General features: G+C 32.3%; 3 protein-coding genes across 3 annotated transcripts; 2 read left to right on the top strand and 1 right to left on the bottom strand.

The window, feature by feature from the left end:
- Window positions 1–4,180: 4,180 nt before the first annotated feature.
- Window positions 4,181–26,666, bottom strand: LOC139511931 (uncharacterized). Its single transcript, XM_071299121.1, has 11 exons — window positions 26,249–26,666; window positions 21,491–21,704; window positions 21,131–21,243; window positions 19,915–19,948; window positions 18,727–18,813; window positions 17,630–17,709; window positions 15,059–15,208; window positions 9,445–9,628; window positions 7,724–7,877; window positions 6,954–7,045; window positions 4,181–4,506 (listed from the first exon to the last, which is right to left on the bottom strand). The coding sequence occupies exons 1-11, from the start codon at window positions 26,506–26,508 to the stop codon at window positions 4,408–4,410; spliced, it is 1,467 nt and encodes a 488-aa protein (XP_071155222.1). The 5' UTR covers window positions 26,509–26,666; the 3' UTR covers window positions 4,181–4,407.
- A 15,248-nt stretch (window positions 26,667–41,914) lies between these two features.
- LOC139511945 (tyrosine-protein kinase Abl-like) lies at window positions 41,915–68,547 on the top strand. Its single transcript, XM_071299152.1, has 12 exons — window positions 41,915–42,267; window positions 49,117–49,287; window positions 50,598–50,896; window positions 56,453–56,648; window positions 57,610–57,686; window positions 58,910–58,994; window positions 60,081–60,258; window positions 60,828–61,012; window positions 62,049–62,201; window positions 62,824–62,913; window positions 63,663–63,791; window positions 66,251–68,547. The coding sequence occupies exons 1-12, from the start codon at window positions 42,150–42,152 to the stop codon at window positions 68,401–68,403; spliced, it is 3,834 nt and encodes a 1,277-aa protein (XP_071155253.1). The 5' UTR covers window positions 41,915–42,149; the 3' UTR covers window positions 68,404–68,547.
- Window positions 51,141–55,678, top strand: LOC139511946 (uncharacterized). The gene is made up of 2 exons (XM_071299153.1): window positions 51,141–52,702; window positions 55,548–55,678. Exon 1 carries the CDS (start codon window positions 51,259–51,261, stop codon window positions 52,696–52,698), a length of 1,440 nt encoding a protein of 479 aa, XP_071155254.1. The 5' UTR covers window positions 51,141–51,258; the 3' UTR covers window positions 52,699–52,702; window positions 55,548–55,678.
- Window positions 68,548–72,089: the final 3,542 nt, after the last annotated feature.

The following is a 72,089-nucleotide window of genomic DNA, read 5'->3' as shown; positions in this document are numbered from 1 at the left end:
CTGAATCATTATACATCATCGAAGCAGAAATTAGTTGGTTATAAAAACAGGGTATATATTATTGGATGTTGTTTTATGCAACAGAAAAAAAAAATTAAGCAAGTTATATTTTACAATTCAAACATGAGCATATTATGATTTCAAGTGTAAAGGAGTAGGTTCAGTAAGACCCCTTTTTGGCCCCAAAATATAGCAGTTTTAGAAAATTGTGAAAATGTAATCTTTAAGCTATATTTTGGAAAGCAAAATGCTTCTGCTACATAAATATGAGCTGTTTTTGACAATACAATGCACACATATCGTGGTCTAGCATCATTAAGTCATGCTAAATTACTGAAATCTTTAAAATTTTAGCATTTTGGTTAATTTTTAGACGGTTTCCGTCTAAAATGAAAGTGGCCACATCCGTGTTCATTCATAATATTGAAATGTGAGTTGTATTTGATGATAATACAAAACATATATAAAGGTTGAGGATGAACACGGATGCGGCCATTTTCATTTTTGACAAAAACCATCTGAAAAGTGACGTTTTTTGGCATATTTGATAGATTTTTCATATTTAAGCTTGAATCAGAGCGTTTTTAATGACTAAATCAGTTAAAATCTTTCACACAAACTAATCGAATCAATTGAAATAGACACTTAAGTGTTTAAAAAATGTCCAAAAACTTTCGCTAGATGAACCTGAAATTTGAGGCCAAAATCGGCCCTTACCGGACCTACTCCTTTCATTGGAATATGTTGTATTTATACCTTACAACTATATATACCTTTAAACATTTCAAATATTAGTTGTTGCTTTCAATTCAAAGAAATTGAATATATAGATATAAGAATATGTGCTATGAGTGCCAATGAGACAACTCTCCATCCAAGTCACAATTTGTAAAAGAAAACCATTATAGGTCAAAGTAGTCTTCAATCTGAAGCCTTGGCTCACATCGAACAGCAAGTTCTTGATTTATACTAAAATTGACCTACATAGGAAATGTTAAATTGAAAACCATCAACCAGAGAATTCTGAAATGTCATCAACTTTCAGTTTAATAATCCTATAGTATACATAAATTCAATTGTACTTCTTGCACCACTTCTGCTTTATTGCTTTTATAACCATCAAAACACTTATTAAAAGTGTTTATTGCACTTATTGGTAATAAATCCTTAATATGTTTTTGATCACACTACATGTATAAGAATTTATATTGGTAAAAAAAAAAAAAAAACAATCTACGATATATTCAATATCCTTTATGTGGTAAATTGCACTGTAATCTTCAACAATGAATGATCTTAAAAAATTGGATGCAAAGCAGAATAAACTTTTCACCATGTTTTATACAGAGCAGCTCATTTATCATACACAGCATAATCTATTACATATTGTGTTTAGAAATTTATGTGTTATGCTTACAGCTTATCTTGTACATACTATACTGGTATCTTTTTATAATATTTACAAATAACGGTGCGGGAAATAGACATGATTACATTTCCGGATGCGGGAAGCGGGAATATAAAAAAAATAAAAAAATTCTGTTTTGAAAAAAATAGGTGTGGGCGGGTCCGTCGAACAAGGAATCAAATTGGTGTGGCCTAATGAGTATAAAATTTAATTTGAAAGTATTTTACAAAAGCTATATTCTCATATATTCTTTAAAGGTTATATCAATCAGTTTACCTTCTTTTCATTTAATGGTGCTTTTTCTCTGTATAATCCAAACAAAATATCTCATTTTTCACAACCAGCTTGGTGATGTATCTATTTTAACACATTTTTGAACATATCACAATATATTAACTATATTTTGGCAAAGCATGAAAAAGTTCTATCACTTTTAGGTTATACTCCCATAATTAAAACTCTAACTTAGCTAGGTAACAGTCTAAGAGTACAAAAAAGTACAACCATAAACAAATAAAAGTAACAAATTGAAACAATAATATACAGCAAAATTAAATCAATTTCAATTAGTTTTTCAAATCAAAGGGGAATAATCCAAATATGTCTAAAAGAGAGTATTCATTCATTAGATTTCAATTTCACAAATTTGAATACAGTTTTACACTAATTCAATTCAATTTTCATTTGACCACAAATGAACATTTCATTATACAACTAAACAAAATAACTTATACATTGATAAATGTTAATTCCATGAGTATATGCATTTGCTTCCCTGCAAAATTAAAGTTTCTTAAAAAGTGAAGATAAGCAGCTTGTCTGATGAAAAAAAACATTTTAAGTGTTGTATAAACTATTGCAATTATAAGTTTAAATAATACCTGAATGAACAAAAATGATTGATATTAACAAGGAGGTTATATTAGAAGGAGAGTGAACACTCTGCTTGATACAAAATTAACATCCCCAGGATAGCAGTTCGATCAGAGAAAAATGATAAAAATATAAAGAAACCGACATGTTTATCACCCACTTGACATGGCCCTCTGATGTACCGGGCTGTTACCCCGAGCAGTTCGGGCTAATAGATAAATCGAATATGTCACGTGGTTGTTATCAGTGAGTGGGTCATTAGAGTTCAGGTGTATTTTTGGTAACAATGCAGTGTATAGGTGTTTATGATATGGAAAAAGATTGGACGCGCAATTTCAAAATCAATCGTCTGTCTACCGTGAAAAAAGATAAAGAAATGACAAAGTTATGAGGGTTTGAAGGAAAGTTAGTGTGCGATTTTTATTCAACACTACATTGCTTTAAACAAAGATTTTCGCTTCACCTGTCAATTCCTGTTGATGAGAATTGGCAGGTAATAATTATAGAAAATATATGAATATGCAAAGTACTTTAGTTACGGTGACCGGTAACGACCGGAAAGAATATTTGCAATTGAAACATAGAGAAATTTACCGGGAACAACGTAAAAGTGCTTTCTGTTGGTATTAACATTGACGGCAATGAGACAGATATTCGTTTCATTTCTATTGGTTAGAAGTTAACTTTTAACATAAAATTTTAATTTTAAATTACTTAATAAAAAATATCACAAAAAATCGTATTAATATGTCAATAATTATATTTCCGGTCAGTTTATGACACCTCGGGTGTTTCCGTTCTTACTCGGGTATGTAATTAGGACAAAATCTCCCTCTGTGACAGAGTCGATCTCAAGTAATTAACACCCACTTACAGAAAAGTCGGTAACATTTTATGTGTAATTATCGTCTTTCGTCCTCTCTCCTTCTAATATAACCTCCTTGATATTAATATAAATTGGAGTTGCCACTAAATAATAAACAATGATTGCCATTACTATAAATTTGAATTGCCACTAAATATTATATTGAACAAAAATGATTGCATTAAAAGTTAATATAAATTGTTTAATACAAAGAAGCATATGAATATAACAATTTTAAAGAAAATAAAAAAATTAAACTAAGAACATGATCTATTTCACCAGTGCTCTTATACATCACCAATGACTGAACAAAGTCACAGGATTTCACCTAGTGGACCTTTGGATTCTTTTTTATGTCCCAAGTACTGGACGTGATTCTCCTTTATTTTACTACATTGATCGTTTTTTATTGGGATAATACTGTCTGTATTGTGAAGTCTTATTCTGTGATGTGGATCCAAAAGCATTAGAAGTTTCCAGGATTGGTACTGAAAAGAAATCTGGTTGGTCAAGAGACATTTTTTTCCTGCCGAACTTTGTGGAGATACACTGTTAAAATTGACATTATGAGAATATCCATGACAATGAATTATTACAAGGTTTATTGTTATATAATGTGGATCCTTTTGTTTTAGTGGGTACCAATTTGAGTGCATTGAAGACAAATTGTATGTCCGTTGCTAACAGATTTTTATTTTTTATATTTGTTGATATTAGATTTAAATGTTTTGCTAGGGTCTGCATACATGCTTATGAAAAATTGGTCCTTTGTTGAACATTTAAATTTATCCTTTACTAATAACTACCTTATCTCCAAAAAGTTATGTCTCACGAATAATAATGAATCTACTGTTTGTATGAGAAACCCCCTCCCTTTACAATTATGATATAATATCAATAAAATCAAATCTGTAAGAACAGATGATTTTGAGGGTGATTATTACTATGACATTGTTTAATGGTTTACTTTTCATATAGTCCAATACATATTATTACTAACATATAGTATCACTATATCTTCATTCTTAAAAAAATTTAGCTAAAAATCAAATTTAATTCTGCTGTTATCTCAATGAAGATAAACATTGAAAACCTGTGTTTGGGTTTTGTGTCAACAAAGGTTTTTATCATAAACAAGAAAAAAAATCCAATAAATAAAAATAACTTTGATCCTTTTTCATATGTCAATCTGTAAGCATACTGTTGGTTGGTTTAGTATTAAACACTGTACTTTTAACATGTAAATCTGTCAACACTTTCCTTAGAACAAAACTCTGTCTTTTTTGTGTGAAAATGTTGAGGCATATTGAGATTTAGGCACTTCAATTCCTGATTCTCTTAAATCTGTCTCAAGAAAGCCCTGTTAAAAAGAAAACATACATCTGAATATTAAGAGACCATATTGAAGGATTCTATAAAAACATATACATTTATAAATCTAAAAAAAAATACATGATCATTTTGATTTGTAGTGATATTCATCTATAAAAGTTCAAACTAATTGGTTTAGGCAAACTAAAGTTAGAGGTCTCAAATTGGACAAACAAAGTTATGTAATATTCTTACTTTTTGTTATTGGAGTCATGTTGGTTGTTGGAAGAAAATTCATTCTTATACAATATAAATTGAAACAAGATATCCAAAGGATGACGTAGGAAAATTTATGTACTAACTGGTACAAATGTTTTAAAGATGATCTTAGAAAGAAAACAACAAAAAAACAAAAACAAATGACAGCTGTGACATTCAATCCCACCTTTTACATTTACATTTTGTCATTATCTATTGTACAGTCAATATTTATCACATGAGAGAGTGTGTCACATGACACAGATGTTGTTTTTTCCAGTCAATTAATTTGTATTTTCTTATCATATGATCATGATGTACTGTAAAATAAATCAATCAAGACAGAATGTTTACTGCAAAGTTGACACAAAATCATTAGTCAATATAAAAGACCTGACATATTTGATTTTGTTTTTATAAATTATGACGTTTTTTTTCAATTGAATTGTTTCATATGTTTCATGTTGAGGCCTTTTATAGCCGATTATACAGTATGCGTTTGTCTTATTGTTGAAGCCTGTACAGTCGCTCATTATTGATAACATTCACTTCATTTGAAATTTGTGGGTAGCTGTCTCATTGTCAATCACACCACATCTCCTTATTTTTATACTGTTATTTCTATATTACAGCATGTACAGAAGACTTCTAAAAATAAACTTTAATCAAATAGGAGATTCTGTTAACCATTGGGAGATCTACAAATGCAAAACTACACATTGACACAAATAATATTTTATGATATATCAAAGTGCTTGTAAGTACTGAATGGTAAAGATTGTTTCAATTTATCAGTGGGAAGTGAAATTAAATATTGCATTCATCGTAGTAGATTTAACTGCAATTCTAGACAAAGGAAGATAACTCTAAAAAAATTTAAAGATGATTTTAACAATGACATTAGAACAGATATTAGATTCCTGCACCTTGCAAAAGTTATGTAATTTTCTTGACAAGTGTAACTTCATCTTGTGTCTGGAATATCTGAGCATATATTACATTGTTAAATTTCTGGAAATGTTCATGGATAGGATGTATAGAATGTTATGATCAATGCACTATATTTTGTGTATCAAAAAGGTAGTGATAAGCCTTGGAAGATTTAGGTATCAAGTCAGTCCCAAAAGGTTTTGATTGGATTTCATGCAAGCTTTACCTAATAATAAAATTAAAAATCAAATATTCTTAAAAAAAACATAAACACTACCAATCTTTTCACAAACTGTTTGAATTCACCAAATGGCACAAAGGGAGATAATTATGATTCACTTGTTGGCTGCTACTTTAAATGTAGGATCCCAGTTACCGAAACCAGTCTGGTACATGAATGTAGTTCTTAATAAAAGTATATAACTTTTATCTAAAATTGTGTAGTGTTATTATAACTCTAGTTCTGTAACTGAATGTAGATTTATTTGAAAGGGTAGGCTTTCTAGGTTGAATTTCTGTAAAATTTTTGATTGATTTAAATGTAATCTGGTGTCAGTACATAGAGTAAATTGCCTAAATTCTACCCTTTATTCTTCCCCAGAAGTAGACAGACTGGCCTTGTTGTCAATCAAAACAAAATTTTGCAACAGAATGCTGGCCATGAGGCACTGAGATTGTACTACGACACTTCAAAATTAATGCATAACATGAATAAGAAGTCCCAAGGTGGCTATCAAAATCATTAATTGAACAGGACCCCATTTATTTACTTTGATTTTCAATGCGTTTCAATGGGGAAAATAATTAGGTCCCCGTTCCAAATGTTACAATTTTATGAAAAGTTATGAAAACATGTAAAAAACCGTTCCAAATGTTACAATTTTGTGAAAAGTTATGAAAACATGTGAGGAAAATTTTGGTGATGACTATTTTGATAACCTTCTGTCTCTTCACAATACCTTGTTCAAATAAGTAAACAAACTTATAATGTGCGTAAGAAATGCATGTACTGTCATTTTTTATGAACTTCATTTTCATAGAGAAGTCTTCTTTCATGGAAACTACATTTTTCTTCTTTCAATCTGATCAGCATAAAAAAGGTATTTTAGAAAGCAATATGATTGTTATTTTCTTAAAACAGAATTATTCAAGCAAATCATTCTCATAGTTTGGGCTTACGTTTTGTATGAATGAAATGACATTATGACAGGGTGAAAAGTCACAATGAAAACCAAATTGACTGTTAGACGAGAATCCATACTAAGGCAAGAAAAAAATGTCAATTGTTTGACCTTAAAAATACTGTACCTTCACAGCAGCTCCAACACCATTCAGATCCAATAGAAATGTGTCATGTCCATATAAAGAATTCAGTTCATAAAATGTCACTGCTGGATTACCTGTAACGTAAATACAATTGGGTTAAAATTGCATCAATTTTGTTAGTCAAAAATAAATTGTTTATTCATTCAATCAGTCAAAAATAAACTGAATTGTCATGATAAAATACTCTATTAAATTTAAACTCATTATAAATTCAAATTAAAATTAAAATTTTCCTAATCACAGAGGACTTTTGTGGATTACAAATTTTGACATGATCATTCACACCTTCATACACTGCTCACTACAATTATGTTTATGAGGTACAGCACAATAAGACTTACATAAAACTAGTGTAAACATAAGCTCTAAGGCCAAATAAAAATATATGTGTGGTTCCAGTAACCCTACTGTCCCTACATTTTTTCGGCTTAAAAATAGCCTACCCTAAAGATTTTATTGTCATTTTTCTTTAAGCACTGTTAAAGTCAGAATGTTGCTCCCATAGACTCAATGTGAAAAAAAAAACATAAAATAAAAAAAAATCCCTACCTACCTACCCTAACTTTTTTTCAGATGTAACTGGAACCACACATACTTTTTTATTTGGCCTAAATAGCTTATTGTATAAAGAAAGATAACTCTATATTAATAATTGACACTTTTACCAAGTAGAGGAAAGAGTTTCTAGTCCATAACCTGCCTACATCCAAAAAATGATTCAAGTTTTTTACTGTAAGTCAAAAGCATATTACCACTTTCCTGTAGAGCTGTGGCAAGTTTTCGTTGCTGTCGAATTGGAAATAAAATATCGGTTTGTACACCAATAACCATCACGGGACAATTGACACGAGATAAACCTGCATGAAGGGATTCGTAACTCTCTGCTATGTCAAATAAATCCATTGCCTAAAAAAGACAAATATATAAATAATGCTACATAACATAAGAAAATATAATACATCTTAAATCACAAGAGTGCACACCCTGAAATGTCTCGCCTTCTATACTAATCATTGATATTATGTTGATAGTCCTAAGTATAAAGCTTTATTACAACTGTGTCATTAACTTAACATTAACCAAAATAACTAAACAAAGACCAATGAACCATGAAAATGAGGTCAAGGTCAGATGAACCATGCCAGGCAGACATGTACAGCTAACAATGCTTCTATACAACATATATTGTTGACCTATTACTTATAGTTTAAGAAAAATTGACCAAAACACAAAAAATTAACAGTGTGCAATGAACCGTGAAAATGAGGTCATGGTCAAAAGAAACCTGCGCTACTGACATAAAGTTCATAAAATATTTCCATACACCAAATATAGTTGACCTATGGCATATAGTATTAGATAAATAGACCAAAACTCAAAAACTTAACTTTGACCACTGAACCATGAAAATGAGGTCAAGGTCACATGACATCTGCCCGCTAGACATGTACACCTTACAATCATTCCATACAACAAATATAGCAGACCTATTGCATATAGTATGAAAAAAACAGACCAAAACACAAAAATTTAACTATAACCACTGAACCATGAAAATGAGGTCAAGGTCACATGACATCTGCCCGCTAGACATGTACACCTTACAATCATCCCATACAACAAATACAGTAGACCTATTGCATATAGTATGAAAAAAACAGACCAAAACACAAAAATTTAACTATAACCACTGAACCATGAAAATGAGGTCAAGGTCAGATGACACCTGCCAGTTGGACATGTACACCTTACAGTCCTTCCATACACCGAATATACAAGCCCTATTGCTTATAGTATCTGAGATACGGACTTGACCACCAAAACTTAACCTTGTTCACTGATCCATGAAATGAGGTCGAGGTCAAGTGAAAACTGTCTGACAGACATGAGGACCTTGAAAGGTACGCACATATCAAATATAGTTATCCTATTACTTATAATAAGAGAGAATTCAACATTACAAAAAAATCTGAACTTTTTTTTCAAGTGGTCACTGAACCATGAAATTGAGGTCAAGGACATTGGACATGTGACTGACGGAAACTTCGTAACATGAGGCATCTATATACAAAGTATGAAGCATCCAGGTCTTCCACCTTCTAAAATATAAAGCTTTTAAGAAGTTAGCTAACACCGCTGCCGTAGCCGCCGCCGCCGCCGTAGCCGCCGCCGCCGCCGGATCACTATCCCTATGTCGAGCTTTCTGCAACAAAAGTTGCAGGCTCGACAAAAAACCATAGTATGAAGTCAACACATCTTGATTAATTTCACATTAACAGCCAATTCTAAAAGCTTTTATATGTCTTTATTTCAGTGGATTCATTATTATTCGTGGGATACCAATTTTCGTTGATTTGATTCTGTGGTAAAATTTATCAATATATATCAATCGACCATTTAAGATTTTTGACAAATACAGAGTATAGAGGCTCCCAAGTTTACCATCTTTTAAATTCTGATAACAAATACTTACTTTTGATATATAAAGTAATGAATTAGGGTCATATTTAGTACTAAAGCTTTCTCCTTGGTGCTCTAAATAACTCTCTATAGAAAATGTCGGACAGAGAGTTGGTGGACATGTCGTATCAATTCTGTCTCGATTAAACCGACGATCCCATTCTGGTCCACTTCTATATGTTATTGTAGCAATTTCCCTACAAATATAATCATAAACATATATATTTTGGATTCCTTTTTATTAGTGTAAAACAAATTTTCCTGTATTTATTGGAACAGGTGAAGCACAAATTTAGATGTTCACAGAAGTATACATTTTCTATACACTTGTATGCACACTCATACAAAACCACTGGGGTAAATGTGATCTCTGTAACTGCAGTTACGTATATCCAAAGATGGTGGACGACTTTCTGGTCAATATTACTTTTGTCGATTATGAAATAATGATGTACTATTCTTCGGAAATTTCGTGTCTTATAGGACTAATTTCCTAAATTTGAAACTGAAATACTATGTCTAGTTAGCTATATACAGGTAGAGAAGGAACTTATGTAGCTTATTTCAGACGAAACATTTTCAACCAAGACAAGCATATCGCATATAACGAAAAAAGTAAAATAACGAAAATACCAAGAACAAGAGGCTGTCACAACGACAGCAAACCGGATTTATTAATATTTATTTGTGTCCTGGCAATATCACAAGAACCATTACTGATGAATGGTGAAAGTGAAAATCGTCAATATCAAATTTGAGCTCCATTTTGTCATCAGTATCAACATCTTAAAATTTGAAAAGCTTAGATTGAATGGTTCATGAGTAAATGCAAAAACGTGAATTGAAACGCCATTTCACAATCTTTCAAGAACCATAACTCCTGAACGGTAAAGGTCAAAATCGTCATTATTAAACTTGACCTCTAATTTGCCATCAGTAACAACATATAAAAATTTCAAAAGCTTTGGTTGAATGGTTCATGAGAAAACGCACGGACACGACTGGAAACACCATTTTTCAATATTTCAAGAACCATAACTCCTGAACTGTAAAAGTCAAAATCGTCATTATTGAACTTGACCTCTATTTTGTCATCAGTAACAACATATTAAAATTTGGGAAGCTTTTGTAAAACTGTTCATGCATAAATGCACGGACACGACTGGAAACACCATTTTTCAATCTTTCAAGAACCACAACTCCTGAACGGTAAAAGTCAAAATCGTCATTATTGAACTTGACCTCCATTTTGTCATCAGTAACAACATATTAAAATTTGGGAAGCTTAGGTAGAACAGTTCATGCGTAAATGCACGGACACGACTGGAAACTCCATTTTTCAATCTTTCAAGAACCATAACTCCTAAACGGCAAAAGTCAAAATCGCCATTATTGAACTTGACCTTCATTTAGTTGTCAGTAACAACATATTAAAATTTTAAAAGCTTTGGTTGAACGGTTCATGAGTTAATGCACGGACAACATTTGATTGCCGCCCGCCCGCCTTCCTGACCGACCGACTGCCCGCCCGCCGTACATCCCCAAATCAATAACCGACATTTTTGTCACAAAAATCCGGTTAAAAATTGAATACGGAAAGACTTTAAGCAAATGGCAAAATGTAATTAAAAGCTCAACCACATCAAGCTTATTGCTAACAACTGTCTTAAAATTATATTCCAGACTTGGTACAGATATTTGCTTTTGTAAAAAAATGGTAGATTAAACCTAGTGTAGCTTGCTAAGCCTCGCATTTGTATGACAGTCGCATAAATTATAATACATTATATTGACAACAATGTGTGAGCAAAACAAACAGATATAATATGTAACTAGAGGGTCCAAGGACCCTGTGTCGCTCACCTGATATTTTTATTTACAATTGATGCATGATAAATGCAACTGTTGTACTGTCGTTTAGTTTCAGAGATATAATACTAAAAAGTGCGTTTGAAACCTATGTTTTATTTCAGCCATGTGGGCAGGCAGGGTCATCATACACAGTGGTCCCTGGATATCCTTGTGGTGATTTAAACCAAGTTTGTTTAAATTTGACAGTTGTTTCAGGGGAGAATTTTGTAAAATTTATCTAACGAGAAATGCAAAGTAATGAGAAAGTTGTGAAGTTGTTTTGTTTTTACGCAACCCCCACCCCCCCCTTTTGCCAAAAAAAACAAAAAGGTAATAAAAAATTATCATATAAGGGCAATCTATCCTATTAATGATTTCTGCAAAATTCAGTTGATTGTGCAAGGGTTGCATAGCCAGCTGAGGTCGTTAATAACTCTCTTTTGTTGTTGCAGATAGATCTTGACCTGATAAACAATTTTACCACATGTCAGATTTGCTCTAAATGCTATGGTTTTTGAGTGATAAGCCAAAAACTGCATTTTACCCCTATGTTCTATTTTTAGCCATGGCGGCCATCTTGGTTGGTAGGCCAGGTCACCGGACACAATTTTTAAACTAGATACCCGAATGATGATTGTGGCCAAGTTTGGTTTAATTTGGCCCATTAGTTTCAGAGGAGAAGATTTTTGTAAAAGATAACTAAGATTTACGAAAAATGGTTAAAAATTGACTATAAAGGGCAATAACTCCTAAAGGGGTCAACTGACCATTTTGGTCATGTTGACTTATTTGTAGATCTTACTTTGCTGAACATTTTTGCTGTTTACAGTTTATCTCTATCTATAATAATATTCAAGATAATAACCAAAAACAGCAAAATTTCCTTAAAATTACCAATTCAGGGGCAGCAACCTATCAAAGGGTTGTCCGATTCATCTCAAAATTTCAGGGCAGATAGATCTTGACCTGATAAACAATTTTACCACATGTCAGATTTGCTCTAAATGCTTTGCTTTTTGAGTGTTAAGCCAAAAACTGCATTTTAACCCTATGTTCTATTTTTAGCCATGGCGGCCATCTTGGTTGGTTGGCCAGGTCACCGGACACAATTTTTAAACTAGATACCTGAATGAAGATTGTGGCCAAGTTTGGTTTAATTTGGTCCAGTTGTTTCAGAGGAGAAGATTTTTGTAAAAGATAACTAAGATTTACGAAAAATGGTTAAAAATTGACTATAAAGGGCAATAACTCCTAAAGGGGTCAACAGACCATTTTCGTCAGGTTGACTTATTTGTAGATCTTACTTTGCTAAACATTTTTGCTGTTTACAGTTTATCTCTATCTATAATAATATTCAAGATAATAACCAAAAACAGCAACATTTCCTTAAAATTACCAATTCAGGGGCAGCAACCTATCAACGGGTTGTCCGATTCATCTCAAAATTTCAGGGCAGATAGATCTTGACCTGATAAACAATTTTACCCCGTCAGATTTGCTCTAAATGCTTTGGTTTTTGAGTTATAAGCCAAAAACTGCATTTTACCCCTATGTTCTATTTTTAGCCATGGCGGCCATCTTGGTTGGTTGGGCGGGTCACCGGACACAATTTTTAAACTAGATACCCAAATAATGATTTTGGCCATGTTTGGTTAAATTTGGCCCAGCAGTTTCAGAGAAGAAAATTTTTGTAAAAGTTAACGACGACGGACGCAGGACGCCGGACGACGCCGGACGCCGGACGCCAAGTGATGAGAAAAGCTCACTTGGCCCTTCGGGCCAGGTGAGCTAAAAATGGGGTACAGCAGTCAACATTGTTTTATAATCTTATTCTTTTTAAAACAAATAACTATTTTCAACAAAGAAAAACAAAATAGCATACAGACAAAGAACGTAAGCAAAAATAAAACAGACAAGCACAAAGATGACTGGTGCACGATTACACAATGGCAGGATGTATGAGTACCGAGCCACGCCAAAAGAATATCCTTTAAAATGGACCAAACCAAAAAGGCTAAAAAAATAGAGATAAAAAGAACGCCATAAATGATAAACAGAGTCAGTACCTATAATCTATACAACAAGACCATCATGTACTATTTTTAAGACGTCTTTACATCAAATTCATTGGATGTGTAATGATGGATAGTTTAGTCTTAGATACATGCAATTATTTAGTAGCTGTTAATTCTTTGAACAAGTTGTCAGTAACTGTGATTATTCTTATATTTGTTCTAAGTTTTCATTTTGTTGTTGGGATGTAAAAGTTACCGCCCTCGTCCACTTTGTGTTTTTGTCAGGTGTATTTTTATTTGTACCTGTGACCCATCTGATGAGTTTAGTTCAGCCTTTTTCAATTGATTCTTATAGTTTGTTCACATGTTGTACTATTACACCGTTGTTCCAGGTTAGGGAAAGGGTTTTGCACCCGTTTATATGTTTAAATAATCTCATCCTAGATACCAGTATAAAATTTTGTATTTACACCAGACGAGCGTTTTGTCTACAAAAGACTGATCAGTATACTACTTTCTGTATGTGTTTGTTTTAAGTCACGGGTCTGTAATTAAGTGGTTGTCGTTTATTAATGTGTTAAATATTTGTTTTTCGTTATTTGGCATCTAGTCATTGTTGAAGGACTTACGGTGACCTATAGTTGTTAATTGCTGGGTCATTTGGTCTCTTGTGGAAAGTCGTCTCATTGGCAATTATACTAAATTTTCTTTTTAATAATTGGTCGATCAGTCACAGATTTTTTCAACTTATGAATTCGACGTTTCCTCAGATACCTGATTATTTTGACACATTTGGACAAATTCTGGCATAGTCCTCAATGAACATGTTGAACCACTATGCTTTATTAGACAATTTAAAGGCATGAAGATATGTATAAAGTAAATCAGATTGCATGGTATTCCTTTAGATTGCATTTGGGTTGTTAGCTGGTTCATTTGGAAGTTCTTTAATTGGTATTTTTCTAATGCTGTGATAATTGCTAATCTTTTGACAAATTTATGACAATTTTATTACAGAAAAAATGTTTGTCCAATCTATTAAAACCGAATGACGTAGAAACAACAAACAGTTATGGATATCCTTTTCTAAAAGTTTAATACAGTTACAGATATCAGTCTTTACAGTTACCCATATCATCGCGTATTTTTGGACGACCAATTTCTTAATTTAGCAGATAAAATATGAAAAAAACCCATAGTATTTCAGGTTCAAATTTATTAAATAAGTTTATAAAGACATGAAATACCGAAGAACAGAACATAGTTATTACAAAACCGACAAAACAAATATTGACTAGAAAGTCGTCTGCCATCTTTGGATATATGTAACTGCAGTTACGGAGATCACATTTACCCAAGTGAAAACCACACAATTAAAAATCTAAGAAAATACATTTTTTCTTTTAAAAATCCACAAAAATTGGTACCATTTAAAATCAATGAATTCACAGTACATCATAAATATGCTTGTTCTTGGGTCAAAATTGAAATTTAAACACTGCAATTATAAATCATAAATCAACATTACTGTTTAAAGGGAGACAACTCCTGACCATATTTTTACATACTATACGAAACATTGCAAACTCAAGTGTTAATTCAAGTATAAAATGAGATGAAGGATGAGTCCTACATGGGATTTTATTCAACATGGTAAAAGCAACCAATGCAGAGTTAGCACAGGTTCTAAGGGTTGTTCTTAAATTCCAAAATTAAAAACATATTTTGCTTTTTACAGTTCATTAGCTCCCTGAAAATTACCTTGCAAGTTTCATCCCCATTTTAGGATATTTAGCACCATAGTAGTGACCTTTGTTCCAGTTAGGATCTGACATAATAGCTTTCCTCTGTAGATACCTCATAGCAATGGAGGACGGGTGGGAATGAGCACATGATGATATTGAGATTAATCTGCAAAAAAATAAAAATATGATCGCTATGGTGATAGACCGAAATTGTTTCTGTAAAAAAATAAAATTTGTCCTAAATCCCAATTACTCATTTAGGACAAAATACTTTCAGTTTAGGTCAAGACTGGCATATATGACCATTTCCGGACCCTGATAGTTAGCTAGTTTAATAGAAGAATAATAACCTAAATATCAGAATCTTTAGAAAGTTTTTTTTGGATTGGTTTAAATATATTATTTTTTATTATGCTTCATGTTTAAATGACATAAATTTGATTGCTTAATACCAGGGAGAAACTTTACTATATCCCATGACATAGGGGGACAATTTTAAGAATGTCACCCTCTTGTGCAGACCAATCAAAATTTGATAACTGAGAGTGTGATAGAGTAGACTGTTACCACAAGACAACATAGTCATTTGAAATAAAGTAAACAAGAGGCTGTCACAACTACAGCAAACCGGAATTTATTAACATTTATTTATGTCCTGCCAATATCACAAGAACCATAACTGATGAACGGTGAAAGTGAAAATCGTCAATTATTAAATTTGACCTCCATTTTGTCATCAGTATCAACATATTAAAATTTGAAAAGCTTAGGTTGAATGGTTCATGAGTAAATGCAACAACATGAATGGAAACGCCATTTTTTGTTCTTTCAAGAACCATAACTCCTGAACGGTAAAAGTCAAAATTGACATTATTGACTTGACCTCCATTTTGTCATCAGTAACAACATATTAAAATTTGAAAAGCTTTGGTTGAACAGTTCATGAGTAAATGCACGGACACAACTGGAAAAGCCATTTTTCAAGAACCATAACTCCTGAACGGTAAAAGTCAAAATCGTCATTAATGAACTTGACCTCCATTTTGTCATCAGTAACAACATGTTAAAATTTGTGAAGCTTTGGTTGAACAGTTCATGCGTAAATGCACTGACACGACTGGAAATGCCATTTTTCAATCTTTCAAGAACCATAACTCCTGAACGGTAAAAGTCAAAATCGTCATGATTGAACTTGACCTTCATTTTGTTGTCAGTAACAACATATTAAAATTTTAAAAGCTTTGGTTGAATGGTTCATGAGTAAATGCACAGACAACATTTGGTTGCCGCCCGCCCGACTGACCGCCAGACTGCCCGCCGTACATCCCCAAATCGATAACCAACATTTTTGTCACAAAAATCTGGTTAAAAAGGCACTTAACTCTAAATACTGCTACAATAAATTATCAGGTATTATATATGTGTACTTAAATATCCTAACAAAAAAAAATAATGTTAAACAAGAGTGCACACACTGAAATGTCTCACCTTCTTTACTAACCATTGATTATGTTAATAGTCCTACATATAAAGCTTAATACAACTGTGACATAAACTTAACATTAACCAAGAAAACTAAACATTGACCAATGAACCATGAAAATGAGGTCAAGATTAGATGAACCATGCCAGGCAGACATATACAGCTTACAATTCTTCCATACAACAAATAAAGTTGACCTATTGATTATAGTTTAAGAAAAACAGACAAAAACACAAAAACTTAACACTAAGCAATGAACCGTGAAAATGAGGTCAAGGTCAAATAAAACCTGCACAACTGACATATAGATCATAAAATATTTTTATACACCAAATATAGTTGACCTTTAGTATTAGAAAAAAAGACCAAAACTCAAAAACTTAACTTTGACCACTGAACCATGAAAATGAGGTCAAGGTAAGATGACACCTGCCAGTTAGACATGTACACCTTACAATCATTTCATACACCAAATATAGTAGACCTTTTGCATTCAGTATAAGAAAAACAGACCAAAACACAAAAACTTAACTATAACCACTAAACCATGAAAATGAAGTCAAGGTCAGATGACACCTGCCAGTTGGACATGTACATTTTACAGTCCTTCCATAAACCGAATATACTAGACCTATTGCTTATAGTATCTGAGATATGGACTTGACCACCAAAACTTAACCTTGTTCACTGATTCATGAAATGAGGTCGAGGTCAAGTGAATAACTGTCTGACGGGCATGAGAAGCTTGCAAGGTATGCAAATATTAAATATAGTTATCCTCTTACTTATAATAAGAGATAATTTAACATTACAAAAAAATCTTAACTTTTTTTCAAGTAGTCACTGAACCATGAAAATGAGGTCAAGAACATTAGACATTTGACTGATGGAAACTTCATAACATGAGGCATCTATATACAAAGTATGAAGCATCATTCAGGTCTTCCACCTTCTAAAATATAAAGCTTTTACGGAGTTAGCTAACACCACCGCCGCTGAATCACTATCCCAATGCCTAGCTTTCTGCGACAAAAGTCAGAGACTCCACAAAAATAATGCCCAAGAAACAAATATTTTTTTTCTCGAATGACCTTGAATGCTCACCTGCCTACCCTTTCAGGGTACATAACTGCTGCTTGTAAAGAGCACATACCACCTAATGATGAACCAACACTACTGTGTAACTGTAAAATACAAAGATTATTCAATATATAATAGTCATTATAGATATGAAGGAAAGAAGATGTGAATAGACATTAAAACCTTTTAAAAAAGTTCTAGCAATTCGCTTGACAACAAACCACATACTAGTACCCCAATGTGTGTTTCTGTGTGTGATGAAGGTTACCAGGGTATCCAAGAAACAAGTTGCATCCATTTTAAAATTCATGACATATGTTTACCGGTATGTTATGATGTATTTTTTTTTTGATGTTTCAGATATTAGTTACAGAAATCACCAAGTTTCCAGTAATACCTACCATCAAAAGAGTAATTGTTTAAACGAACAGTCCCAAATGTGTTACTTGTCAAAAGATATCACTAAGAAAGTAAGATGCCAGTGATGAAAAAGTGTTTTTCTAATTTTAGTTCATTCATATGTTTTGGAGTTCAGTATGATGTCCATTTTCACTGATAATGTTTGCTTGTGAAAAAAATATAGAATCTTATTTGCCTTAACCTCGGTTTAGCAGTTGAATCAACAATTATTTCAATAACTGGTAATTAGAACTTATAGAATAGCTTATCGAAGGGTTCAAATAGAGAAAAATATTTGACGAATGACAAAACAACATATTAATTCACAAATGCGTGTAGCGCATGAATTAATTATTAGTGTTGGTCGGTCACAAGTTGAATATTTTTCGATATTGGAATTCTTTGATTATGTGTTCTTTTTACATTGGAAGATGGCTTTTTTATTATGAAATTAAAGTAGAAAATGCAAGGAACTATATCTTTTTCTATGCATTTACAATTTGTTTAGATCCGACATTATCGACTTCTTGACAACGCCTATTGTATGACGTCAGAGGAGTGAAATAACCACATTTATTTCACATGTGAAATTATTGGTTTTTATTTAACTGAGAAATCAATGAAATTCATTGCAACTAATGTAATAATCAATGATATTTTAGTTAATATATCACATATGTGATCAGAAAATAATAATGTAGAAATAATAGAAAATAACTTACCTTTTCAATACCTAAGTTATCCAGCAAAAGAAATTGTGCTCGGACCATATCTTCAACACTTATTACTGGGAAAGTTGTAGCATATTTCTGAAATTATAAAACCCATGTTATAATACTATTTTCCATTCTGTGAAACTGTGCATTTAAACAATAAAACTATCTGTTCTACATATAAAAGTAGAGGTTATTCTATTCCTCAATGAAAAGGGGGAAAATGGCCAATACATCTAACAAGTGTTTCTACGGTACAAAATATACCTACTAGATAAACTTAAATAAGTTCTGGTTTTAGGTCTTTAATTAAATGTTTACAAAGATTCCAGTGAGTACAGATAACGATTGTCAGTCATACATTTGAATATATTCTATAGACATTGTCATTTTAATAGCCATGAATACTCAAGTAACAAGTGAAGTCATCAGAGAATAATGGCATTTTTGTTTTTGATACTAACTTTATAAGCAAGAATATCAAGAAAGCAAGCCAGGACAAGCTGTTATTCGTTCTGATGAAATGAAACTACTATTTAATTCATTCTTTTTATCAGCAATTTGTCTTAACATATGAATATGAAATAAAATTAATTTGTTAGTAAAACAATTTTTATGCAAACAAAACATTGAATGACTTCACATGCATTTAATTGATTACTTATGATGGGAACTGCAATACGTCTTCAACACAGTGAGAAAATTCAACACATACCTATAGGAACTTTCACAAAAATTTAGTTAAAACCAGTTCAGTGGTTTCAAAAAAGAAAATATCTGTTTTAAAATGATTTGACGAAGATGACAAAAACCAAGTGATGACATTAGCTCAAATAGATAATTTGGTCTAGTTGAGCTACAAACAAAAACAAATTAAAATATAATCCGCAGTGCTGTGCTGCTCAAAAGGCTCTTGGTTAAATGTACAACAATAATTAAGTCTGACACGTCTTATAACAATTATCATTTTCTTAATGAATACATCTATATTAAACGTATCACGGAGAGTAAAATATCTTAATTCTAATCTTGACGTCCTTCATTTAAGAAGTGAAATAAATAACATTTAAATCACATTCTCGTAATGGCAGGAAATTAACTTATTTTGTTATTCTGAGCAGCACAACCCAATCGGTTTGAATATACTGTTACAGGAGGCCCTGAACATGAATGTCCATGTCCCCTGAACTAGCATACCTTATTTGTTACTGGGTTTATTGACGATGGTCCTCTGAAAGAAAATATGCCACATAAAAATCTGCAAGCATTAGCAACACATAATTTATTTCAAACTTTACATAAAGTATCCGACGTCAAACAATACTGTTTTAGGCTTTTTAAAACATATTGTAATGACCATACAATAAATTAGCAAGTCTAGATAATGATGCATTCAAATTTAACAATTGCTAAGAATCCAAAATTTGAGAAAAATTCAATAATGAATATCATACAATCAATCAATTTAGGCCATTTCAAACTACTTTCTGTTTTTTTAGACTTTGCAGCGTCAACCAAAAACCCACCGCTGGCTTGTTTTCATCGTTATGCCAAAAAAAATTAACAACATGTGTAAAAATTTCCTCTTTGTTAAAATTTTACAGCTTTCAAACTAGTCAAAGAAAGATAACTCTAACACATTCCCAAAACTCTGTTAATGAGAAGTTTTAAAGACTTCAGCAATCCAATAAAGTGGCATGCTTGAAAAAGATGACAATATAATATGCTTCAATCTTTTGATGATCGTTAAACTTCCAGATGACAAAACTGTAAAAATTCTGTGCAATAGAATTGCTCATAGGAACTAGTTGCACAAACTTCCAGATCATAGGCATGGAACAAGTAGGGACAGCATGATTATTACAACTGAACATCAGACTTTTACATGCTCTTTGAAGTAAAAAAAATGTTTCCACACTTTTTTGTGGATATAACTGTAATAAAGTTTGTGTTCTGACAGTTGCAAAGAAACAGTTTACCCAAATAAGCCTTCTGATTATTCTGGTTGAAAGTGTACCAAAGAAGTTTATCATGCTAAATTTAATTTTACTGGACACATTTTTTATTGTTACATTCAGCATAGCACTGTGGTTTTTTGATATGTTAATTTCATGTCACATCCCTCATTGGTGCAATAAAAACAACAAAATCATCAGATTTTACAAGTTGTATATTTCAAGAAAGGAAACACGTACATCCTAGGTGATGCATTGTGACTTCCTAACATTCATGTGATTTTTATGTTTTTCATGTTTGACAAGAATTTACAATTGTTTTATAATTAAATAAGTTTATATAAATTTATGCAAATGAACTTTAGTTGCAAATTTCAATATCTCTTGCCTACTATTGTTACAATACTTTTATAGTATTTATAACACTCAAAAATAACATAAATAAGTTATTTACTTACGTCGAACCATAACAGCTGCCTAAACTGTTAGTACAAATAATGAAGAATTTATTTGTATCAAGAGCACAACCAGATCCTACAAACTTCTCCCACCAGCCTGGAGACATGTTGTCCTGAAAAATAAAACAATGATAGGGATTAATTTTATTATCAATAATTCACATGGAAACCACAGACCTGGCGACATATTCTATCCATTAATAATACAGTTATCAAAATTTGCCAAAAATGCTAGTGGACAAAATAAAACACCTCTTTATTTTCAAAACCTGCTGAATCATTTTGAAGTCAGATGTAGGACACTATAGTAAAAGTTTTTGTAAAACATTGAATTGAATAAAAGCTAAACTATTCTTATACCTCATGACTCTTTGCATGTGAACTTGCAGACAAACCAGCATGAATGAGTACAACATTATCTTTATTTTCATTCAGTTCTCCCCATGTTTCGTAAGCTATCGTGAGATTAGGAAGCACAGCATGGTTGTACTTGAGCGGGAAGGGCATCTGTGATGTAAATGTCTTGTATCCTGATACAACCTTGGTATACTCAGGTTCTGGTCCATTTAGTTTACTGAAAAAATAAAATAAAACGCTATGATAGTGAACCATTTTTCCAGAAGTCTGGGCATTAGTAAATCAGTTAAAAAACACATCCTCTAAAAGGCTATCACAAAAATCTGATGTTACTGAGTACACGATTGCAAAATCTTCTATACTGCAATGACAAGCGGAACTACAGACGTAAATCTGCTGTACACAGACATAAATCTACTGTACACGATAGCAAAACTAATTCTTTTAAATGGCAATAGTATCTGCAATAATATACAGTGTTAGGATGTGAAAATGATTGTAATTAAATTTTTGTTTGAGATGCATATAACAAATAGTGTACCGCAATGTTGCACCTGTCCCAAGTCAGGAGCCTCTGGCCTTTGTTAGTCTTGTATGATTTTTAATTTTAGTTTCTTGTGTATAATTCAGAGTTTAGTATGATGATCATTATCACTGAACTAGTATACATATTTGTTTAGGGGCCAGCTGAAGGACGCCTCCAGGTGCGGGAGTTTCTTGCTACTTTGAAGACCCGTTGGTGGCCTTTGGCTGTTGTCTGCTCAATGGTCGGGTTGTTGTCGCTTTGACACATTCCCCATTTCCATTCTCAATTTTATAGGTCACATGTCCTTTGAATGGACTGACATTCTGTATGTTTACTAAACAAAAGTTCAAAAACAAGTACTTTTTGTTTTGACCTAATCATATGGTCAGTTATGGTCTGATATTTTATCTTTATAATTATTTACATATCACAGTTGGCCCATATATAGTTATACCTGATAATAAGTGTAAAGTTTGGCCCATATATAGTTAAACCTGATAATAAGTAAAGTGCATATATGTAATGTCAGATGAAATGCTATATACACATGTAAGTCTTAACTTCTACATGAAAAAAAAAAATTTGCAGATTAGTTAAAACCGTAAAAAATTAACACCAAAAATAATTATACAAATGAGATACATTTGCCTTGTGGCCCAGTTCTCCCTGTGATTTTACAGATTTAACATTATTTTCATTAATGCTCATTAAAAAACAAACAAACTGGGATAAAAAAAAGTTCTGTATTTCATACATTCATCTGCAAACGTCAGTTATGAGAGAGGAAAATATACATCATAGTTTTACACTAGTAATTTTTGGGGCCCTTTATAGCTTGCTGTTCTGTGTGAGCAAAGGCTCGGTGTTGAAGACTGTATTGAACTATTATGGTTTACTTTTATAAATTGTGAGTTGTCTCATTCATTGGCACTCATAACACATCTTCCTATATCTATCAATTCACCTTAAAAAACTCTACATGACACTCAATTATAATGTAAATCCATAGAACATAAAGAAGGTATCAAGACTTGTAATTCAACAATGTATATCAAAGGATAAAATTGAGAATGGAAATGGGGAATATGTCAAAGAGACAACAACCCGACCATAAAACAGACAACAGCAGAAGGTCACCAATAGGTCTTCAGCTTTCAATCATGTATGGAATTAATAAGAGACAAAATATTTTGAGTTCACACATGGATGGTATATATTTGTATATGCAATAAGCAGCATAATGCAGGGGATTTGCCTTTGTGTGTTTGTATTTATTTTTTATGGATTGAGGAACACTTCTTTTTTTATAGCTTTATCAAAGTTTATAGAGAAGTTGAACATTTCAAAAAATCAATTTCATGGTTTTCAATATCAACATGTACATGATCAACGAAATCCATGAAAAATGAGTACCATTACATGAAACAATAAATCAATATTACATGTATATTTTACTCTTGCAATAAAACATAATTATGCATAATATTATTTACAAATGGAGTTCAGTTTTTAATTCAACATTACACATGATACAATTCATCTATGAATATATGACAAAATAAAATATAAATGTACTTGATAATCATCAATAATAATCTAAATTATTCATAAGGAATAGTTATAGGGTAACATTAATCTACAATTCATATATACATGAATTATACTGCATATTTCTGCAATTTTATCTTTTATTTTTTTTCCCCTACTTTCAAATTTGAACACCAAAAATTGAGGCTGACTGCTACCATTGTGACAATATCTTTTGCAGACAAAGTACATTCACAAGTTTTTATTAATTTCTGCATATTTTACCAATACAGTGTACCAGTACATGTATTGTGATTAATAGCTAGTGGAGCGTAAATTTCTGGATTCGTTCACAACTTTTTCAATATTAGAAAGTACAAATGTACATGAATATTTTTGAGAAAAATATTATGAAGCATTGTTGAAGATGTAGAGGAAAATCATTATCAGAGCCATTACTCATATATATCTTAATTCTATCACCAAAATGAAATTTTTTGTCTAATACTTTGCAAAATCAACTTTGTGTGTATTTAAAGAACTTACCAATATAGATATAGGAAGATGTGGTATGAGTGCCAATGAGACAACTCTCCATCCAAATAACAATTTATAAAAGTAAACCATTATAGGTCAAGGTACAGCCTTCAACACAAAGCATCGGTTTATACCGAACAACAAGCTATAAATGGCCCCAAAATTACTAGAGTAAAACCATTCAAACGGGAAACCAACGGTCAATAGATATTTTTAAGGTAGCTCTCATGATTTGCTTTCAGAAAAATAAAATTGATACAAGAACCAATGTACTTATTTTCTTGCAACAAAACATATGCAAATGATACCTGTAGGTAATTCCCTGTACATTCCTTTATAAAATTAAATTATAAGAGTTATCTCCCCTTGTGTGATGAAAAAGATTGAATCACTCAAAAAAATGTTCTGTTTTTGTAAAAACAGTTGCAAGTTTAGTTAGCAATAAGATAAACCATGCAATTACCTTATAATTTTCTTCTTTAAGAGGAAATATGTTTTACATTGATCAAATTCATTTCTGTGTTAAATTTTGAAAATACAAATAAAGGGCTGCGCTTTAGCGCATGATACGCCCGTTGCTCTTTTAACTTGTCTTTTTTGCTGTAAATGAATTTATATGATCAACTAGAAATATATATACAAATCAAAAGGGATGTTACATTAATATATTCACCAAAGTTTCATAAAATCCCCCTTTTTAAGTATAAAAATTCATTACTTAAGAAAACGTAAAATCTAAAATTTATAAAAATGGAAAGGGAGCTTATGTCAATAGATATAAACAATTTATCAAAGTTGCATAAAATTTTGTGAAAGTGTTAGTTATTGTCCCAAAATTGGAAAATCCCCCCTTTTTTAAGCATAAAAATTCATAACACGGAAATGTAAAATCTGAAATTTATAAAAATTGAAAGGGAGCTTACATCAATAGATATAAACAATTCACCAAAGTTTCATGGACATTGGTGAAAGCCTTTTTGAGTTATTGTCCGAAGTGTTGAAAATCCCCCTTTTTTTTATGAATAAAGCCCCATAAATCCAAAACTTAAAATCTGAAATTTATAAAAATTGAAAGGGAGCTTACATCAATAGATATAAACAATTCACCAAAGTTTCATGGACATTGGTGAAAGCCTTTTTGAGTTATTGTCCGAAGTGTTGAAAATCCCCCTTTTTTTATGAATAAAGCCCCATAAATCCAAAACTTAAAATCTGAAATTTATAAAAATTGAAAGGGAGCTTACATCAATAGATATAAACAATTCACCAAAGTTTCATGGACATTGGTGAAAGCCTTTTTGAGTTATTGTCCGAAGTGTTGAAAATCCCCCTTTTTTTTATGAATAAAGCCCCATAAATCCAAAACTTAAAATCTGAAATTTATAAAAATTGAAAGGGAACTTACATCAATAGATATAAACAATTCACCAAAGTTTCATGGACATTGGTGAAAGCCTTTTTGAGTTATTGTCCGAAGTGTTGAAAATCCCCCCTTTTTTATGAATAAAGCCCCATAAATCCAAAACTTAAAATCTGAAATTAAAAAAAAACGAAAGGGAGCTTACGTCAATAGATATAAACAATTCACTTAAGTTTCATGGAAATTGGTGAAAGTGTTTTTGAGTTATTGTCCGAAGTGTGGATGACGGACGGACGGACGGACGGACAACGGTATACCATAATACGTCCCGTCTAAAAGACGACGGGCGTATAAAAATAATGTAACATTAAAGAAATAGGCCTTTTTTCTGCTTTTATACAATCCTAGATGACAGAAGATGCCCAAATTATCTTGATATTGTAATCTAACATTATTCAATGTGAGCAAACTATTCATCCTTTTGTGCTGAGCAGAGTCAACACTAGAATATGAAAAATTTAGGTTAGAATAACATGATTGTTTTTTTATGGGTTGTATCAATAAAGTTATATCATAACGCAATTCATTGTCTATAGATAAAGTAAAAAAAAAGTTATGAATGAATTATGTCATAGCATATGACCCTACATGTACAGGTAAATATTGACATTCAACCATCATAACATGTGAAATGCACAAGATAAGGTTATGTCACAAAATGAAGGGTTAAATGTCACACATTTCTAAACAATGATCAGATCTGTTATGTAACCACAAAAAGGAGGGTATGTTAATTAAAAGAAATACTCACTTTCTTGTTAAGCATGGAAAATCTGTTTCCATCCCTCGAAAAATCGTTGCTTCTTCAGGTTGTTCCTTGTACTCTGGTACATCTATCTGTGGGAAATCCTCAAATACTGGCAACACATTTGTTCTCTGCGATAAAGTTCTACATTTGTGAAAATTTCTGTTTAAACATTTTTTTAGCTGAATCCCATTAGCCGGTTTTATCAGATTCTCCGTTGCAGTGATGCCAATCATTCGTGGCAGAACTCTCAACGTTGACAACATCTTTCTTCCTTTCCAAATATGCGTTCAGATCAAATTTTATGCTTTCAGATAATTCAACAGTACCTTTTATAATAATATCAATGTTTAATGTACTTATAAACAGCTGAGATTCATGAAGTAATAACGAATGTCCTACTTAACGACCGAGGTTAAATATCTTTATCAAAGCTTGTTAGAAAACGAATTTAGAGTATTTTAAATTATAAATTATACTTTTTTCTAACTTAACTTTCAAAAAGTTATCAAAAGTGTATCAAATTAAAAAGGGTTACAAAACTGCAGTTTTTTTTATTCTTCCCTGTCATTTGATATGTAATTTATCTCCATAATATTTGTTTCGTTTTTTGACATATTTTGCAAATTTTATTTCCCACATAAATAAAGAAAATAAACCATCACGAAAGTAGCACGTGCTTTTTGACATTTTGCATGTCATCTTCCTTAATGACCGTTTGGTTAAATGCGAATAACGTATATTAATCGGTTATCTATAGTCTAATGGTCATAAGCATCTGATTGACGTAAAGTTAATTTTCTGACGTCAGACACACAAAGCAATGAATGTGTATGTATAGATAGATGTTTTTGTGTTCTGTTAAATTGTTCCTTTTAAAATTGTTATACGATGATGACTGATGTATCCATATTTTGACTATTTTATTTGTTGTGTCTGTTTAGTTAACGCATCAATGTAAATATAACGGGATTTGATGAGACTGTCATCAAAGTGAGAGGGTTAGCTAATATAAAACCAGGTTTAATCCACCATTTTCTACATTTGAAAATGCCTGTACCAAGTCAGGAATATGACAGCTAGTTCGTGTCCATTCGTTTTTGATGCGTTTTGTTATTTGATTTTGTCATGTGATTATGGACTTTCCGCATTGAATTGATTTTCCTCTAAGTTCAGTATTTTTGTGAGTTTACTTTTGACCAAAATTTATTATGTTGACAGTACTAGTACATTAATCTGGGAACAGTTTTATATCAATTGCAGGGCCGTAGCGTAATGGAGGCAAATGAGGCAAATGCCTCACTTTTGAAACGACGATCAAACTTTAGAAGTGGCAATTTTTTTTAATTTCATGTATTTTACATTATCAATATGCGAGTTTCAAGTTTCAAACTATTTACCGGCACACTTCATACAGTGTTTCCAATCTGCAGCAGCGATTCTGAATATTAATTATTTTACATGCATAGCGGTGACGGTAACAAAAATAAGTGTCCCGATTACAAATCAAAATACACAAATTGAAACAAATCTTATTTATGTCGTTACAAAACTGGTTGAAGACGGGTTCTTTAAAGAGAAAAAAAGATGAAAAGGGAAACTCATGAGTATAAACACCCCCGATAAGTATGCTGGCTTATATAACTTTCTTGGTTTATTTTTAAATCTACCAATGTTTACACACTGAACAACAAACATGCCGCAAATGCAAATCGATAAAATATTTCATTGACCAAAAAATAATGATTATTTATAATTAATTTAAACAAAATCATGAAGCGCCTTTTATATGGAAGTCTTTAATGTATAAGGCAATTCATGATTTTTATTTATCTTTAATAAAAGCATGAAATATATTTTTGGTATTGTTTGAAAATATTTTTTTTGTGTTTCTTTGTTTTATTATTATTATTAGCATTGTCTGGTTGTATGATAGCGTGTTCCATCGATTATATTGCGGTAGGCCGTGGGTTCGAACCCCGAACGGTAGGTCAGACCAAAGACTTAAACTTATAATATGTTCTCGTCTTTTAGAAGCTTATAACTTGCTGTTGGACATAAATATATATATATACATCAGAACGTGTGTTGAAGCTTTTTGATAGTACAGGTCATAGGAGAATCGGAAAGTTTTGGTTGACCAACAGAGTTGAAACTTGTTTTGTTACTTGCTAATAAATAAAATAAATATAAATAAATAATCTTTATTTCAAGAGGATGATCCCATTAGTTAAAACTAATCTTCCTGAGAGTCCTCAAAATAATAATAACATATTTATAAGTACATAGAGTATTATAAAGTTATATTATACACAATATACAATTGTATTTAAATAATAATGAAAAAGCATATTAATTTGCACAATTGATGAAAAATTTGTAACATTTTGTTTTAAAAGATAAAAGTGTATTACTCATTTTTATTTCATTTGGTAAACTGTTCCATATTTGAGAACCTGAATATGTAAATGTTTTCTTTAAAAAATTAGTTTTTGGTTTTGGAAGATTTAATACTTTTTCATCAGCTGAACGTAAGTTATAATTTTGATTATCAGTAAAATGAAAATTTTCTTGTAAATAGTTAGGAACCATACCATTTAATGATTTAAATACAAGTATTGCCTTTTGGTATTGAATGCAATATATCCGATTCTCCTATGACCTGTACTATCAAAAAGCTTCAACACACGTTCTAATAAAAAAACCGCATTCAGTCTGTTATATATTTTTTGGTTTTTTATTTAAGATAGTAATGCTGAAATAAGCTTCTTCCGTTTCATGCATCCGAACCCCGCTAAAAAAAAAAGGGCCCAAAAATTTTTAGCCTCGCTCCGCTCGGCGAAATGCCTCACTTTAAAAGAACATGCGCTACGGCCTTGAATTGATAACGATATTTAATTTTTTCCTGTTACTGATATATGGGTCATTTAAAAAAAATGTCGAATTTTTAGTATACCCATGATAGAATTTGTATTTCTAATGGAAATTTCAGTTGTAATGGTTCAAATGAAAGCTTGTCGGATTTATGATTCAGAACATTATATGCGCAAACAAGTTTTCAAATAAATCTTTTTAACTTTAGATTCATGCATGTAATTCATTTGAGAACGTACTTGAAATTAATTTAACTTATAAACATGTTAAAGGGTATAAACTTATGCTATGACAATTTTTCAAATGATAAAGTAATTGAATTATTTTATGAATGGATTGATGTAACATAACTTTTTAAGAATTTGCTGTGTAATATAGATAAAATGATGTGTACACAACATGACATTGTATAACAGATTGATTTGAATAAAAATGTTTGCAGCAAACACGTAGGAGAAAGATTAATTTGCATAAATATGTTTGCAGCAGGTCTGCGGCAAACATTCATTTGCATATAAATGTTTGCAGCAGGTCTGCAGCAAACAGGCAGGAGAAATATTAATTTGCATAAATATGTTTGCAGCAGGTCTGCAGCAAACACTCATTTGCATATAAATGTTTGCAGCAGGTCTGCGGCAAACACTCATTTGCATGGTAAATTGTTTGCAGCAGGCCTGCAGCGTATTTGCAGCAAACACGCCGCAAACACGGACTCTATGTTCGCTGCAAGTCTGCCGAGCAAGTTTGCAGCAGACTTGCAGCAAATGTTTGCAGGAGGCTGATTTTTTCAAGGTAATAATAAACACATCTTAAATCTGTTTTGATAAAATTAAACTGTATAATTTGTGTTGAAGTTCGATTTTGGGGGTATTTGTGTGCGTACAGTCTCAGAAAAACACTTTTCAAATGATTTTTTTTCCGATTTTCTGATCGCCTTGATCATGTTGATATCTGCAAAAGGGACTTTTTAAGAATGTTTAGTATTACTCTAACGAAAAATCGTAGCTTCTTTATCATTGTATGTAACATATAATCTACAAACTAAATTCAATCAGCGTACGGGAGGTTCATGTCCATCCTGTTACCGCTACTTAAATCAGTCGTTAAATTGTTCTCCATATGAATATTGAACCAGTCAGTGTTGATTTCAAAAGTGCAAAGTAATCTTTACATTTAAAACGCCACGTTTCTTGAACGACAGTGTAAAGAAAAGAAATTTCAAGACATTTAGGGAGCTACCATTTGATTTTTATGAGGGGGCTAGGATGAAAAATTTTGTCCTGCATTTTTTTTTAGCTGTAATCTCTGTCCTGCCTTTTTATTTTTCACTCTGTTCGGTCCTGCCTTTTTTTTTTAGTTTATCCTGACTTTTTTACCTAAATTGTCGTCCTGACTTTTTTTTTGCAAGTGTCTCATCCTGCCTTTTTTTTTTTACTCAAAACTCCTGTCCTGCCTATTTTTTTCAAATTTCATCCTAGCCCCCCCCCCCCCCCCCCCCCCCCCCCCCCGTATAAAAATCAAATGGTAGCTCCCTTAGTGAAAAAAAATAGAGGGTACTTTTTTTTCGTTTCTATATATGCTGTTACCAACAATTTTGATTAATAACACCAACAGTATGCTTGTAAAAGATGTAAAAGTGCAATAAGGTGTAGGAAACCAAATTCACAATAGAAAACCATATTCACTTCACCAAAGGGAGTAGTTATTTCACAACAGCAATCAAAAACGAAGAAATTTGTCTATCCTGTTACGTCTTTCTTGTTACTATGGTTGCTATGGTTACAGTAACAGGATAGACAATTGTAGACAAAAACGTCGTTAAATTTTTTATCTTAACATATAGGTGCAAAACGAATGAAATATTTCGTTGTTTGAACTCATCTTATGGTTATAACGTCTTAATATTCCCAATTTAAGCATTTACAGGTGCAATACTGATATCGGTAACAGGATTGACTTTTATATCGTGATATATCATAAACGTACGTTTCAGTTACCAATGGAGAAAATTTAAGTAAACTAAATTATGAGGGATTTACTTGGGTTTATTTGAAAGGGTGAAAAAATACCGAACAAGATAAATTGCTATCTTAGACTTGCATTACTGGTGGTAATTTTTACAACATTTGAAAACCAATTTTTAGAGGCATTTTTCAGTACAACCTGGAAAATTGTCAAATAATCTATTAATTTACAGAATGAATATAATTATATAGAAGTTTATTCTCTTGAAAACCATCTAATTGGCCACGCAAAACAAGCTTAACATAGGGAGGGATTAAACTTATTTTGTAAAGAATCACTCTGATTCAAACCAAAAATTCTCTGAAACTGACATTATCAAGATGCTTGATTTCTTTATTGACAACATAAATGTTACGTTTGGAGGACGTGTTTTACAACAGACTGTCGGCATTTCAATGGGAACCAATTGTACCCCTCTTCTTGATGACTTAATTGGGAAGTCACCAAGAGGAGGGGTTGTTCCTTTAATAGTATGAGGCAGACTTTATACAGGAACTTCTTCTCAGGAAGAAAGATAAGATGTTAGAAATATCCTTTAACCTTACTTTCGACTATATAGATGATGTTCTCTCACTAAATAATTAAAAAAAATGGTGACTATGTTGAACGCATCCGATCCCATCGAACTAGAGATAAAGGATGCAACAGATACAGCTAAGTCTGGCTCATATTTCCATGTACCTCTCGAAATTGACAATGGGGGTCAGTTTACCCTTATGATGCCCCATATCCCCCTTTAGGTAAATCACATGTTGAATAGTAGAAATACTAAAATTATTTCAGTATAAATAAACAAATGATCATGTCCAGTATTAGCATGTGATATTTTCCCCTATACGTACAAAAAGCAAAAAAATTGCGTAGGTTACATGCAGTGGTGGTATCAGCCATTCTTAAAATTTTCTCCACCCTCTTTAATTAATTACATGCTGGACAAGGCAGAATAAGAACTCTTCTAACGTTATTCATGTAAACTTCTAATCAACATATGTAGCGGCTTTTACTTAACTGAAGTCTGTTTTCAATAAAGTATATTACAATAAGTTGCATGGATTTCGTAGCTTATTTCAAAACAAATAAAAATATGTATATGTCTGACATTAATTTCTATAATAAATGAAATCAAAGTACTGAAGTACTGAACATCGGATGACCGCAAGTTCTTGTGGATGGTCCGACAAGCACTTGTCTCAGAAAAAAATTCACATCTCTATTCATGAAAGTGAGGTTTATGTACAGATATCATTTTTCAAGTTCGTGCGTGGATGATAAATTAATGACAGGGAATTTTCCTTACCTTTATGACTATTATAGCGTAGTGATACAAATCAGTACACTCTGGGTTATTGTTATATAGTATACTGATACTTGTATATTACAGTTACATGTATATATAATTTTGATGCATTTGTATATCATTTTATTCCACTATCTATACTATTAAACGAGAAGACCTCATTTTGTGTGTCGCTTCTCTTCCTTCTACAATAAATCAATCATCATGCCTCTCACGGTGTCTTATAGGTAACGTGTATAGTCGCATTTGTCATCCATTCTTATGATTACTCAGATTGAGATATTTTGGGAGAAAAACCACAAAAAAAGAGTCCGGATATGATTCCGTCATCATAATGATAGAACTTCCGGTTTGAAACACGCACAAATACAACCAATCGTATGATAGATAACAAAAAATAAAAAATAAATAAGCCAATCAGAGCGGTCTCTATATCATGGTGTTTAGATCGCAAGAACTACAACTATTTTACCTCCTTATAGAGGACATTTATTTTTCGCGTTTATCTACATGTAAACTACGATTATACTACTTTAATATATAAAGACTCTCTGTATTCTGTCTACTGTTTTCTTTGAAATGTTTACTATTTAAGGGGTCATACCACTTGCATATATATATATCAAAATAAGTGAAACATACTCAACTTCACCTAAAACTACCTCTACCAAAAACTTTAACCTTAAGATGGACAGACGGACGACCGAACGAACAAACGCACGGATGCACAGACTAGAAAACACAATTCTCATAAATGGGACATACAAATTTATTGTTGAAATGGAAAATAGTGATTTTGCAAAAATGAAAGTAAGGTATAGATTAGAGGGAGACAGGACCTTTTTCGGTGCGTCGGGATCGGGTGATTTTAAGATCGGGATTTGGGGATTGATCCTTACGGGTCCGGATCCGGGAATATATTTTTCGATTTCAATATTTCGGGATATGAATTTCTTTAAATATTGCATCTCGGGATTTCGAGATCAGGACCCCTCCGACCACCCCTCAAATAAGCCTTAGTCTGTTTTAGTAATTTATACAAGATTCCCACAAGATTAATATCCTATACCATTGGCATGTTAATAAGGCTCTCAAAAGAAAAAGCACTGATGGATTGTCCTTGAAGCATATTTTATTAGACTAATAATCATGATAATGGTCTATATATAAGCAGTAACATTTATTTGATGTTTGAAACGGTGCAAAGTTTTAATTTGATTTGAGTGATTGATTGTTGGTTGCTTAACGTCCAGTGGCAAATATTTCATGCATGTTCAGGACGAGAACAGGTTAAACAATAAATACAATGGGTAGGTCGTGTCATGATAAAGGCCACTTAGGATGATAGTCGGGAAAATTTCGACTGCCACTTTGATTTGACTTTTACTAAAAGAAGCATTGTAGCAAAGGAGAAGAATAATTGTGGTCTGAGACCAGAATCACGAAAATAATTAAATTTAACAAAAAGGAAACAAATATCGGACTTTGGAAAAAGGGAGAGGGCTTTTGATACCTTTTATGAAATTCTCCATACATAATATATTTTCCAAAAAATCATACTACAACAGTTCACAAGCTGTATATACCCGCGATTTCGCGGATGTGTTCTAGTACAAATAAAAGTGCAGTGCAAATGCATGGTGAACATGTCTCTCAGAGTGACTCCACGCAGAGTTATCCGTTCCTTAAGATTGCAAACGTTCTAGAGATATTCTTCAGTATGCGTGTGCATAGATATTAATGATTTTTTAATTTTTAATATTATTAATCTATCTTCTTTAAAAAGTATTTGATGAGTATTCATTGAAGAAATGAATTTATAACAAGCGATAAGGAACTTGATGACGTTTACGTATTCATCATGTTTACAGATCAGTTAAAAATCCAAAACGAATATTACGTGAATGGAAATCTAGACGATAGCAATACACCGGAATGCCCTGTAAAAATACAATTTTAGATACATGTATGTCTTGTTGAAAAAAAATATATTTTTTCATAACCTGCCGTAAAAATAGTAAAATATATCTATATAAATATCTTAAATCTAATATAAATAACAAAATGGAATATCACACATATAACGAAGCAAGTTTAACAAAAATTATAAAAGCGATCATTGTCTTTTGTTATGTAGAAACTGGAAGATATACAAAAATAGTGTCAAAAAATAGCACATGGATGCCCCATTCGCACTATCATTTTCTAAAAATGATCAGTTGACAGTGAAATTGGGGTCCATCTCTAGTTTGACATCACATTACAAAGATCATATCATTGGAAACATGTCACAGTACTAAGTTGCAAGTTGATTGGACTCCAACTTCATCCTCAAATATTTCTTGCCTTCATTTCATATTGTATTGCGGCTCCCTGCAAGATTCAGGTTCTGTTCGCTTTCTGATGTAACCGCTGTTTTCTAGATCCATGTTTCTCATTTGTTTTTAAGTTCGTTTTGTGTTTTTTCTGTTCCCGGGATTGTATTTTGTCGATTTATTGCCCTTCTTTTATATTCTCTTAGTGTTGCAATCCATTTGTAATTTAGTAATTTGTTTTAAACTTGACTTTTTTTTTAATATATTTAAGGACTTTTTATCTAATTTTACAAACTACTTTAAATTGTATCCCAGTGAGGAATAAGAAACCGTAACATAAGAAACAAATGAGAAATGTATCCATGGGACACAGATGATGCCCCCAGCTTGCATATGATATAAGGTTAGAAAGGGACAAAACCGAAGAACATTGGACCAAACTGCTTGTAAAAACCGAAGGGTAAAGATTGTTTTAATTTGTTTAGTAAACATTGCATTGTATAGAGCATTAGTTAGAGTTGATGTAATTGTTAAAATTTGTTTTTTTAAATTAAATTTATCTTCCTTTGTCCATAATTGTAGTTGATTATTATTTTTTTTTTAAATTGGAGTTATCTTCCTTTGTCCATAGTTGTAGTTGATTCAAAGTTTTTGTATTTTGTATAAGTTTCATAATATTTGGTTGAAGCAAACTAAACTTAGAGAATGGATACAAGCTTTGGGATGTACGCACGAACGGACGGACGTATATACGTACAGACGGACAATGGTAAACCTAATGCCTCCTCCACTACGACGGGGGAAATAAAAACAAAAAAACAAAACCCAGCAGCCACATACTCAATTATGTGCGTTACATTGTTTGCTATATCCTACATATTGGTATAAGATAAGATAAGATATTTTTATTCCAATCAAAGGGCCCATAAAGAGCAAAGCAATTTCTTATTACAATGATTTTTATAATTGTTACAATAATGAAACAATAATGACACAACTTGATCATAAACATGAATTTAACTATATAATTTCTTAGATATTAATCTACAACCAGATCAGAGCCATATCCATAAAAAGGCATATATGTAACAATATATTTATTATTAACAGGCAAATATTCTCAACATCTTTAATAAAACAATATCTATACTATATTGCTAGTTTTCTCAGTTCAAAACATTTATTAATATAAATAGCAATATTTTTCAATACCTCTAGGTTTTCTTGAATAAAAAGCCAATTAAATTTGGCACTTGTGCTTAACTTTTCAAAATTTTTACACCCTACTGAAATATTATCATAAAATTCTTTTATGTTGTCCCAAAAAAACTCAAAGTCTTACACTGATAATAAAATTAAGAATGGAAATGGTGAATATATCAAAAATTAAAGACAGACAACAAACCGACGAAAGAGCACACCGAATGCCACCAATGGGCCTTCAACACAGCAAGAAAATCCTGAAGCCATAGGTGGTCCTCAGCTGGTCGCTAAATAAAATTGTGTACTAGTTCAGTTAAAATCCAAAACATAGAAATGAACTAAAATGGAAAATAAAAATCAAGACTAACAAAAGCAGGAGGCTCTTGATGTTTGTGAGATCCCCCCTCCCTCGTAGCAAATGCAGAATGAAGAAACACACATATATATAGCAATACGCACACTAAAACTCAGTTTAAAAGAAGTCGAGTCCGATGTCAGAATAGGTAACAAAAGGAACTAAGCAAAATGACAATTGAACATAAATGAACAAAGATAAAATTGAGAATGGAAATGGGGAATGTGCCAAAGAGACAACAACCCGACCATAGAAAAAAACAACAGCAAAAGATCACCAACAGGTCTTCAATGTAGCGAGAAATTCCCGCACCCGGAGGCGTCCTTCAACTGGCCCCTAAACAAATATATACTAGTTCAGTGATAATGAACGCCATACTAATTTCCAAATTGTACACAAGAAACTAAAATTAAAATAATACAAGACTAACAAAGGCCAGAGGCTCCTGACTTGGGACAGGCGCAAAAATGCGGCGGGGTTAAACATGTTTGTGAGATCTCAACCCTCCCCCTATACCTCTAGCCAATGTAGAAAAGTAAACGCATAACAATACGCACATTAAAATTCAGTTCAAGAGAAGTCCGAGTCTGATGTCAGAAGATGTAACCAAAGAAAATAAACAAAATGATGACTACTACCATGCCAGCTTCAGACATCAATTAAACTGATTGAAAGATTATGTCTTCATCATATGAAAATCTAGTTCAATCCCTCCCATTAGGGGTTTAGTATTATACCATCATAACATATAAGAGAAGAACATAATTATTGACCTGACAACAGTTTTGTAACTTTTTCCTCTCCGAATAATTCTGTTTATTGTTTAGTTAGCTTTTGAGGTAAATGCCAACATTTTTGTGCTTTGTCACTGAAAGAATATATATTACCATCAAATATTGGATGTGAAATACCTGAACGTTTAAGATGTCTACGTGTTGATTTATAGTTACGAATGCTGTCCTTGTACCGATGATAAATTTAATAAATGTTTTGATTAGTTTATGACCTATATATTAAGCGTTGAGACCAAAATACGGTTGAAAAAAAATAATTAAAACAGAACTTGCGCGCGTTTCAGATAAATAAGGGATTTGAAAAAAGTGCAAAGTTCCATTTTAAGAGAATCAATATTTGTTCAAGCAGTAACAGCAAAAAAGTATTTTCAACAACTTGAGAAACATGAATTAGATTTAGCTACCTCTAATTTACCTATCTGTTAAATTAATATGATGGTTTTGATAACTTGCAGCGTGCACTTTTCTAGGATAACTTATTACACCTATTCCTCGAATGCCAACATAATTTTACAGGCAACTTTATTTTTGTTAGCTCAAAAGATGTAAGCACTTAAGCAATATACCAATAGTTCGAGCCCAGGTTATAAAGGCTAAAATATTAATTTCCCAGATCATCCTCCACTAACCTCTCTACCAAAAATCAAATATTGGAATAGTATAATGTTGCTCTATTATGTCACATCCCTAGGGGAGAGCCTATATGAGTGTCTTGATTTGGGGGACTTCGTTTTTTTCTTTCTTTCAATAAGTTTTTTCATAACAAAATCTCCCCAGCTAACACATAATATTTTCATGATATTATTGACTGGTTATATATATGTTTTTCAAAAATATTTACCAAAACATATTTTAAAGACATTTTTTTACATCAGAAATGATGCATTAATGATATTTTAACAATAATATTTCGTCCCAATGTTTGATTGCTAATATAAACACATTTTTTGTAAATATTTTTTTATAATGAATAATAAATATTCTTTGCTGATGTTTTTAAAACGTTAAATAGACAGTTTTATAAATGAGAACAATTGTATGTCGAGGGGATATTTCTTTGCAATATTCAATCAATATCTGATGGACATTTTTATATAACATTTAATATATATATTTTTTAGATGTGTAAAAGAAATATTTATAAAACATTTTTGATTTACATCTATGTAAAGCATATATCTTTATTCTCATAAACCAAAATCCATGGTACAGAGATATAAACAATTAATAATATAACATATAGTCAGAATTAATACAAATGTATGATCTACAACTGGAAAAATATTTCCAGCTACATGTAATATAAAACGAAACGCATTATGCATGTATACAACATTATATAAAAAAGTTATTAAACAATGTTTCCCCTAAGAGTCCAGCTGTTTATTAATCAGCATAGGTTTGATGTATAATAAAATATCTTTTTGATATGTAACATCAATATACTTTTCTTGTCCTAATCAAAAATATAAAAATGGTAATATCTAATGAATATTTCAATAACATCATAACAATATATTTTTTCGATTTTATTTAGAAAATATTAGTTAAAGACTGTTTCATAATAGTTTTAAGATATATGTTTAATAGATATTTGTAAGATGTACAGCATGCTAGAAATGTTCTCCAAATGTTTGTCAGTGATATTTGAATGAAGCACATGTTTGATATGAAAAAAGAAATATTTTATAAACATTTTTACATAATATTTTTAATTGATATTTGTAAGATGTACGACAAATGTTTTTCTTATGTTTGTTAGTGATATTTGTGTGAAGTCCATGATGTTTGATATGAAAAAGAAATATTTTTTATATAATTTTTTAATCAGATTAACATGAATGTCTCCTCATTTTTGATAGAAAAGTCTTAACAATTCTAATCTAACTTAAATGAAAATTAAAATCAAGTCAAAAGAAAAATTATCTAGCGAATAACGATGGTGTTCTAAGAGCATTCAAGGCCGTAGCTACCCTTGAGGCAAGTGAGGCAATGCCTCACTAAAATTTCAACACTGATTTTTTTTATACATTTATATAAATATAATAGTCATTTGTTGTTCTGTCTCAACCTTGATTTCTATAACTTGGCATCATTCCTTTTAAACTATTCTTCCTGGATATAACTCAGCATCTTAACGGGTGATGTTTCTCGATTACATTAACCTAGTAACGATAATCATAATGGATCTCTAGTTAAAAACAGGCTCTTGCAGAAAAAGGAAAAGCGACACTGAAGGTAAATAAGGAATAATTCTAGTAAACTAGTTTTTTTTTAACAGAGTCTGAGTATTGCATACAACTTCATTAGTACAATCCAAAAACGATAAGTAGACTGACAAATGAAGTACTGGTCTTCGGAAGGGGGCAGTCCTGTCTGCGTATTCATTTCTCCGTTTCACCAACTTTTGACAAATCAAGTACTGGGCATCGCAAGGGGGCAGTCCTGTTAAACTGGTCCGCCGTTCTATCTATAGCTTCGCACCGTCAGTGTAGCGATAAGTGAACACAACAGGGGTCCAGTTTACAGTCCTGTCTGCGTATTCATTTCACGAACTTTAATCTTTTTCTTTACAGATTATTAAAATATAAATAATATGAAACCTCCATGGATTAGTTTTTATCCATGTTTCTTTAACCTTAAAAATTGAAAGAATATCCCATATTCCAATTTGATATTATTGAGGATCGAATGATAGAACCTTTAACACAGGATTTTGTCTTTACTTATTCTGGACTACGGAATTTCGTTTCTTTAAATTCGGGGTTTCGGAACACCCCTAACCCCTAAATTTATAGATTCTGGAACTAAAATACCACCAACTATTTCCAGAAATAATCGGAAATTACGGACTTACATGTAAACGTCAAAAACTCCAGTCCAATTTCCCCTGTACCCATACCAGATATACTTACTCTATAGATAAAATCATATACCTGTATCTTATCTCATTCTATCCCTAGTTTGTATACTCTTTGTCAGCATAAAAGCGAGTTTAATATTTTGAAACTGCGACTGTATATGATGGTGCTTACAGGAAAGCTTAATTCCAAAATACAAATACAAAACTGTTACTAGTCTACCGATGCTGCTACCGAATTGCTGATGGAGAAGGAATTGGAAGGAGACATTGATCATTGTGTTGATGATAATTTGCTACCTTTAGAAACACAGACTGCCCTGAAACGACTGAAAACTTGGATAAGAGCATGCATGAGTGGCGAGAGATTGTGCGGTCTTGCCATGCTCCGTGTTTATCGCGATAAGGATATCAGCAGACCAAATTATGATTCTGAAACGATTTGACTGAACCGGCAATAGAAAAATTTGGCAAACTCTAATCAATCGATGTTCTATGTTCTGACAGCAGACTCAAATCAGTGATATTTGGATGATTATCTTACATATAAATTTAAATAAAGTTGTTAAAAATTTGGTGTTCGTGAATGTCTTGAAATATGAAAAATTTGTATAAAAAGTGTCCAAATTCAAAACATTATCAAACTCTCTAAAAATGCCTAGAATGCAGGATTTTGCACCATTCATTTCATACCCTCCAAAAAAAAATTTCGACTCGCTTCGCTCGGCTCAATTATTTTGCCTCACAATTCTAATCTAACTTAAATGAAAATTCAAATCAAGTCAAAAGAAAAATTATCTAGCGAATAACGATTGTGTTCTAAGAGCATAATCCCCATTGAGGACCCAGTAAAAAATCAAAATGATAAAGTCATACCAAATAGGACTACGATAATCTGTGCCTAGAACTAGAAAATTCTTTCTATTTTGCCTAATTCAAAGTTTTTTAAACAGTGTTTATAAAAAATATGATTGATATTTCATGCCAATAAAGAAATATAAGCCAACATTGTGCCAACAATATGCCAACGTATTAGGTACTTATCTCACCCCCTTTGTACCACATACTTGAAAATTATATTATTCCAATGTTCTAACAAAAAATGTGCTCTTCCTTCTCTTTATCTAACATTTTCAAATCTGTGTAGTCATTTAAATATCTGAATAATTTTATGCACAAACAAAAAATATTTAAAACCAGCACAAAACAACAAATACAATTTGAATATACTTTCATTTTTTCAATTTCTTGTAAATCAACACATCATTACACGAGTGAATTTTCCTACTCTATTATAATATTAACCAGTAGAATTTATGAATTGACTTATAATCATTCAATCCAATGCCTTAACTTTTATTAAAATGAGAATAAGGTTGACAGACTGTATTTAAAAAAAACCATTAAGTAGACATCAATAAAACATATCCTAGACATTAGAAGAATATTTTGTCCTGATGTTTGAAAGATGTTGTCTGGATATTTTCAATTGAAACTGAATTATATCAAAATTATGTTATTTCAATATAAAATCAAGATATTTAAAAATAATGCTCTTTAAACATTCAGAACAAATATTTCCAGAAAATATGCTATTCACATGAGTACAGCCAGACATATCACGTCAAAAACATGTTTTTGAATGATATTTTGGTGATATTTTGCAAGATATTTTAAAAATATCAATAAAATGTTTTTGTGCTACCTGGGTCTACGGTTTTTATATTTTGTTCATATATATACCAGTTTTCTCTATTCTTTAACGCTTCCTAAGAATAAAATATCAGATTATTTTGTCTGGTACACTGACATCGACTTTTATCTCGGTCAAACCATGATTTGATTAGTTACCATATTTGGTAAATTATCTCTTTTTTCGTCAAATTTATTTTTAGAAGGGGTTTCCCGAAATTTGCGATGCTACGTCATTTTCGTGATGAGGTCACCTCATTCGGAAAAATAGACTCGTTCTGGAATTAGACAATATGGCGGCCACCGAAAAGGGAAGGAAATGATATACAAATCTGATTAATTTTGACTATAAAACCCTTATGCAATTATCGATAATGTTTCCTGAGTATATAATAGCATGACCTAAAAGTACAAATAATGTAGCGTAGCATTTGTAGTGCCATGAGCGGTGTAGGGGGCTAATATACACCCTTTATTTTGTTCAAATGAAGAATGGGCGCACAACAAGGAAAAGAAGGAAAAAGTAGTAGCTCAAGTAAACCTAAGAGTAAAACAAAAGATCAGTCTCGACCATCACCCGGAAATCCTTCTATATTTACAGATCCGACTGGTAAGTTTGTGAACCCTTTATAGGACATGACTCATATCTCCACTCGAGATTTATAAGAAGATTTACTTTATCTCTTGAAATAATTTACAAAAAACTCTACAGGCAAACGAACCTCATATTCATTTTACTAGAGAAAAAGTGTTCTTGTAATGCATTGCATTTGCTCAAATTTATAATTGAAAACAATTCCTTTTGAAGGCAGCCAGAAGTAACATGGTCATGCATGAAGGAGTTTTGTGAGGAAATGTAACTTATTTAGTTGTCTGAAATTGGTTTGAAGCTTAAAACCTCAAAAGTAACCCAGCTTTATTTCTTGATGTCATACACCTGAAACATGTTCCTCTTCATATAATACAATCTACATGTCGTGTATATAAGAAATCTGTCTTTGTTAAGAACAAAATAGATTGGAACTAAGGTATCCGGTCGGTATGGCCCCAAAATGATCCGGCCCATAGTCACAGGGGATGAAATTAGCAGGGGCCCACAGGCCAATGGCCCCTAAAATTTTGTTTGGGCTACTTAAATTTTTGCTTTTCTTGTATAGAACTATATATGTGGACCACAAAATTTAAGCTGTGGGCTACCATTGCCAAAGTCTTAAGTTCTATCCCTGTTAAGTTGATCCGGCCCAATTCGATCCGGCCCTACGAAGATCCCTCCCAAAAATTAAATATGGAATAAACTATATTGACTTTGGAGGGTTTGGTGATAAATTTTATCAGTCTAAAAAAGTATCGATGATGGATGACAACAGGTATAAGTGAAGTATAAGAATATATTTGAGTACCAGTCAATTACATGTAGCATTCAATTATTTTAAGTTGAAAACCGCACAAATACAGTCGAGAACTTCAAGGCAGCTTTCCAAACAGTCAATAGGTATCTCTCTCTGGTATCTTTATATAGATAGATGAGAGATAGGAAGATGTGGTGTGAGTGCCAATGAGACAACTCTCTATCCAAATAACAATTTATAAAAGTAAACCATTATAGGTCAATGTACGGCCTTCAACAGTCCCTCCCCGTAATTGATCTTTCCTACTTGCGAGGGCCTGAATTCCTAACACGATAAAAACTTCATGAATCCTGGATTTTGAATTGTGCCCTGTAGTTGAGGTGACCAATCAGCTATTAGCTAAATTTTGTTGAGATAAGTAAATCCCGAGCTAATTCCGAATGGTTGATTGAAGATTTTTCATTGTCTATGCATTCAGGCGTTAATGTAGTAAGCAGAATACAATGACTGAATTATTCGGGTTAGACAATTGCTAATTTTCTCTATTGTCAATGCTTTGGATCAAAAGTATTTGAGAAATATAAAATCTTACAGATACTGCCATCTGCCAAATTGGGCGGTTCGTAACAGAGTACAAACAGCCGATTTCCCCCAGTGAATAACTAGTCATCACATACATTCCCGTAAGATTTTGAGGTTACTTAGAATACATGTATGTCTGATGCCACCATTCAAAATTTTTTATGCCCCTGCCATAGCGAAGCGGGCATTAAGTTTTACCCTTGTCCGTCTGTATGTCCCAAAATTGATTTCCTTTAGCTAGCTTTAGGTTGCCTCTACCAAATGTTATGAAACTTCTACAGTCTACACAATGTTTATTGTTTGAATTTTGGTGGTGTCACTTGAATATTTCTAGAGTTGTGTACCTTTACATATGATAAAAATGCTGAATTTATCTATTCCATTCTTTAACTTTAGTTTCCCTAAATCAAATAGGATATTTAACTTATGCACAATATAAAAAAGACAATGTGGTATGATTGCCAATGAGACAACTCTCCACAAGAGACCAAATGACTCGGAAATTAACAACTATAATATGGCTGTCAACAATGAGCATAATGAGCATAGCCTATACCCCATAGTCAGTTATAAAGGGACCCAAAATGACAAATGTAAAACAATTCAAACAAGAAATGCTTGTTACCACAAAACACAGATCAAGTTTGAATTTGGGTGGCATCACTTTTACTGTTAAAGAGTTACATGTATGCCCTATACAAATTCCTGAATTTTTCATTTCTGTTCTCTAACTTAAGTTTGCCTCAACTAACTGTTATGAAACTTATACACAATACTTATTTCCACATTTGGGTAGTGTCACTTTTACTGTTCTTCAGTTATGTCCATTTATAACTTTATATGATATGGAAGCAGGGCATCATCTATGTGTTCCATGGACACATTCCCCATTTATTGTCTTTTAATATTGTATAAAAGTTCCAAATATGATTTTTGGGTTTTATTTCATACTGGTAAATCCTCTGATCTTGACCTCTTTTCATTGTTCGTTGGTTGATGTAGAGTTCCCTGGTTAAGTTTGTTTCTTAGATTCTGTATGCTATAGGTAAACTATGTTCGATGTATAGAATGATTGAAAGGTGTACATGTCTGTCTGGCAGAGATAATCTGACCTTGACCTCATTTTCATGGTTCATTGATCACTGTTAAGTTTTCCGGGTCAAGTTTGTTTCTTTGTTGTACAATAGGTCAACTATATTTAAAGCATACTTGTTGTATGGAATGATAGTAAGCTTAAGGTGTACAAAAGTGTTTCCAGTTTGATTTATCTGACAATGACCTCCCCCCCCCCCCCCCCCCCCCTAATTTTTTTTCACCTCACACTTCCCTTATTCCAAAAAGAAATTCTTTCCCTCAAAATAATCTCAATTCAAATTTCTAATGGAGTTTGCAACCATGATAAACTAGTTAAATTTTACCGCTTTTGTCAGTACACTCTTAATAGGAGTGATCGTCTTATAAGTCCATTTGTTTATGCATATGCCTCTTGTGTTTTGGGCAAAAACTAAGGAAAACGGTGAGAAACTGTTTACTTATTATACTTTTACTTTGATTCAAACATTTGACAGGAGTTACATAATACATAATTTAATTCCTTATTTATACAGTTGACTGTTGGACAGTTCTGATGATATTTAGTTATTTGGAAAAACTCTTGTTATTTTTAGCTGCATAATGTGATTCATGAGCTAGAGAAGACTGATATGATTCAGGACATCTTTTCCTAAGTTTTGAAAATAAGTTAATAAGTACACAATAAGACAACCTTACTGGGGGTCTCATTGGGGGGTTCCGATCCCGGATCCCGCTTACTGTTTTGTCAGATTCCCGTATCCTGCTTACACTATATACGTAAGCAATTCTCCTTTTTATGTCATTTCCCGGGTCCTGCTAGACCTCATTTCCCGTTTTCACGACACAATAATTTGACTTTCACGTGTCACGCTTACAAAATATCAGCAATCCCGCGTCACGCTTAGACCCTAATGAGACCCACCTTACTGGGAGTGAGGATACACTTAAAAATATGAATCAACCCTTCCCCTCCAAAAAACAAACTTATTTTCTGTAAATTCAGAAATTATTGCGATGTTTTATTAATGGGCCTCTGTAAGTATTGCATATATCTCACATTTTTGTCTGTTCTTCAACAATCTCAATAATTTCTGAATTTATAGTAAATTTATTGGAAGACAAATTCACAACATGCAAGGTAGATTGTACAGTATACATGTATGTAACATGGTACAAATCTACATGTAGCTGGTGTGGTTGATTGAGGATAGGTCAGTGAAGTTTTGTGACTGGAATGTGATAATGTTAGATTGAACTTACCAAAATTTGTGACAAGTGATTGTACAAGTGGGCACAATTTTTACTATTACAATTCACATGTTTATTTACTGAAATATAATTAATTGATATTTGCACTTGACACCTTTTGATGTGTGACCAAGTATGATATAACAGGATTGTGTATTGATTTTATTATTATGTTGCAACACAACATGATAAACCTGCTGAGATTATTAAAAATTCCTGTTAAATTCATACCGTATTGTTGATATAAAAGTCTTTGATTCAAAAACCATTCATCAAACATCTGAGTCATGTTTCCTCAATATTCTCTTTTTTTAAGCAGACAGCTTCCAGGCTTTGTTTCTACAAGCTTAATTAGGCCTATGATAAAACTATATAGTTTTAGGCAATTCTGTCTTTCGTATTAAGTAAGGAAGGTTCAGGTGTAGACATATGTCACAGTTGTATAAATTATTTTTTGGTTATAAGTAATTTAAATCTTGTCAATTTTCTACAACTATATGCGTTTTCTGTAAATTAGAGGAAAAAACTACCTTACACTTTGAGGTAGTCAATGTACATGTACATGTGAATGAAGTTGAGGAATTGTCTTACATTTATATTGATTGTAATTGATTGTTTGAAATTGGAAGTTCTTCTTGTTTGAGGGTCCTCGTTTGCTAAGAGGTCTAAGTAGTTTTAGTTTTTACTACTGTCATCACTAGCTAGTATATAGCCAGTCAACACTGAGGTTGTAAGTTGAAACCACGCTCATTCAGGTTCACAATTTTAAATGACTAGGATTGTCCATTTTCCTATTGAAGGTCATGATCTTCTCTAGGCACTCCAACTCTCTCCACCTTTAAATTTAAAAACTGACAATCAATCAAACATCTTCTTTTTTGACTGAGTGAAACAGAATCTTGACATAGTCCTTTGAAATCCCGGCTAGCTTCAAATAAGTAAACCTTATAAGGTTTACTGCCCTAATACCAAAAGACTTTTAGAATTATTGTTCAATTTAAATGAAATCAATTATTTATTTTCAAAATGTCATCACTAGTCCCACAATTGTATGTTTTAAAGTTTGAAAATTTATTATATATTTCCATTCTTCATGAAAATTGAAGTTTTGTAAAACAAAATTTAAGATATGCTCTCCTCTAGGCTCTAACTAAATTTAAGATATGCTCTCCTCTAGTCTCTAACAAAATTTAAGATATGCTCTCCTCTAGGCTCTAACTAAATTTAAGATATGCTCTTCTCTAGTCTCTAACAAAATTTAAGATATGCTCTCCTCTAGGCTCTAACTAAATTTAAGATATGCTCTCCTCTAGTCTCTAACAAAATTTAAGATATGCTCTCCTCTAGGCTCTAACTAAATTTAAGATATGCTCTCCTCTAGGCTCTAACTTAATTTCAAATTGGAAAGGGGGGAAATTAAAATATTCCCTTGCTTCCTCCAGTGTTTGTACAAGAAAGTGTGAAGAACATCTATTCAGTTTGGAATGGCCTAAATTATACATGTATGATAAGTTTATTCTAATCATCCTCTATATCTGTATACAACAGATACTTCAATTTGATGACTTACATTTGTATCGGAAGGCAAAGGCACCAGATGACATAACATAGCCTGTAAAATACTTAGTAAATTGATACATTATTGTAGCAGGCATTAGATAATTCGCAGGGAATGTAATAATTACTGATCTGTACGTGTGACTCATAGAGTTACTTTAACTTGTATTTAAGTATTCTTTAGTGTCATTTTCGGTACTCTTTTCTCATCATTAAACAGCTGTAAGTAATGTTGTCCTGATTGCGTTCATTAAAATATATTTCTCCCCTTTCAGTTGACAGTTTTGAGAGTCTCTGACATAACTTTGTTATCACTGGTTATCACTGGAAGGTCACCTCATAGCAGAGTTTTTAGCTGATAAAATTTCAAACTTTGATCTTATCATTGTTACTTACACAAGAAAATAAGGCACAATGTGTGGGATTAAATTATATTCTCATATCTATTTTATTTGCACTTGCATCAATTGTCCAGCATTTGCAATAATAAACACATGCAAAAACTTCAGAAGTTACAGTATAAAATCATTAAAAAAAAGAATGTTTTATTTTTTTGCAAGATTGTCTCCAAGTTTTTCTTTAAAAAAAATACCTGTTCTGACTTAAAAATATCGATTTTATATATATGCCATCAAACCCCATTGGGATATATATCTTCATTCATATAAAGATCAAATAAAAATGAGACTGTTATAAAGACATGTGTTTTCCTTTAATTGACCTGTCACATGTGCACTCATGTGTGCTAACAAGGAATTATTTGTAAAGAGCCAAATGGCTTAGAGGTCAGTTTGTTGACTTTGTACATGAAAAAAAGTGAATCAATTATATCAGAAATTAAGAGATTAAAATAAGAAAAAGTCAGACCAGTTATGTGCCATTGGCCCATGTTGTGTGTATTTATAAATACTCCCAAAGGCAATTTAGGTTGATTTCATCAGATATTAATGTCTCTAATGTCTTATAAAATATGGTTTACACTCACTGTATCCATATCTGCAGCCAATTGTATTTAAAAAATGTCATTATACCAGGGTGTCATAAGAAAACAAGTAGCTAAATATATAGGTATAGAGAGAATTGACATAGACATTGTTTTTATTATACTTGAAGGTGTAACCCATTAAAAGGTTGTTGTCCAACAGAGGATGACCGTAAGACTAGAGGATGACCATTAATGAAGCAATTATCTGTCAATGCTTGTTAGTGATTGATAAATAATTACGGACTTCTAATAAACAAATGGTCATCGACAATTTAGAATTGATTCTGAAGAGAGAACTGGACAAATTATAAACCAGACTTGTAGTAGTCATCAATTATTGATCTATTTATTGCTTAGATCTAAATGGCCTAATTGTATACATGTAGTATAATTACAACTAATTCTGACAATTAGATTCCAGTTTTAAAATAAAATGCCATGTAATGAATGCACCTGTGCTTTTTTATAGTGCAAGGTGTAACTTTCACATTTTGCACACACAAATGTCATGAATGTATTTTTAAAAATCACACTTTATAAATAGTGTATAGAACGAAATTGCTACTTCAATAACTTGTATATGTATTGAACGTAAAAATTTGTACACAATTTACCATTTTTCCATAAACATGTTTTATAATAATATTTAAATTTTTATTTGCAGATTCCTTGCTGCAGACACGCCCACTACCTGATGCCCCCTTAGGTCTGCTAGATACAAAATGGATGTCTAAAGAAAATCTGTTAGCCAATCAGGGTGAAGATGACCCAAACCTGTTTGTTGCTTTGTATGATTTCCAGCAAGGTGGTGAAAACCAACTAAGTATATTTAAAGGTTTGTAATGAAATAAGATGAATCTTTGTTATAGCGTCCATTAACAATATTTATTTTTGAGCAAGGGATTGGTATATATGAAACACCTGAATTCTCAACTCGAAACATTTGAAACTTAAAGTGAAAATATATATTCATTGACACCTATTTACAGCCAAATCCACAGTTGACATGTTGTTACTTAGGCCAAATAAAAATATATGTGTGATTCCAGTTACATACTTTTAAAAAATAGGGTCGGTAGGTCGGCAATTTTTTTTTCTTCTTTTTTTTTCTTTCTTTTTTTTAATGTCAAAATCTGGAAAAAAATCGTGTGTTTACCGAAGTTGTTTCCCAACTGGAAGTCCGCCTCTTTACATGTGTTTGGTTGTAAAATAAACAGTCATGATATGTTTTTAGTTAATTTTGTTGCATTCTGTTATGAATTGTTGCATTTTAGCCATAACAGATACTTGGAAATTCAGATGACAGAAATCTATGAATTTAATTATTTTAATTCACACTCCTCAAAATTTGATAGTTTGAAATTTTTTTTTAGAAATGAAAAAAAAGTTCTAGGGTCGGTCGGGTTACTGGAACCACACATATATTTTTATTTGGCCTAAGGAGTGAGTTATTCACTGGCTGGAATCCATAAATGAAAAATTTAGATGAAACAACACCTACATGTACCTGAAAAACTCTATTTTTATGATATATTATCTGTATTTGAAGCATACAAGAAACAATGTTTATAAAATTTTGCTGAAATTTCATTTTTCCAAGCTATAATGCATTATTTCTTTTTTTGTGATTTTGGAATTTGGGACCAGAACAGAAATAACAGTTCTGTAGTGTTTTTGCATCAATATTCTTAGAACCCGTAGATTCCTTGCATACATGTATGTATCGCTCATGAATATGTTTCGTCAACATTGTTTATCTAAGTGTAAACCAAGGGAAATTTTTTTTAACTGAACACTCCCATTAAGGTTTTTGAAGATTTGCCATTCATATAAGAATATATTCTTAGGTTAATTTATTTCCTTAAAATACTATGATTTCATTCATAAAATAAAACAAGAAGGAAGGATTTGGTGACATTTGAACTTATTGTTTACCCTCAGGTTCAGTTCATATTTTATATTGCTTCCAGTACATAGTACAATACACAGGAAGCTTTATAAAATATGAACTTTGCATATCTATAAAGTTATAACTTATAGTAATAAAAATATATATGACATTAGCTTTTAAGTTCTGAATTGTATATTATGTTGCTTTACGATAGATATAAATGTGATAAGTAACATACTTTTGTTTCTATCTAGGTGAACAAATAACTATCCTTGGTTACAACAAAGGAGGGGAATGGTGTGAGGTAAAAAACAAGGCCAATGACCTTGGCTGGGTGCCTAGTAACTACATCGCCCCTGTCAACAGTCTGGATAAATTCTCTTGGTACCATGGACAGATATCTCGTAATGCATCAGAATACCTTCTTAGTAGTGGTATAAATGGAAGCTTCCTGGTTAGAGAGAGTGAAAGTAGCCCAGGTCAGAGGTCGATTTCTGTCAGATTTGAAGGTCGCGTATACCACTACAGAATAAGTGAGGATTCCGATGGCAAGGTTAGTCAGTTTGAAGAGATTGGTTTTCACATCATATTTTATTATTTTAAGATAAGTTTGATTGCTATAGCAACAGGTTACAAAGGTAATTTTTTCCTTGTTTACATTTCCAATTTGTCAATGTTTTGCACACGCATATAATAATAAGCCTTTACTAATTTTATATCATAAATTAAGGTACTTACCTGACATATGTACTTAAGGATTTCAATCTCGTTGGTATTAGACTCGACCGGAAGTTCAAAACGCGCGGGAACCTGATGTTATGCTACATCCGGTTCACCACGAACTATCAGTTTTCTTTATCGGCGACTTGAAAGACAGTCGTGTTTTTTAGTTACTCATAATTCTGCCGTTTTGAGATGGCAGAGGTAAGTGGACACGGAGATATTTCTCCGTTAGAAGATACGTTGGAGGATTCCTCTCGTGATGGTGAAGGGCAGAAGCCACGTGCACCTACAACTTCGTCAGTAGTTACGAAGAAGAGGAAGTCCAGGTCCAAGTATACGCAACTAGAAGAAAAATGGAACGCAAAATTTGGAAACCTTAATAGTAAGTTGGACAGTATGTTTGATTTTATTAAGGGACAGACAAGTACCGCAAATGGGGACAAAAATACGTCTGAAAGTGGAAATACACTGTCACAAAGACAGTCCAGTTCTACTCCTAGTCTGTCACAAAGACAGTCAGGTTCTTCTACAAGTCAGTCACAAAGACAGACACGTAGGTCTAGAGATTCTGATAGTGAATCTGCTGATGAACGTGATGATGTAATGTCATTACAACCAGGTCAAAACGAAGTTTTGGGTTCTGGCACAGAGTCTGACAATGAAGGCTCTAATGATGAACATTTGTCAAGCAAAGCAAAAAAATGTTTGTTTGATATTTTTGGGGAGGATGCCATTGCCAAGAAAACTGAGAAAAAAATTGGCATTACCATGGATGATTCTCAAAAAGAGGTTCTAATGGGTCACTGGCGTGCGCTCAAACCAAATTTAGTATCAGCCTTTGCTGAGGAAACTAAAGAGCTTTTTCCTGTTGATGAGGAAACAGAAAAATTCCTACAGGTACCAACTTTAGATGATTTCATTGGAAATTGTTTAGTTAAAAGACATGGCAGTAAAGCCTCTTTTTCTAAAGGAAAGAATTTACATTCACAACCTTACAAAATGCTTGAAAGAATAGCATACAGAGGGCAGCAGGCAAGTTTTATGGGTATTGTCATTTGCATGTACATGCAACAGAGTCTTGGTAATTTATTAGAATTATTAACAGACGAAACACCAAACATTGACAAAGCAATTCAACAAGTAAGGGACATTTTTGCCATGTCCACGAAAGAGTTGGATCAAGCTGGTAGAGCAGGTGCTTTTCACCATATTATCAGACGTCAAATGTGTATGACAGATACATCCATGTTTCTTCTCCATGATTCGAGAGACATTTCAGACCTGCCTCTTACTGGAGAAGGTGTTTTTGGTGACAATTTAGTTTCTGCTTTAAAAGCGAGAAAAGACAAAGATAAAACTCTTGATGATTTGTTACCCGATATATTCCCAAAAGATCGGAAAAGAAAAACACCTTTGACAGATGATTCTAGTAAAGCTAAGAAGTCTAAAATAGAGAAGTCAGACCAGAACAAAGACAAGACTTCAGAGAATTTTCGTATCCCAAAAGTGTATTCCAACACAGGAAATAGAAAGTTCATCAAAAAGACAGATGATGGAAAATTCTCCAAACCAGACACTGGTTACAAGAAGACTCCCTTTCCGGCTAGAGGAGGGAAGTCCTATAGAAAATGACAAGGTGAGAATAGTGTTGTTTCCGGAGATACCAGTAGGTGGTCGTCTTGTTCATTTTTTTCCAAAATGGGAAGAAATTACAAACGACAAATGGGTTTTGGCTATAATTCAAAATGGTTACAAACTAGAATTTTTACAAAAACCTCCCTTTTTAGGAGTCAAAAAGACATTTGTAAATGTCACAAATTTGGAACTTTTAAAACAAGAAGTAAAAAATTTATTAGAAAAAGATGCTGTAGAAATTGTGCTAAAAACACATATTCAGACAGGTTTCTACAGCACACTTTTCTTAGTAGAAAAGAAAAACGGGAAGTTGAGACCCGTTATAAATTTACGACCACTGAACCAGTATCTCAAGAAACAACACTTCAAAATGGATACAATGACCAAGGTCTTAAATCTAGTCAAGAAAGGAGACTGGGCTTGTTCTCTCGATTTACAAGATGCTTATTTACATGTACCAATCTTTCCAAAACATCGAAAATACCTAAGGTTTGCAATAGACGAAACAGTGTATCAGTTCAAAGTACTATGTTTCGGTCCAACAAGCTCACCTCGGGTATTTACAAAGATAGTCTCAGTGGTGGCAGCACACCTGAGAAAACAAGGGATAAGATTAGCAGTATACCTAGACGACTGGCTTATAGTCGATCAACAAAAATCCGTACTTGTAAAAAATCGAGATACAACCATCACTCTCCTTACTTCTCTAGGTTTTATAATAAACACAGAAAAGTCAGATTTAATTCCAACACAAACAATAACATATATAGGAGGATTATTCAGACTAGATCTAGGACTAGTGTATCCAACTCCAGAGAGAATCAAAAATTTGAAAATAACAATAATTCAGTTAATGAAAGGTCAGATATCAGCAAGACATTATTTGAAAGTTCTGGGCTTAATAGCATCATGCCTAGAATTGATTCCCAACAGCCGTCTGTTCATGAGACCAATTCAAATGCACTTGTTACAAGTTTGGAGACCCTCCAAAATGAGTCTAGAATATCAAATCCCATGTACACAAGAGCTGAAAGCTCATCTAGCATGGTGGTTGTGTCAAGCAAATACAATGAAAGGGCGGTCTCTATTTCAGGAGTCAACAAGTGTAACAATCACAACAGATGCCTCAATGACAGGTTGGGGGGGACATTTAGGGACACGAACAGTACAGGGTCTGTGGTCGACAAATCAATTGGAATTACTCAATCACATAAACAATCTGGAGTTGGAAGCAGTATTCCTAACAGTCAAACATTTCCTTCCTATCTTAACAAACAAACATGTACTAATTCGTTCAGACAATACAACAGTAGTACAGTACATAAACAAACAAGGGGGGACAAAATCGATTCAGCTTTGCAGTCAGACGTGGAATCTCTGGAATATGGTTTTGACAAACAAAATTGTAATCAAAGCAGCCCACATTGCGGGGGTAAAAAATATTCTAGCAGATCAACTAAGCAGGATCAAAGTGAAACCAACAGAATGGTCTCTGAACAAGGCAATATTGAACAAAATTTTTCTGGAATGGGGGTCACCAACAATAGACCTTTTTGCCTCGGCTCAGAATCGCAAGTGTCCAGTGTTCTGTGCTTGGGATCAAGATCCAACAGCACTGACACAGGATGCTCTATCAATCGGATGGGACAGGATGTTTGCTTATGCTTACCCACCTCTATCTTTAATTCCGAAAGTGTTGCAACACATGATAGATTATCAATGCGAAATGATTCTGATAGCTCCCTTTTGGCCAAAACAATGGTGGTATCCACAGTTAATACAGTTACTGATAGCACAACCCCTTCTATTACCTCAATGGGAAAATCTATTAGAACAAGGTCAGGGAAGATTAAGAATATTTCATCCAAATCCAGAGATATTCAGCCTGACTGCATGGCGAATATCGACAAACAATTTGAAACAAAAGGCTTTTCAGAAAACACTAGAAAATTATTGTCCGCGTCATGGAGAGCTGGTACACACAAAGACTACAAATGTAAATTTAGACAATTCAGTAGCTGGTGTGATCAACGGAAAATTGATCCATATGTTGCAACTTTAGAGGAGTGTGCAAATTTTTTAGCATCCTTATTTGATAAGGGGTTAAAATATAGAACAATTGCGGGTTACAGGTCAATGTTGTCTTCTGTGTTAGCTCCTGTTGATAAAACACCAGTGGGACAACATCCTTACATTATCAGACTTTTAAGAGGGGTGTTTAACAGTAGACCTCCTGAGCGTAAATTACTGCCAGAGTGGGATTTACCACTTGTTCTGGACATGTTTAAGAAACCTCCTTTTGCTCCAATGAAATTTGCTAGCCTTAAACATCTTACTTGGAAAACAGCGTTTTTAATAGCTATTACAAGTTTTCGAAGGTGTAGTGACTTACAATCTTTAAAATTGGGCGAAGGCTCTGTAAATATTCAAGAAAAAAGAGTTACTTTCTAAAGACATGGTTTAGCTAAACAAGATAGAGCTAATCATGACAATTCAAAAATTTTCATACCTGCTTTTCCAGAGAGTAAATTACTAGATCCTAAAAGAACTCTTTACATGTATCTGAAAAGAACAGATAAACTGAGACAAAATGGGGAAAAACAAGAATTTAAATTGTTTTTATCAACTAACAAGCCTCACAAACCAGTAACAGCTCAAACTATATCACATTGGATAGTGAAAACTATCAAGATGGCTTACAAACAGAATAAAAAGCAAATAGGCAAAGTAAGAGGTCATTCTACTAGGTCAGTTGGACCATCATGGGCACTTTTTAAAGGAGCCAGTATGAAAAGTATGAAAAGTTTTATTTAAAAGATGTTAATGTAAATTTTTTAAATTTGTAGGATGAAGAATGAGTTCTTCCTCGGCGAGTCGCAGAGGGAGTGTGTATATATGTTGTTTTTTTTCGTTATGTGGGAATGGTGGTGGATTTTTAAATGCACATAGATGACAGTTTGCCTGAGGTTTTTAAAACACAGGTTTTTAACGGCCAATCTGTATAATCAGATGATTTTCAACAATGTTGAAATATATAAACTTTTTGGAACTACATAGTAAGGGTATGTATTACCATGTATATTAAGTTGTATATGTATATATATTATATTGTATAGTTCAGGGTTTATGGGAAGAAGTACTGTAAGAAAACTTTTGGTCAAAACTTCCTACTACAAATTATTGCTTTGTAATCAAAAGAAATCCTTAAGTACATATGTCAGGTAAGTACCTTAATTTATGATATAAAATTCAAAAATTTGAACTCAAATTCAAATTTTATGAATAAATTATACTTACCTGACATATGTACTACCCACCCTTCCTCCCTAGGAAGTTTTTAAGTTTTCTTAACGGGGTCTTTCAAGTCGCCATGAGAAAACTGATAGTTCGTGGTGAACCGGATGTAGCATAACATCAGGTTCCCGCGCGTTTTGAACTTCCGGTCGAGTCTAATACCAACGAGATTGAAATCCTTAAGTACATATGTCAGGTAAGTATAATTTATTCATAAAATTTGAATTTGAGTTCAAATTTTTGAATTTGTTTGGAACTTCCAGACTGGAAGACAGTTTACATGTAAAATGGATTATAGATCTGAATGAATTTTTGTAATATTTATATCATAATAAAAACCCACATCACAATGTTAAGTCAATAATAGAATTCAGACTCAGTTCAGATTTTCTTGAACTTTTGGTAGAGAAAATATTTAACATTTCACTAATTTAATAAATAAAATTTTCTCCTTTAGGTGTATGTTACAGCGGAGCATCGGTTTAACACCTTGGCTGAACTGGTCCATCACCATTCTATTCATTCAGATGGACTGGTAACCACTTTACTATATCCCGCTCCTAAACGCCAAAAACCAACAGTATTTGGTCTTAGTCCGGAACCCGACAGATGGGAAATTGAGAGAACCGAAATAGCAATGAAACATAGATTAGGTAATAAGATATGTTAAATCTACCAACGATTCCCTTACTGATTATATTTTTGCTTATAAAGATTTATTTTGTGATTTTTTTCAATCTTCAAATTATGCCATTTAACGCTAATGGACTGTCAAAAAAGTTGTAGGTATTTAAATAATAATGCTTTCTGGTTCTTGTTTGTTTTTGTGTTTTCATACAACATTCTACACAGCCATTTAATTTCCTAGAAATAAATATAAGATGATGTGGTATGATTGCCAATGAGACAACTTTCCACCAGAGGTCAAATGATGTAGGAGTAAACAAGTATAGGTCACCAATGTTCTGCTGATACCGTAGAGTTCATTTTGTAATCTTTTTGCATGTATTTTAGTAAGCAACAGACATATTGATTTTTGTCTCATATTTATTTACTCTCATTATTGTTTTAAGTATAAATGGAGCTGTTGTTTTTCTCCTTTCAATTGTATTACATTTAGTCATGCTGGGCCTTTTAAAGCTTACTGCTAAGTATGTGTTTTGCTCTTAGTTGAAAGCCATGCAGTGACCTTTAGATGCTACCATCCACATTCTTAATTCTTTGTGAATGAACGTCTTATTTGGAATTATACCACATGACCTTATTTTGATATTGATTGATTTAAATCACTTTGCCATTTTTGGAAATGACAAAAAAATATTTTCAAGAGATTTCAGAATTCTTTTATTTACAGATAGAGTTTATATGTATTTATAGATTATCGCTGGTCATCTCAACAAGGTTGATTTTCTTGCTTGAGCGAGTTGAGATGACCAATTGCTATTTTACCAATGGCGACATTGTTAATTTTGTTGACAACGGCACATGTGCCCTCAGTTTCTAGCAATAATTTTTCATATCACTCTACTGTACTGAGAATGGAAATTATCAGTCAGTAACATCAAAGGAAAATTTCATAAAATAGTGATAATGAAATATGTTTTTGTTTTATAGGTGGTGGCCAGTATGGTGATGTTTATGAAGCTATATGGAAGAGATACAATAAGACTGTGGCAGTCAAAACACTTAAGGTTTGAAAAGTCTGCTTTAGTGCAATTGATGTTCCATGTATCTCTTAATAAATACTGTTCATTCATAAAATTTGGAATTTCAGAAAAAATACAATACATGAAATATTAAAAATAAATGAGTTGATGGTACAGTGCATAACGCAGCTACCAAACGACATAAATAAAACAACTAAAAATATAAAGGTCACCACTGGGGAGTATGAAAACAGGTTTTTGCCTAATTTAAGTGAACTTTATAAAAGGTTAAATTGTAAGTTCTGCAAACAAAAAAGGACAAGTGTCTTAACCAAATGTCCAACTCAAAGTCATGTTTATTTTGTGTTTTGAATTAGTTTTCATCATAATAAAAACAGTGTTCTCCCCAGGTCCTTATATCACCATTGTTAATCAGCATGCTTATAGATTTTGTTGTAGAATACATTATAAATGTTATGTTAGAATTTTCGGAAATCCAAAACAGTGCTAATTCAAATCCTTGATATTTTTTTAAAGAATAATGGGGAGAACACTGAATCTATTAAATTTTGATTTAGTAAATTAAAGAAGAAGAAGAAGAAGATGCTTTATTTCCATCAAATGGGCTCACAAGGAGCATAATATAATATCACTATAATATTATTTTTACAAATATAATAAACAATACAGCATACATAGTTACAAACACAAATAAGAAACAAAAGTTTTCATATATTTGTATATATATAGGAGTAAAAATAAAAAACCTTCGTCTCAAGCACACCTCTTGGAAAGTAACACAAAAGAATTCTGAGAGTAGGCTGAATATATCTAACTGAACTGCAGGAGGCACCAAGGGGCGGAGCTTTTTCATGTATATGGCATGGCGGGTGCATATTAAAATGTGTATCGGGACATTAATGATATGGTTAGATATTGTAAGAAGTTGCACATAACTGGTATGTCATCCTCTTGCCTGGTGCAGAGGAGTCAGTACTATTTAAAGTGACACAACTGCAAGAGGCACCAAGGGACAATGCTAATTGACATGTCAAAGTGCACATATAACGAAAAAGATAAAATATTACCAGTTTAATAAAAAATATCACAAACAGAAGGGTAATAGAACTTATATGATGTGTCCTGTACCCATCTTCATCAACTAACTCACAGACAGATATCAAGATATCAAGATTCTCTACATTAAGAAGCCATATCATTATAACTGTGATCTTTTTAAAACCTGAAAGTTATTTTTATAAATACAGGAGGATACCATGGCATTAAAAGATTTTCTTGAAGAGGCAGCCATAATGAAAGAAATGAAGCATCCTAATCTAGTCCAGTTACTTGGTAAGAGTTTAACAAGTATTTACAGGTATATGAAACAAACAAACTAAATATCAAATCAGATATGTAAAATGCTAAAACAAACATTATATTAAAAGATTATTCTTGTCAACACATGAGTTTGTATGTTTCCAGTCCAAGAAATCAATGGAAATTTATCTGCTTTCTTGAATTTTCATATAAAAAAAATTACATACTTTATTTGCATATGTAATATATAAATTAAGGACTTTCATCACTCAGTCAATACATTATATATGGACATGTACAGCTTATATTGACTGAGGATGAAGTCCGAGTGTCAATATGGACCTGTACAGCTTATATTGACTGAGGATGAAGTCTGAGAGTCATTATAATCTAACAGGTCCATATATAACGTATTGACTGAGTGAGAGTCCTTAATTTATATATTACATATGCAAATAACGTATGAGGAAAGTGGCGTTCAATGATCTTTCTGTGTATTTTAAGTTGTATTTTGGATGAATTTTAACATGTTATTGAAAATATCAATTTTCCGTAAACAACTTCATAGCTTGTTGCATTAGCTTACTTATATTCTAAGCGTCTGCAGTTAACTTTAAATTCTTGAAATCTGCTGATAAACTTATTCTTTTTGTCTGCTGCAGCGCTTTCTCCATGGTTGTTATGTGTGACGTCATAAATCTAAATTTTACCAATATTTTTTTCCTTTGGACCGTCAATATACATATAAAAAAAACATGGGGTCTGTATACTTAAAAATAGAAAGAAGGCTTTTGATACATTAAATAATATTTGAAATGCGTGATTGTAATATCCAATGAAAACAGTAGAATGCTACACCATATGTTATGCTTCAGAGTATGTCTGTGTGTTGTCATCAAAGTTTTCCAGCAATCGCAAGTTTAAGTTTCATAGATATTCACTCAACCATGGCAAAAGTGATTTATAGCTATATGATTGATTGATTGTTGGTTGATTAACACCCAGTGGCAAATATAGCTATTTGAGAATTCAATAAAGCATGACAACGTATTGTTTACAAAGTGTCATACTCTTGTTATATTTGAATAATTTCTGATTTACTATATTCTATATTTGTAGGTGTTTGTACCAGGGAACCACCATTTTACATTGTAACAGAGTTCATGCCTAATGGAAATCTCCTTGATTTCATGCGTAGTGCTAACAAGGAAGATATAGGAGCCACAATTTTGATGTATATGGCAACACAGATCGCTTCAGGAATGGCCTATCTAGAGGCTAGAATGTTTATACATAGGTAGTTATTGATATATATACATGGTATTGAGAAAAAAAGAGCTCTAAGTGTTTAAAACATTTAAAATGGAGTTTTTCTCAAAGAAACTGGAAAGGATATTTGTTATTGGATAAATGGAAAGAATACACTTTGATTATATTCTATGAAAATCTAGACCCAAATAGCATTTCAAAAAGTTTTGTCCAATTTACCTGAAGGAGTCTACTGTCAAAAATAACTCGGGATATAAATCATTGAAAATTTTAGTCAAAATCATATTGATAGTAAATACAAGCATTGGCATTAAATGTTATTAATCAACATAGCATCAAAACTGGCAATTTAAAAACTTTAACCACAGAATGAATATTTGTGGATGCCTACCGATTGTAGAATGGCCATGTCTTGCTGTTTAGACAAAAGTCACAAACTCGACAAAAAAAAAATTCACAGTTCTGCATTTATACTATTGAGTGTGTTTGAAGAACAAGAATAAACTGGGATATTGGAAAGATTATTCTCTCTAGCTGTTCGGGGATATATCCAGGTTAATTTGGCTGATGTTTTAAAGTTTTTTTTATACATTGCAGAGATTTGGCAGCTAGAAACTGTCTGGTTGGTGATAGCCATCTACTTAAAGTAGCTGACTTTGGTTTGGCAAGATTAATGAAAGACGATACCTACACAGCCCATGCTGGAGCTAAGTTTCCTATCAAATGGACAGCACCTGAAGGGTTGGCATTTAACAGGTTCTCTACGAGATCTGATGTCTGGGGTAGGTATAGAAAGAGAATTAGATAAGTACAGAATTACTAATCCAGGAATTATATTATAAAAAAAAGATTCAATGTGTGATGAGTCAACAATCAACAAACAACACATCAATTCATCAAAGCTTATACCACATGAGTTTATTATCAATGTTGTTTGGTCAACTAGCCTTGATCTTAGCTGCTCAAAAAGGGTTAACAGATTCCTCGTAGTAAAACAGGTATCAAAAAAATAATATTTATCGTTCTCAATTATTTTCTCTAGGGCACTCCGGCTTCTTCTATCAATAAAAAGTGGCTGCCACGATTTAGCCTATACAGCAGTGCTTAAAAGCGGTAATAAAACATAAAAAAAAGACGTAAAAGCATCAAAAATGCATTAAAACAAATGTTAGGAATTCAATCTACAAATCATTAAACAAATAATACACATTTAGCTATATTATTTATAGTTTGATTAAAGCATGTTTTCTAAATTATAACGTCAAAATAAGGTATCTAATTGCATTACTAATTTTTATGCCCCACCTACGATAGTAGAGGGGCATTATGTTTTCTGGTCTGTGCGTCTGTCTGTCAATTTGTCCGTCTGTTCGTCCGTCTGTCCCATTTCAGGTTAAAGTTTTTGGTCAAGGTAGTTTTTGATGAAGCTGAAGTCCAATCAACTTGAAACTTAGTAGACTTGTTGCTTATGATTGATCTTTCTAATGTTAAAGCCAAATTAGACTTTTGACCCCAATTTCATGGTCCACTGAACATTGATAATGAAAGTGTGAGTTTCTGGTTAAAGTTTTTAGTCCAGGTAGTTTTTGATGGAGTTGAAGTCCAATCAACTTGAAACTTAGTACACATGTTCCCTAGGGTATGATCTTTCTTATTCTTTCTAATTTTAATTCCAAATTATTTTTTTACCCAATTTCACGGTCCATTGAACATGGACAATGATAGTGCGAGTAGGGCATCAGTGTACGTTCGACACATTCTTGTTCATTTTATTTTACACACAATAGCTTTAAATTATACACATTGTTTATTTTCTAGCATTTGGTGTATTACTATGGGAGTTGGCTACTTTTGGGATGTCCCCCTATCCAGGAGTGGAATTGACCGAGGTGTACCATTTATTAGAAAGAGGTTACAGGATGGACAGACCAGCTGGATGTCCTGCCAGTGTATATGAACTGATGATGAGATGTAAGAGTTTATTTCAACCTTAAGTACTTACTAGATATACATGTTAATACCCATTTATTGTACATTTAAACATATTATAAACAAGAAACATATGAAGCTAACCAAGCAAATAATAAATGATTTTGTATTTGTATTTATACTCTCATCCAGAAGGTTTGTACAATGATAGCTGCAGACTGGAGGTCTTCCATTTGATCAGTACAAAATTATATGAAACAGCTGTTAATATTATAAATGAAAAAAAAACGTAACTAGGACTGTTGCTTTATTATGTAAAAAAAATGCAATATATATTCCTTTATGGGCTTGTGTATGTATAATCCTTTATGTACTTACAAATCAAATATTCTTTGAAGAAGAAAAGCAGGTTGACCTGGATAAAACCAGTATTTTTATTAAAATATTGATAGCAGATAGTTGGCAGATTTTTATGATTATTTATTTCAATTTTTTTTTTTAGATGAAACATTATTCTCTAATTATTTAAAAATGAATAAAGGAAAGACATATTAAAAGATATCAAATAATTATTTGTAGTCAATTCTTTTCTTTATATCAATAGAATGCATTATATTAGTTTAAAACAATAAACTTGAATTTCAATTTTCTAAAATTATTTTAGGTTGGCAGTGGGATCCAAAAGACAGACCAACTTTCAAAGAAATTCACAATGTATTAGAACATATGTTCGAAAAATCCAGTATTAGTGAAGGTAGTCTTTTAACCTAAGAAAAACAGTTGTGATTTTGTAAAGGTTCTTATGAATTTGGTACCAATCCCAAGATTTCAGCCATGCTGAATGCATAATTTACTGTAAATTAGATTCAGAATTGATGTTTAATGAACATGATGAATGACTAATTTTATTTGAATCTGAATTGTATAGAATTCACTGTGAAACACTCTATAAGGAATGGTTACCAGTTGAATGCCATTACCATTATATTTGTAATTTGTAAACAAGACACAGAGAAATATACCTATCATATCTGATATACTAAAAAAAAAAGATTGAAAGTGCAGACTAAATTCAGTTGTCAAATTTTTTTTCAACCATAATAATGTGAACAATTTTATTGTCAATTCTGATTTTGAATACTGTGCTTATCTAGTAGAGAAAAAAGAGTAGATTGATGTTTGCTAACAAGGAAAAAAACAAAACAAGAAAGATATTTGTACAGAGGTTTGAGTGGATTTTGTACGCTGCATATCAATTTAGCAAAACATGGATTTGCATCAATAGATGTTATTTGTACTGTCTTCAGAAAATTTAAATACAAAATATACAAAAATTTAATTGTACATGCATACATATTTTGATTCTGCTAGCTTACTTAATTCTAAATTAGTATTAGAAAACTGAAACTTTAAGAACAGACTTTTGAATAGGAACTGATTTAAGGTTTACTTAGCTTTTGCTGGCAGTAATGTTAATTTTTTTTATATATTTTATTCTTTCAGAGATTGAGAAAGAATTGGACAAAGATCCAAAGAAGTTTCAAGGTTTACTTCCACCGAAGAAGAATCGTTCTGGTGCTAACTTACAAGGGCTGGATAGTCCTGATCTTGGAGAGGGCAGGATCAGTGCAGGTATTCAGCATAATACTTTAAATTGTGTTTGTCAAAATTAATGATTTATTTCATTAATAGGCAGTAATTGTATAATATAACTATTATTTTACAAGGACAGAGACTGATTTCTATGGTCCCACTTAACTAGCATTTTCCCTTGTTTTAATTGATTAAAGAAAAATTACTTCTGTTTCTACATAAGTAATTATTTATGTAAAAAGTGAAAAATCTAATGAGTGGTAAACTTTGAATAATTATACTACCTTTGACTTCTACCTTTATCTTTATTGATATGGAAGATTTATTAAAGGTAAACCGCTCAAAATCTTTTTTACTTTTTTTAAGTTCTGTTTTTAGTCAGAGAAAAAATTTCGTCAAGTGAGACAACACATTTTACATAACAGGCAGTTAAAAATCCTTATTAAGTAAATGAGACTTTTTTTCTTAGCAAACCTAAAAGTGTTCGGCTTTGCAGTTACTGTTGATTATTTCTTCAAAAAATTAATACCGCTGGAATTACAGCAAATCAGGTTCACCTGTTCACCTACATCATTAGGTGGTAGTGGATAGTATCATTGGCAATCATACCACATCTTATTTTACACTTCCATTAGGTCGTAGTGGATAGTATCATTGGCAATCATACCACATCTTATTTTACACTTCCATTAGGTCGTAGTGGATAGTATCATTGGCAATCATACCACATCTTATTTTACACTTCCATTAGGTCGTAGTGGATAGTATCATTGGCAATCATACCACATCTTATTTTACACTTCCATTAGGTCGTAGTGGATAGTATCATTGGCAATCATACCACATCTTATTTTACACTTCCATTAGGTCGTAGTGGATAGTATCATTGGCAATCATACCACATCTTATTTTACACTTCCATTAGGTGGTAGTGGATAGTATCATTGGCAATCATACCACATCTTATTTTACACTTCCATTAGGTCGTAGTGGATAGTATCATTGGCAATCATACCACATTTTATTTTACACTTCCATTAGGTGGTAGTGGATAGTATCATTGGCAATCATACCACATCTTATTTTACACTTCCATTAGGTGGTAGTGGATAGTATCATTGGCAATCATACCACATCTTATTTTACACTTCCATTAGGTCGTAGTGGATAGTATCATTGGCAATCATACCACATCTTATTTTACACTTCCATTAGGTCGTAGTGGATAGTATCATTGGCAATCATACCACATCTTATTTTACACTTCCATTAGGTGGTAGTGGATAGTATCATTGGCAATCATACCACATCTTATTTTACACTTCCATTAGGTGGTAGTGGATAGTATCATTGGCAATCATACCACATCTTATTTTACACTTCCATTAGGTCGTAGTGGATAGTATCATTGGCAATCATACCACATCTTATTTTACACTTCCATTAGGTCGTAGTGGATAGTATCATTGGCAATCATACCACATCTTATTTTACACTTCCATTAGGTCGTAGTGGATAGTATCATTGGCAATCATACCACATCTTATTTTACACTTCCATTAGGTCGTAGTGGATAGTATCATTGGCAATCATACCACATCTTATTTTACACTTCCATTAGGTCGTTGTGGATAGTATCATTGGCAATCATATCACATCTTATTTTACACTTCCATTAGGTCGTAGTGGATAGTATCATTGGCAATCATACCACATCTTATTTTACACTTCCATTAGGAAGGAAAATATACCCAGTATGTTGTGAGTTGTGATCATGATATCAGAAATAGACCTGTGATATCAGTACAGAGTTTTCCCCAGAAAAACAATTTTTCCTACAATCTCTGATACAGGAAATCGTCAATTTTTTGTCATTTTCTATATTTACTTAACTTTCTTTCTACTTGAACTGTTTTTTTTTTTGTCTATACTTTGTTTAAAGCACACATTGCATACTATAAACAACTGATTTAAATGTTTTAATGAAATCTTCTGGGATGATGACAAAAAACCAAAACAAACTTATCGCAATGGACTATTTACATATGTTTTGATCTTTAAAATCATATTTATAAATATCATTTCCCAATAAGCTTCTATTGTCTATTTTTATTTTTATATAGGCAAACATAGTAGTTGATATGTAATCAGAGACTCTGATATTACAAATGTATATGCTTCTGGTGTAGTTTCTTTCAATTTGCATAAGGAATAACACATACTTAAACGCTGCTTTGAAGATATTTGATAGTCGTATTACAAGGATGATGATTTTTGTAGAGTCAGCAGGAGTAAAAAACATTAAAGTACATTATAAATTAAAACAGTGCCAAAACTGTCATTTCAAAGACTTAGTAAAATTTGGATCAGTTCCAATTTTAAAAACTACACAAGTTAAAGATTTCAGCATGATAACCTGCAAGAATTTAGAAAAAATCGATTTTTCTATATGATATTTTATAATTCAATTTTAATACCTTTTTCATTATTCTCTTAAGGTCCAACACCACCAGTTACTAGACGAGGGCTGCCACCAAAGGAGGATAATGTTGACGTTTTATTACGTCAACAAGTCTCCAAAGCAGTTATAGCCAAGGCTGCTGCTGCCAAGAAAAAGGGTGGACCTGCTCCTGCTCCTCCAAGAAGGACTACATCATGTAAAGATCCAACAGATAGCCAAAAGGATATGGAAAATGAACTGAAGGCAAAAATGAAACTACAGAAAGCTAAAATTGAAAGCTCAGTTCTCTTAGAAAATTATGATGATGATGAATATCATGAAACTGGAAGTGATGTTGGTTTGACTATTTCACTGCAGCCTTCAAAACGACTAGAATTAGGCTCGCCAAAAAGTTATCAAAGAGAAGGAAAGGATGTGAAAATGGAGGATAGTGGGATTTCACAAAGTAGTACCGAAAGTTTAAAACGTGCTCAAATTGACAAATCTAAATACTTGATCAATACTGATAGTGCTGTGAAATCTTCTGCTTTTGAACATTCTAAAGAGAGAAGTAGTGGGCGAAGTTTTAATTTGCCATACCAACGACAATATAGTATTGAAAGTGGCGAAAGTGCTCACCGTGTTTCTAAAGAGACTAGTACTGAAGAAACTAAAGACATGGTGTCTAATTATAAAGGCAAATTTTATCCTAAAAAAGCATTACCGTTACCACAGCAGGCTCTTATAAGGCGACAGTCATCAGGCAGGACTAATAAGACTCGTGATGCGGAAAGTAGTGTTACAATAGGACGGCTAGACGTAAATAATGTGACAAAAGCAATCAGTAGGTATGGAACTATTCCTAAAGGCCGTCGGATAGAGGCCTATCTAGCTTCAATGGAATCTGAAGTAGAAAGAAATCAAATTCCTGACCTGCCTGTAGTGGACGATCAGGATTCAGGTACTGATACTGCTAGTGTTGCATCATGTCCAAACTTAATGCCAGTCGAAGCAGTACAAGATGCTGCAGAAAAACTAGTTTCGCATGGTCAACGAGAAAATAGTGATCCAGGTATCAAGCCAGAACCTAACGTGAAGCCAAGTAGTTTCGTAAAATCTCAGTCACAATATGGTATAGTTGATAATCAAAACCTTCCTAGCACTGGGTTACAGAGACAAAAGTCTGACGTGACACATAGTAATAATGAGTTAGCTAGAAACTTTCCTGATCAAAAACCCAAACCTAGTCCAAGGTTATCACGTATGTTTGAACCTCGTAGTGAGATGGATCATACTCCACATGTTATTCAACCTTTACATAAACCTTTAGTTGGAATTGATCATAGTCCAGCTAGCACAGACTCAACATTAATTGGAAGTCCAGATTCAGTTCTCGATTCACGTAAACATTCTGATTATAAATCGCCTCGACCCACCTTTTCTCATAAAATGAGATCTGCTTCGACAGGAGACTATCCTTTGCAAAATGAATCTCCTGCAGTGGAAAATATAAATGTTACAAACTCGTGGAGTGGAAATAATTCAGAATCTATTACTGAGGAACAAGCAGAAGGATATTCTGTTTTGTCAAAAGTTGCAATGTTTCAATCACAAAAACCAGGCAATTCTGATTATGGTGGACCTTTCAAACCTTTTACGAGGAATGAAAATGGTCGTGAATCATTTTCTGAGAGACACGAAGGTGCACGGCCATTATCAGATCTGAATTATAAATCTCATGTTAGTAAAGATGACAATATTTATAAACCTGTTTTACCGAAAAATATTCAATCTGGACTACAATCAGCACTTATGTCAAAGTCCATGATCGATACTTTGGAAACAGTGCCTGAAAAATATTCTGGACCTAATTCTGATTCAGATTCACCCAAAGTGACACAGGAAATTGTTTTAAAATCGGCTAATGAATTAAATAGTTGTATAGAGTCTCTGACAGCTACTGGGAACAAAACGAGCACAAATTTTATGGTTCTGTCGGAACAAATTTTAACTTTTCATGAACTTTGTTCACATTTTATTGACAATTTACAAGTACATGCCAAGTTTCATGCTAAAGAATTGTTATCACAATTGCAGGCTCATAGTGAACAGTTAAAGATCTACAACAGTTCAAACCCAGCGAGTGGAATCAAGTTGACCAATGACGTTAAAGCAACCATTCAAGAAATACTAAGTCTTATACAACGGTGATTTTTGTAATTGATCATAGAAAATTTAGGGAGAAATCATTTTGTCAAACACAGGCAGGCCAAGCAAATTAAAAAAAAATAATGTCCACAAGGCACAAGCATATGATACATGTTTATATTAGAAAAGTTGGCTTGAAAAAACAAATGATGTCTTTGCATGGCCTTACATTGTTATTCATAATCAAGAACTTGGATTTAAAATAATCATATTATGATAGTACAATATATAAGAGAACAAGGAGATCTAAATGTATAGAGGCACAAATAGATATCATTTTTATATATAAATAATTCCAAGCTCGTATTCATTTGTATATAAAATCACATCAGAATAACTGACTTTTCAGTTTTGGAAGAAAATTTCTTAGACCCAATTCCAACCAACATCAATCTATTCTTGAAATATTTTATATTATTTGAACCTGTATATGATTCAGTCAACTCCCCCTGCCATTTCCCCAAATATAAGCACAAAAGCATAATACAGTGTATGTTTTAGGTTTACCTGCCAAAGACAATGGTCAGTAATATATAAATTGTGTATAAATTAACATGAACTTTTTATTTTAATTGCTAGCAAAAGAAAATGAATTGTTCATGAATATATTTTAACAAGTAGTATAAACATTTGTATTAAAGCAGAAGCAAGGTTGTCACAGTTTTTTATTCGCCTTAATTTTACTCAACTCTGGTTTGTAATGTTTAGATTTATGAAAAAATCTGAAGGGTTGTCAGTGATAAGTGTTATTTCATATTTAAAGAGGTATCTGGCTATCCAATGAAGCCTGAACGACTAGTATATTCTGTATTGCACATGTATTTATTTTACCCCTTCAGGTACAGTATTGTCATTGTACACCAAGCATTTACAGATTGTCATCTATGCAGTGAAAGATTTAGGTTAAATATTGAAAAAATTTTATTTTAGAAATGGATTTGAATAAAATAAAGCACATGTACCACACTAATAATATTGCAGCCGCAGCATTACATACCAAAAAAACAGCATTCTGAAAGTAATTTTTTAGCAATTTTTGTTACATTATTTTGTTCCGACTAATTTCTCTGGAAATCTTGACCTTCATTATTTCAGTATGAATTTTCCTTTATTCATTGTTATTAGCACAATTCCCTTATTCCATCATATGCTGACATTATAATATACATTCATGCATTTCAAAAGAAATCCTACCTACATGACCTACCTACCTACCTGATTTTTCGCAGATAAATCCCTAAACCATAGTCCATACATACGTTTAGTTTGGCCATATTTTAGACAAAGTTTTAAAAGACAAAAGGTTTTGGTTTTGATCATTGTTGAAGACTGAATAGTGACCTATAATTGCTTACATTTACATCATTTAGTCTCTCTTTGAGATTTGTCACATTGGCAATCATACCACATCTTCATTTTATATTTACAATGAACAAATTGTAACTTATTGTACATGTCAATTTTATAAATGGAAACACAATTCCTACATCTTTCACTGCCTAGGATATTGTTGAAGTATATGTATTGTACCAAACTACCAATGTAGAATAAATCTGTTGTCTGCACAATTTAAAATGGAAGATTCCAAGTAAACAGCATAGGTTTTTTTAAGTGTGATATCCGACCAAAATGTCATCTTTCAGAAGAAAAAATGTGATAAATTTTTTTGCAATGAGATTTTTTGGTGCTACATGGCTAATAGGATGTTTATAAATGAGGTGATATGTATTAAATACACATAATGTACATGATTAGATGTTCAAAGTCTTCTAATCATAATTTTGGACCAAAATTTTCAAATCTGTTTGTAATTGGACCAGTCCTTTTAATGTATGGATTATAACTATAGAAATATTAAAATATATTTTAAACATGGCATGTGAAAGTTAATTTCGGGCTGTTCCAAAATTTATCAGGTGGGGAATGGCCACAGAAGGTACAATGTATTCAAATTAATGTAAAAAGAGTGATTGCATTTACCTTTGAATTTTGATAGAATTACACATCTAAAAGAAATTTTTATTACATGGGTGGTTGGGGTCTGATATAAAATTAAAGTACCTCCTATCCCCCATGTGATTAATTTTGGAACAGCCCTAAGCATTACATGGTTGCTTGAACTGGTGTTTCCTGGTATAGAAATACCCCTAACATGAAGCTATTAACAACTGTTCTTTAAAAAGTAATGTTTGCTTTGATATTTTTGTCATTAGGTTATTCCAATCTCATAATTCAACAAAAAGTAGTATAAAATTATCTCAAATTTTGGTGCTGTAATTTTCATGATAGAAACAAGTAAGATTATAGGTATATAAGTAGATGATAAGAAAAAATAATACATTTTACTTGTGCTGACCATTAAACAACTACAGGGGAAGCTATTCATTTGTAAATATGAACTAGTTTTCAGACAAAAGATAGTTATTATAGCTTGTTGCCTATTTGAAAACTGGAAACCTGACAATTTTTTTTCTCATTCTTAAGTATATCAAATGCAAAGTTTAATACCTATAAACAAAATGATTCACACAAAAAATTGTGGTGTAAAAAAAAATTCAGGTACATTGTAAGACCTTCAATGTATATATAAAATACCTGTTGTAAGAAAGTAGTGAATTATTTAAAATATGTGTAGATTTTGGAATGGTCAGTTATTTGATTTTATCAAATCCCAAAAGATGATTATTCTATATCAGTTGTTTCAAAAGGTTGATTGGTGTAATCTTTTTTTCTGAAGTGAAAAGTACACATAGTTGTAACTTATAATAATTTTTATAATATATATGAAATATTGGATTTTTATGATATTTTACATTAAGAAATTGAAAAGTCCTGCAATAAAAGTTGTGATTTATAACTTTAGGCAGAGTTGGGATTTTTTTCAGTACAAAATGATAAAATTTACATGATTCTTATGACTAGTTTTTAAGATATGCATAAATTCACATCTGTTTTAATATTTAGATCATTTGAAGTTATATAGGGTCTAAGAAAGCCCAATAGGAATTAGAAACTAGTCATGTAGTGTAGTTTTTCAGAATATTAAGCATTGAATATTCAGGGTTGTCACATGTTATATGTAAGCACATTTCAAATATATTCATTTAGGTTTTTATAGTAACTAAATAAATTCATGAAGAGAGATACAATCCAATACTGTATGGATTCATTTATTTTTGTGGGTACCAATTTTCGTGGATTTAGGAGAACTTTGGATATTTGATTTCGTGGTTTTGCAGGAGTCTTCATACACGCCTATAAAAAATTTGATATCTGTTTTAATATTTAATCTCTTGATTCAACTGTAACCACGAAATCAACGAAAATTAGTATCCAACGAATAATAATGGGTCCACAGTATCTGATCATACCTACTTATAGAAAAACTAATCGAAGAATTCAAATAGAGAAAAATATTCAACGAGTGACCTGACAACACATTAATTCACGAATGCGCATAGAGCATGAGTTAATTATCAGTGTTGTTCGGTCACGAGTTGAATATTTTTCGTTATATTTGAAGTCTTTAATTAGTTATTCTTTTTATTACATTGGCAAATGGTTTTTTTTTCAAGAAACTTATGTAAAACATGTCAGGAACAATATCTTTTTTCTACGCATTCACAATTTGCTTTGGTCCGCCTTTATTGACATCTTGACAATGCCTATTGTTGTATGACGTCAGAGAG

Source organism: Mytilus edulis, chromosome 2 (assembly GCF_963676685.1).
Source record: "Mytilus edulis chromosome 2, xbMytEdul2.2, whole genome shotgun sequence".
Lineage (NCBI taxonomy): Eukaryota > Metazoa > Mollusca > Bivalvia > Mytilida > Mytilidae > Mytilus > Mytilus edulis.
This window is presented reverse-complemented; position numbering and strand designations above follow the sequence as displayed.

Bases quoted from the DNA above. Each gene is read 5' to 3' on its own strand.
- LOC139511931 (XM_071299121.1), bottom strand. From the start codon at position 26,508: ATGTTGTCAACGTTGAGAGTTCTGCCACGAATGATTGGCATCACTGCA. The intron at 19,949-21,130 runs GTAAGTAAATAA...ATTTTCTTTCAG, and splicing joins GGCAGCTGTTATGGTTCGAC to AGGACCATCGTCAATAAACC. The intron at 15,209-17,629 runs GTGAGCATTCAA...ATTTTTTTGCAG, and splicing joins TACCCTGAAAGGGTAGGCAG to ATTAATCTCAATATCATCAT.
- LOC139511946 (XM_071299153.1), top strand. From the start codon at position 51,259: ATGGCAGAGGTAAGTGGACACGGAGATATTTCTCCGTTAGAAGATACG.
- LOC139511945 (XM_071299152.1), top strand. From the start codon at position 42,150: ATGGGCGCACAACAAGGAAAAGAAGGAAAAAGTAGTAGCTCAAGTAAA. The intron at 58,995-60,080 runs GTAAGAGTTTAA...CTATATTTGTAG, and splicing joins TAATCTAGTCCAGTTACTTG to GTGTTTGTACCAGGGAACCA. The intron at 62,914-63,662 runs GTAGTCTTTTAA...TTATTCTTTCAG, and splicing joins AAAATCCAGTATTAGTGAAG to AGATTGAGAAAGAATTGGAC.